The 72,089-nt window shown below is 44.9% G+C and overlaps 2 protein-coding genes across 5 annotated transcripts; both read right to left on the reverse strand.

The window, feature by feature from the left end:
- Positions 1-22,781: 22,781 nt before the first annotated feature.
- LOC123403471 (uncharacterized protein C23H3.12c) lies at positions 22,782-29,182 on the reverse strand. Its single transcript, XM_045097408.1, has 8 exons — positions 28,854-29,182; positions 27,875-27,939; positions 27,695-27,793; positions 27,176-27,223; positions 27,016-27,085; positions 26,271-26,342; positions 25,765-25,881; positions 22,782-23,348 (listed from the first exon to the last, which is right to left on the reverse strand). Exons 1-8 carry the CDS (start codon positions 29,070-29,072, stop codon positions 23,178-23,180), a joined length of 861 nt encoding a protein of 286 aa, XP_044953343.1. The 5' UTR covers positions 29,073-29,182; the 3' UTR covers positions 22,782-23,177.
- A 2,123-nt stretch (positions 29,183-31,305) lies between these two features.
- Positions 31,306-55,755, reverse strand: LOC123401596 (DNA-directed RNA polymerase V subunit 1). 4 transcript variants are annotated; one of them, XM_045095424.1, is made up of 20 exons: positions 53,231-53,458; positions 52,550-52,640; positions 51,694-51,820; positions 51,469-51,584; positions 51,320-51,376; positions 50,556-50,726; positions 49,598-49,756; positions 49,347-49,502; positions 46,633-48,363; positions 46,363-46,538; positions 46,186-46,261; positions 45,970-46,097; positions 44,910-45,067; positions 43,701-43,975; positions 42,666-42,839; positions 42,449-42,589; positions 33,211-34,285; positions 32,838-33,138; positions 32,612-32,720; positions 31,306-32,197 (listed from the first exon to the last, which is right to left on the reverse strand). In XM_045095424.1, the coding sequence occupies exons 2-20, from the start codon at positions 52,634-52,636 to the stop codon at positions 31,571-31,573; spliced, it is 5,844 nt and encodes a 1,947-aa protein (XP_044951359.1). In that variant the 5' UTR covers positions 52,637-52,640; positions 53,231-53,458; the 3' UTR covers positions 31,306-31,570. The 4 variants fall into 4 exon arrangements, with proteins under 4 accessions (XP_044951359.1, XP_044951358.1, XP_044951357.1 ...); XM_045095423.1 differs by lacking the exon at positions 53,231-53,458 and adding an exon at positions 55,648-55,755 and having other exon boundaries at positions 32,838-34,285; XM_045095422.1 differs by having other exon boundaries at positions 32,838-34,285; positions 53,231-53,457.
- Between the last annotated feature and the right edge of the window lie 16,334 nt (positions 55,756-72,089).

Below are 72,089 nucleotides of genomic sequence, written 5' to 3' on the forward strand. Positions count from 1 at the left end.
TTGGACCTAAAATCTCCTAAGATTTCTCCTCCATTCCATCCAAAAACTAAGCATACATCATAACAATGAATCTAGTACATCAAGCTCCTAACCCTAGAAGCAAGAACACCAACCAAGAGAGGAAGGAGAGGAGCTGTACCGGAACCCATAGCACCCAAAGGAGGAAGGAGGAGGGGGATCAATCCCTCCAACTGGAAAGGGAGGAGAAGCTCCGTGGAGGAAGATCAGATCTGGGGATTTCGGAATAGAGAGAGAGCTCCACAAAGAAGAAGCAAATGGGGTAGAGAAAACGGCCCCCTCCCTTTATATACCCCCTAGGTGACGGGCAGGGCAGTAGTACCGCTCGGGCCAGAGCGGTAGTACCGCTTGGCTGGCCCTTGCATCATGAGCTGTAGTACCGCTCCCCCTGAATAAATACAGAATCAAGCCAACCTAGCCCTAGTCAGCGGTAGTACCGTGTTGGTCATTGTGGTAGTACCGCTCGGGTCATAGCGGTAGTACCGCTACCGGGCGGTAGTACTGCTCCCCCTCGCGGTAGTACCGCTTCCTCTGAACTGTAGTACCGCTCCAGAAAACACATAGAGTTTCAGAACTTGCCAGAACAGCGCGAAATCATCATGGCCACCGACTAGTCAGTATGGGAGAAAAAATCACAAGCAAAATATACTGACTAGACATATTATAACCTTCCTTTATCGGGAGAGAAGGGGGGTGGTGGCCGGAACCACCTATGTTTGAGACAAAAGGTATGACACCGCGAAGAATTATCCTTGGGTTCATGACCAATGCTCATCTTTGAAGCACAAGTGCCATCAATAATGGCCGATGTGAAAGACTTGATCGATTTATCCATAATGGGGGGAGTTCATTGAGAGAACAATGCTCCCCCTATGTTCATGCCTACACCTAGAACGAGATATAATGCGGAATGAGGTGCAAAGTGCCCAGTTTCAATCCACATTACTTGAATCAATGATATTTAGCTCATGCCTTAACTCCTAGAACCTTGCTTCATCTAGGGGCTTAGTGAAAATATCTGCAAGTTGCTCTTCAGTGTTGATGAAGTGAACCTCAATATCAGCACGCTTGATATGCTGACGAATGAAGTGATGGCGAATATCAATGTGCTTGGTCTTGCTATGTTGTACCGGATTGAGGGAAATCTTGATAGCACTTTGATTGTCTTATAGAAGAGGCACTTTGTCACAAGTGACACCGTAATCCTTTAAAGTTTGCCTCATCCATAGCAATTGTGCACAGCAACTCGCAACTGCAACATACTCAGCTTCGGTGGAAGACAATAAGACACAGTTATGCTTCTTTGAAGACGAACTTACCAGTGAACGACCAAGAAATTGACATCCTCCAGAAGTTGACTTCCTCTCCACACAGTCTCCCGCCCAATCTAAGTCAGAATAGCCCACTAGGTTGAAGCTTGCTCCTCTGGATACCATAGGCCAAAGTTTGGGGTATGAGCCTGATACGTCTCCAACGTATCTATAATTTTTTATGGTTTCATGCTATTATCTTGTCAAACTTTGGATGTCTTGCATGCCTTTTATATATTTTTTGGGACTAACTTATTAACTCAGTGCCAAGTGCCAGTTCCTGTTTTTTCCATGTTTTTGACCCCTTTCAGAGGAGATTTTGAAACGGAGTCCAAACGGAATAAAATCCCCGAAAAGATTTTTTCCGTAACGGAAGAAGATCAGGAGACTTGAGAGTCAAGGCAGGGGGCCCAGGGGCCCCACAAGCCCCCACCCCGCAGCCAGGGGGAGGCCGTGGCCCTCAGGCTTGTGGGCCCCCTAGACCTCCTTTGCCCTAGGTTTTGCGCCTATATATCCCCAAAAAATTCCACAAAAAATCAGGAGATCTTCGAAAGTACTTTTCCGCCGCCGCAAGCTTTTGTCTCCGCAAGATCCCATCTGGGGCACATTCTGGTGCCCTGCCAGAGGGGGGATTCAGACACGGAGGGCTTCTTCATCAACACCATGACCTCTCTGATGATGCGTGAGTAGTTCACCATAGACCTACGGGTCCATAGCTAGTAACTAGATGGCTTCTTCTCTCTCTTGGATCTTCAATACAACGTTCTCCATGATCTTCATGGAGATCTATCCGATGTAATCTTCTTTTCCACTGTGTTTGTCGAGATCCGATGAATTGTGGATTTATGATCAGATTATCTATGAATCTGATTTGAGTTTCTTATGATCTCTCTTATGCATGATTTCATATCCTTGTAATTCTCTTCGAGTTGTGGGTTTTGTTTGGCCAACTAGATCTATGATTCTTGCAACGGGAGAAGTGCTTGGTTTTGGGTTCATACCGTGCGGTGACCTCAACCAGTGACAGAAGGGGTAGCGAGGCACGCATCGTGTTGTTGCCATCAAGGGTAAAAAGATGGGGTTTTCATCATTGGTTTGAGATTATCCCTCTACATCATGTCATCTTGCTTAAGGCATTACTCTGTTCGTCACGAACTCAATACACTAGATGCATGCTGGATAGCGGTCGATGTGTGGAATAATAGTAGTAGATGCAGAAAGTATGGGTCTACTTGTGTCGGGCGTGATGCATATATGTATGATCATTACCTTAGATATCGTCATGACTTTGCGCAGTTCTATCAATTGCTCGAAAGTAATTTGTTCACCCACCGTGATATTTGCTATTTTGAGAGAAGCCTCTAGTGAACACTATGGCCCCCGGGTCTACTCCACACCATACTTTCCGCCTTCAGATCTCACTTTGCAAACAATCTTGAAGGGATTGACAACCCCTTTGAAGTGTTGGGTGCAAGCTCGTTTGTGTTTGCGCAGGTACTCTGGACTTTACGAGACCCTCCTACTGGATCGATACCTTGGTTCTCAAACTGAGGGAAATACTTACTGCTCCTGTGCTGCATCACCCTTTCCTCTTCAAGGGAAAAACCGACGCAAACAAGAGAAGTAGCAATAAGAATTCCTGGTGTTGCCGGGGAAGGACTTTTGTTGCCGCAGCAGAAGAATTTCTAGTGCCGTTGTCGGGGAGGAAGATCAAGTCAAGAACTCATCCAAGTAAGTGTCGCAAACTCGTCTCTTGCATTTACTTTGTTTGCTAGTTGCCTCTCGTTTTCCTCTCCCCCACTTCACCAATTTGCCTTTTTTGTTTGCCTTTTTCATTCGCCTTTTCGTTCGCCTTTTTCTCGCTTGCTCTTTGTTCGCTTGTGTGCTTGCTTGCTTGCCGAAGTCACCATGAATGAAAACTCCAAACTTTGTGACTTCTCGAAGACTAATAATAATAATTTTATTAGTACTCCGATTGCTCCCACCACTAGTGCGGAGTCATACGAAATCAATGCCGCTTTGCTGAATCTTGCTATGAAAGAGCAATTCTCCGGCCTTCCTAGTGCAGATGCCACATCCCATCTCAATACCTTCATTGAGCTTTGCGATATGCAAAAGAAGAAAGATGTGGATAATGACGTGATTAAATTGAAGCTTTTTCCTTTCTCCTTGCGAAATCGCGCAAAAACTTGGTTTTCTTCTTTGCCCAAAAATAGTATCGATTCTTGGGATAAGTGCAAAGATGCTTATATATCCAAGTATTTTCCGCCGGCTAAGATCATCTCTCTCCGTAATGATATCATGAATTTCAAGCAACTTGACCATGAACATGTTGCACAATCTTGGGAGAGAATGAAATTAATGATTAGAAATTGTCCCGCTCATGGCTTGAGTCTTTGGATGATTATTCAAATCTTTTACGCTGGCTTGAATTTCGCTTCTAGAAATATCTTGGACTCCGCCTCAGGTGGAACGTTCATGGAAATCACGTTAGGGGAAGTTAAAAAGCTCCTAGACAACATCATGACGAATACTCTCAGTGGCACACTGAAAGGTCACCTACTAGTAAGAAGGTACATGCTATAGAAGAAATTAACTCGTTGAGTGCTAAGATGGACAAGTTAATGAATTTGGTTGCTAGTAGAAGTGCTCCTTTGGATCCTAATGATATTCCCTTGTCTTCTTTGATTGAGAGTAGCAACGCTAGCTTGGACGTTAATTTTGTTGGTAGGAATAACTTTGGCAACAACAATGCTTTTAGAGGAAACTATGTTCCTAGGCCTTTTCCTAGTAACTCCTCTAATAATTTTGGCAACTCCTACAACAATACTCATGGAAATTACAATAGATTACCCTCTGATCTAGAGAGTAATATCAAAGAGTTCATCAACTCTCAAAAGATTTTCAATGCGTCCATAGAGGAAAAGCTACTCAAAATTGACGATTTGGCTAAGAGCGTTAATAGAATGTCTAGTGTTGTTGATGCTTTGAAAGTTAGATGTGCTCCTCCCAAAATCAACATGGATGAAACTTTGAAAGCTATGCGTGTTTCCATGATTGAGAGCCAAGAAAGAACCGCCCAAATTCGTGCTAGACATGAATGGCTTAAAAAGGCGTGTTCTCGTGCTAAGAATCACGAAGATCTTAAAGTGCTTGGTGTGACTACCATTGAATCTTTGTTTTCTTGTGTCAAACCTAATGATTATGGGGCTGGATATGAATCCAATTTGGTTGAAAAGTTCCCCAATGATTCGGAGTCCATCTATCTTGATGCTAAAAGCATTGAAAGTGGAGTAGAAGATGTTAAAACTTTGGGTAGTAATGAAATTACTACCATGGATTTCAAGGAATTCAATTATGATAGTTTCTCCTTGATTGAATGCATTTATTTGATGCAATCCATGTTAAACTCTCCACACGCTTATAGCCAAAACAAGGACTTTACCGATCATATCGTCGAAGCTATGAAAAAATCTCTTGAAGAGAAGCTTTAATTGGAAGTCTCTATCCCTAGAAAGCTTCATGATGAGTGGGAGCCTACCATCAAAATAAAAATCAAAAACTATGAATGCAATGCTTTGTGTGATTTGGGTGCTACTGTTTCCGCGATTCCAAAGTCTTTATGTGATGTTCTGGGTTTTAATGAGATTGAAGAGTGTTCTCTTAATTTGCATCTTGCTGATTCTACTATCAAGAAACCCATGGGAAGGATCAATGATGTTCTTATTATTGCAAATAGGAACTATGTACCCGTGGATTTCATTGTGCTTGACATTGATTGCAACACTACATGCCCTTTTATTCTTGGTAGACCTTTCCTAAGGACTATCGGTGCTATCATCGATATGAAGGAAGGGAATATTAGATTTCAATTTCCTTTAAAGAAGGGCATGGAACACTTTTCTCAAAAGAAAATAAGATTGCCTTATGAATCCATGATGAGGGCCACTTATGGTTTGAGCACCAAAGACGACGATACGTGATTCTATCGCTTTTATGCCTAGCTAAGGGCGTTAAACAATAGCGCTTGTTGGGAGGCAACCCAATGAATTTATCTTTTTCTTTCTATTTTGTTGCGTCCACACCATCATAATTCTGTTGTGATTGTGTTTTTTGTGTTTCTTTTTGTCTTTGAGCCAAGCAAAACCTTTATGACTAGTCTTGGTAATGGTTGTTTGATCCTGCTGGAAAAAGACAGAAACTTTTCGCTCACGAGATGATTTTTAATTTTCATTCATAAAGAGCTTTTGAGTTGATTCTTTTTTATGCTGGTTGATATGCCTTTTGCCCACGCAGTCGTAATTTTTCAGATTTTTTGAGGTACCAGAAGTATACGAAGTATACAGATTGCTACAGACTGGTCTGTTTTTGACAGATTCTGTTTTTGTTGAGTTGGTTGCTTGTTTTGATGAAACTTTGGTTAGTATCGGGGGTTACTAGCCATGGAAAAGTGAGAATACAGTACCCAAAGAAGTGGTAGTTTGTTTTCTTGTGCTAATGTTATCATGAGTTTCTGTTTAAGTTTTGTGTTGTGAAGTTTTCAAGTTTTGGGTGATGTTCTCATGGACAAAGAGATAAGGAGTGGAAAGAGCTCAAGCTTGGGGATTCCCAAGGCATCCCAAGCCAAATTCAAGGACACCAAAAATCGTAAGCTTGGGGATGCCCCGGGAAGGCATCCCCTCTTTCGTCTTCAATCCATCGGTAACATTATTTGGAGCTATATTTTTATTCACCACATGATATGTGTTTTTCTTGGAGCGTCTTGTATCATAGGAGTCTTTTTTTGTGTCACAATCATCCTTGCTGCACACCTTTGTGAGAGAGAGAGACATGCACTCATCGTGATTTTGCTAGAATGCTCATAGTGCTTCACTTATATCTTTTGAGCTAGATACTTTTGCTCTATGTGCTTCACTTATATCTTTTAGAGCACGGCGGTGCGTGACTTGGTAGTTGGCTTATGCTATGAAAGTAGTCCCAAAGGTGATAGGTACCCAAAGAGGATGCAAAAACCTCCATCTTCATGTGCATTGAGTAGAAAGAGAAGTCTTGATTCCTCTCAATTAGTTTTGAGACGTGGATTTGGTAATATTAAGAGCTATGTTAGTAGGGTGTTGTGAATCTAGAAATACTTGTGTTGAAGTTAGTAATTCCCGTAGCATGCACGTATGGTGAACCGCTATGTTAGGAAGTCGGAACATAATTGATCTATTGATTGTCATCCTTTGTGTTGAGGTCGGGATCGCGCGATGGTTAAACACCTACCAACCCTTCGCCTAGGAGTATGCGTTTAGCACTTTGTTTCGATTACTAATAAAAACTTTCGCAACAAGTATGTGAGTTCTTCATGACTAATGTGAGTCCATGGTATAGATGCACTTTCACCTTCCACCATTGCTAGCCTCTCTAGTGCCGCGCAATTCTTGCCGGTACACAAACCCACCATATGCCTTCCTCAAAACAGCCACCATACCTACCTACCATGGCATTTTCATAGCCATTCCGAGATATATTGCCATGCAACTCCCACCGTTCTGTCTCATGACTTGTGCCGTCACTCTCATATTGCCATTGCATGATCGTAAGATAGCTAGCGAGATGTTTCAACGTCATACGCCAAGCTAGATCGTTGCACATCCCGGTACACTGCCGGAGGCATTTCGTTTAGAGTCATCATCGTTCCAAGCTTTGAGCTGTGAGTAAATAAAAGTGTGATGATCATCATTATTAGAGCATTGTTCCATGTGAGGAAATAAAAAAAGAGGCCAAAGAGCCCAACAATATTAAAAAAAGGATAAAAGGAGAAAAGAAAAAAAAGAGGCCTAAGAGCCCAAATGAAAAAAAAAGAGAAAAAGAGAGAAGGGACAATGCTACTATCTTTTTCCACACTTGTGCTTCATAATAGCACCATGTTCTTCATGATTGACAGCTTCTTGCTTTGTCACTACCATATGCTAGTGGGAATCTTCATTATATAACTTGTCTTGTATATTGCAATGATGGGCTTCCTCAAAATTGCCCTAGGTCTTCGTGAGCAAGCAAGTCGGATGCACACCCACTAGTTTTCCTTTTGAGCTTTCACATACTTATAGCTCTAGTGCATCTCTTGTATGGCAATCCATACTCATTCACATTGATATCTATTAATGGGCATCTCCATAGCCCTTTGATACGCCGAGTCAATGTGACCATCTCCTCCTTTTTGCCTCACAACCACCATCACACTCTATTCCACCTATAGTGTTATATCCATGGCTCATGCTCATGTATTGCGTGATAGTTATAAAAAGTTTGAGAAAGTAAGAGTGTGAAAACAATTACTTGGCCAATACCAGGGTTGTGCATGATTTACATTAGTTGTGTGAGGATGATGGAGCATAGCCAGACTATATGATTTTGTAGGGATAACTTTCCTTGGCCTTGTTATTTTGAAAGTTCATGATTACCTTGCTAGTTTGCTTGAAGTATTATTGTTTTCATGTCAATAGAAAACTATTGTTTTGAATCTTACGGATCTGAACATTCATGTCACGTGAAAGAAGTTGCAAAGGACAACTATGCTAGGTAGCATTCCACATCAAAAATTCATTCTTTATCACTTCCCTACTCGAGGACGAGCAGGAGTTAAGCTTGGGGATGCTTGATACGTCTCCAACGTATCTATAATTTTTGATGGTTTCATGCTATTATCTTGTCAAACTTTGGATGTTTTGCATGCCTTTTATATATTTTTTGGGACTGACTTATTAACTCAGTGCCAAGTGCCAGTTCCTGTTTTTTCCATGTTTTTTACCCCTTTCAGAGGACATTTTGAAACGGAGCCCAAACGGAAGAAAATCCCCGAAAAGATTTTTTCCGTAACGGAAGAAGATCAGGAGACTTGAGAGCCAAGGCAGAGGGGCCCCACGGGCCCCACAAGCCCCCACCCCACGACCAGGGGGAGGCCGCAGCCCTCAGGCTTGTGGGCCCCCTGGACCTCCTTTGCCCTAGGTTTTGTGCCTATATATCCCCAAAAAGTTCCACAAAAAATCAAGAGATCATCGAAAGTACTTTTCCGCCACCGCAAGCTTCTGTCTCCGCAAGATCCCATCTGGGGCATGTTCTGGTGCCCTGTCGGAGGGGGGATTCGGACACGGAGGGCTTCTTCATCAACACCATGTCCTCTTCGATGATGCGTGAGTAGTTCACCATAGACCTACGGGTCCATAGCTAGTAACTAGATGGCTTCTTCTCTCTCTTGGATCTTCAGATCTTCATGGAGATCTATCCGATGTAATCTTCTTTTGCGGTGTGTTTGTCGAGATCCGATGAATTGTGGATTTATTATCAGATTATTTATGAATCTTATTTGAGTTTCTTTTGATCTCTCTTATGCATGATTTCATATCCTTGTAATTCTCTTCGAGTTGTGGGTTTTGTTTGGCCAACTAGATCTATGATTCTTGCAATGGGAGAAGTGCTTGGTTTTGGGTTCATACCGTGCGGTGACCTCACCCAGTGACAGAAGGGGTGGCGAGGCACGCATCGTGTTGTTTCCATCAAGGGTAAAAAGATGGGGTTTTCATCATTGGTTTGAGATTATCCCTCTACATCATGTCATCTTGCTTAAGGCATTACTCTGTTCGTCATGAACTCAATACACTAGATGCATGTTGGATAACGGTCGATGTGTGGAGTAATAGTAGTAGATGCAGAAAGTATCGGTCTACTTGTGTCGGACGTGATGCCTATATGTATGATCATTGCCTTAGATATCGTCATGACTTTGCGCGGTTCTATCAATTGCTCGACAGTAATTTGTTAACCCACCGTGATATTTGCTATTTTGAGAGAAGCCTCTAGTGGACACTATGGCCCCCGGGTCTACTCCACACCATATTTTCAGCCTTACTCATTTTTACTTCATTGCACTTTCCGCCTTCAGATCTCACTTTGCAAACAATCTTGAAGGGATTGACAACCCCTTTGAAGCGTTGGGTGCAAGCTCGTTTGTGTTTGCGCCGGTACTCTGGACTTGACGAGACCCTCCTACTAGATTGATACCTTGGTTCTTAAACTGAGGGAAATACTTATTGCTCCTGTGCTGCATCACCCTTTCCTCTTCAAGGGAAAAAACCTACGCAAACAAGAGAAGTAGCAAGAAGAATTCCTGGAGTTATCGGGGAAGGACTTTTGTTGCCGTAGCAGAGCCAAATATCAAAAGATTCGTTTGACAGCCATAAAATGACTTTCCTTTGGTGCAGATTGAAACCGTGCACAAATCCCTACACTCAACATGATATCCGGTCTAGATGCACGAAGGTAAAGAAGGGATCCAATCATGGAGCGATATACCTTTTGATCCACTGCTTTACCATTGGGATCACTGTCAAGCTTGCATCTGGTTGGCATGGAAAACTTTACCGGCTTGACATCCTCTAGCTCGAACCTCTTGAGCATGTCTTGGGTGTACTTGGCTTGTTTGAGGAAGGTTCCTTCTAAACCTTGTTTAATCTCGAACCCGAGGGAGAACTTCAACTCACCCATATCATTGACATCTCAAATTTCTCGGTCATTAGTGCAGCAAATTCTTCATTGAAAGATTCGTTAGGGGAACCAAAAATAATATCATCAACATATAGTTGGCATACGAACAAATCCCCTTTGACCTTCTTGGTAAAAAGAGTGGGATCAATCTCCCCAATTTCAAACCCACGATCTTGTAATAACTCGGTAAGGTACTCATACCACACACGTGGGTCTTGCTTAAGGCCATAGAGTGCCTTATTAAGTTTATATACATGATTGGGGAGCTTGGGATGTTTGAATACGGGGGGTTGCTTGACATATACCAACTCATTTAGAGGACCATTAAGAAAAGCACTTTTCACATCCATTTGTTGTAATTTGAAATCATGATGAGATGCAAATGCAATGTAGCGACCCGACTCAAGACGAGTCAAGCCTCTGTGTTTCTGTGCCATCCCTGGATCAGTATGCTGGCACACACAGTACATCAATGTATATATCAAAGTGCAATCACATGTAAATAGCATAAAACTGATAGATACCTTAAATATCTCAGCGGAAGCGGTCAAGGGAGTGGAGTCCCAATAAACACCAACGGCAAGTTGAGTGTAGACCGTAACCCTGAATCGTACTCTTACTCGTCGAACAAAAAATATCTGCAACATAAGACGTTGCAGCCGTGTAGGTCAGCATATTGAATATGCCGGCAAGTCACATAAGAGAGGGGTAAAATGTCATCTATATTATATGCATATATGGCAGGTGGGGCTATAAGTTTTTAGCGTAAAGCAAGTTTTCTCCTACATCAAGGGGGGGCTAAAAGCAAAATGTTACTACAAAAGTTGGTTGTTAACGAGATGGTTCCGCCAACCAGTTCTCATACCCGAGTTGTCAATAATTACCCTCATCAAATATATTTAATGGTGTTGAGAAATCCAGATAACTTCAGTTCCTTTGGCTCAAGTTGTCCATGACCGTGGACACGGCTAATCGATTAGGTTTGAGTACTCTGCAGAGTTTTGCACACGTTCCCCACAAGATTTGATCGCCTCCGTGTATGTCCTCGCACTTCAGGGTGTTTGAAGACCGGATGATCAAAACATGGTCTTTCAACGGGTCCCTCTGAATCCCTGTCGGTGCCCATCCATTCCTACCGTTTGTCTACATCTGCTAGCACCGCCTGTCCAGAGTCGCCGTGTTGTCCAACCAAGCCAGAGCCCATAATGACTTGTGGCTGTGCAGGTAAGCCTTGGGTCTTGAAAATATCCGTCCGTCTCTTTGAGCCTGGGTGAAGCTTTCCGCAGGATGTCATGGCCTCTCCAGCATCCCGGGTCATCCACTGGGTTCTCCAGGGAGCCGATCAACCGTCCTTCACCCAGATTTGCATTGCGTCCGAGGTCTTGGAAATCTTGTCTTAACCGGTCTTGAATTATTTAATCAACCTTGCATCACTCGTGTTATGCACTCAACCGAAATCCCGTCTACTCAAGCATAGCAATATGAAATTTGTCGTCACGGGGCCAAGTATCGGGGTTGTTGGGTGTCCACCACATGATACTACAATATATACTAAAATTTCCAAGTACCTAAGCAGCATGCAATTGGGCATAGGATGTTAGAACTACGATGCATAAAACATAGGTGATAGTATGATCAAAGTGACTTGCCTGGTGATGTTGACGAAGAAGAATTTTCGTTCTCGGGAAATACGTGATAGAACTATTCGTCACTCTCCGATGAAATCTATATAATCAAACATAGTATTCACATAAGCACTCACACTAGCAATCATTCTAGCAATCAAAACAAAAGAGAGAGCGAATAGGAATCCGAAGGGAACTTCAAATAAGACTAGGGAGTCTTCTACTACGTCAAACACTAAATAGTTTTTGTCTAACAGAAAATAAAACACTAAAATAGGAAAAATAACATAAAACAAAATATAAAATAACTAAGATAACAGAAGTAAAATTTACAAAACAATATTTTTTATAAGTATTTTCAAAATAGGAAATCAAACTAGCAATGCAATCAATTCGCAAGTTAGTATAGAACTAGAATTGATTCCACGCAAACAAATAAGAATAAATAAAATAAAATTTTGTTGTTGTTGAAAAGTTACTGGTAAATATCAAAAAACAAAATATAACTTGTCACAATTACAAAAAAAAAATTAAGAACAATTAATACAAAAGAAATAGCAAGAAAACAAAAAAGGCTAAAACAGAATCTGTTTTGCTTAAAACCCTAAGTAAAAATATTTAAAAAAAGTGAAACTTAAACTACTTAAAGATATGATCAATAGTAAGCAGCAGCAAAAAGAATCAAATTAAAAGCTATTTTTAAACTCCCGGAATAAGCAAAACAAGCTTTAATTCAAATCTGATCTAACTCAATTTTTATAAATCCAAACATAGACAAATTATATATCTACAGAAACTAAATAAAATTTGTGATCCAACGCAAAACGAATCACCTAATTCGGAGTAACACACTAATAGATATGAATTTTCTAAGATTGCAATTTTCTGAAAAAACTGCAATACGGGATTTCGTGGATCTCACCGGAGTTAGTCGCCGGAGTTGGAGAAGACGGCGGGAAGGTTGCTCCGGTGGCCGGCTGAGGCGATGGAGGGGTCCAGGTGATGGAGGAGGGCTCGGGCGGAAGGTTGGTGGCGTCGGCGGGGCGTGGGGGCGACGGGAGGGAGCAGCAGGAGCTCCGGCGAGTTCCTGTTGGAGGCGAACTCCGGCGAGGTGGGGGCTGCGTTCCGACGAGGGGAGGGGCTGGGCTATGGGGAAAATTGGGAGAAGAGGTTGAGGGGAGTATTTATAGGGGCTCGGGGTGCTCGGAGAAGGAAGGAGCAAGGAGATCGGGAAGGTGGAGATTCCTCTCACCATGGCTATGGAAGTTTCCTGTGCACGTGAGGAAGGAGATAGAGGAAGAAGAAGATCCTGTTGGGCCAGTTTTTGGAAAGGTCTCAATGGGCCACCGTTTATTTCCATTTAAACACGATTTCTTTCCTTTTTCAAAACTAGGAAACTAAAACGATAAAAGGGAAATCAAATCAATTCGTAATATAGAGCTTCTATATACTAAAATTATCAGAAAAATAATCCACGGCAAAAATAAAAACTTCAAAAAAAATTATTTTCACAAAATTGCCTAAAAGATTTATTTTCTTTTGCAAATTTTGGGATGTTGCATCCATCAACGTCCGGTTCTTCTTCTCCACCACACCATTTTGTTGAGGGGTGTATGGTGCTGAATATTGATGCTTGATACCCTCATCACTAAGAAACTCATCCAAGGTGTAGTTCTTGAACTCGGTGTCGTTGTCACTTCTAATCATCCAAACCTTTGCTTCATGTTAACGTTGAGCTTCATTAGCAAAGTTGATGACGGTTTGTTGAGTCTCACTCTTCCTCTTGAAGAAATATATCCAAGTGTATCTTGAGTAATCATCAACAATCACCAAGCAGTACTTTCTGCCCCCAAGACTATCAAACGATGGAGGGCCAAAGAGATCCATATGAAGGAGCTCCAAAGGCCTCTTAGTGTAAATGAGAGTCGTTGGACGATGAGCAGTTTCGTGAATCTTCCCTTCAATACAGGCACTGCAAGCACGATCTCTGGAAAAACTCACATTCGTTAGTCCATGAACATGGTCCCCTTTGAGGAGACTTTGCAAAGATCTCATATTGACATGAGCTAGTCGACGATGCCAAAGCCAGCCCACATCAACTTTAGCCATTAGACAAGTCGTAGTCTTAGTGGGTCTCTGTGAAAAGTTCACCACATAGAGACCATTTTCGACATATCCAACATAGGCTACTTTAAGAGTCTTGCTCCACAAAAGGACCACGGTATCAAGATTAAAGAATGTGGCAAAGCCCATAATTGCAAGTTGACGAACATAAAGTAAATTGTAAGCAAGGGACTCAACAAGCATGACCTTCTCAATAGACAACTCTTGAGAGATGACCAACTTACCAAATCCCAATACCTTGGAAGTTGAAGCATCAGCAAATTGGACATGGGTGGGCATAGATGGGGAAGGATGCACGTTGATACGTCTCCAACGTATCTATAATTTTTCATGGTTTCATGCTATTATCTTGTCAAACTTTGGATGTTTTGCATGCCTTTTATATATTTTTTGGGACTAACTTATTAACTCAGTGCCAAATCCTGTTTTTCCATGTTTTTGACCCCTTTCAGAGGAGGATTTTGAACGGAGTCCAAACGGAATGAAACTGCCAAAAAGATTTTTTCCGAAACAGAAAAAGATCGGAGAGCCGGAGAATCAGGGCAGGAGGCCACCAGGGACCCCACAAGCCCACACGGCGCGGCCAGGGGGGGCGCGGCCACCAAGCTTGTGGGCTCCCTGAGGCCCCTTTACCCTAGGTTTTGCGCCTATATATCCCCAAAAATTCCATAAAAAATCAGGAGATCATCGAAAGTACTTTTCCGCCGCCGCAAGCTTCTGTCTCCGCAAGATCCCATATGGGGCATGTTCTGGTGCCCTGCCGGAGGGGGGATTCGGATACGGAGGGCTTCTTCATCAACACCATGACCTCTCTGATGATGCGTGAGTAGTTCACCATAGACCTACGGGTCCATAGCTAGTAACTAGATGGCTTCTTCTCTCTCTTGGATCTTCAATACAAAGTTCTCCATGATCTTCATGGAGATCTATCCGATGTAATCTTCTTTTGCGATGTGTTTGTCGAGATCCGATGAATTGTCTATTTATGATCAGATTATCTATGAATCTTATTTGAGTTTCTTCTGATCTCTCTTATGCATGATTTCATATCCTTGTAATTCTCTTCGAGTTGTGGGTTTTGTTTGGCCAACTAGATCTATGATTCTTGCAATGGGAGAAGTCCTTGGTTTTGGGTTCATACCGTGCGGTGACCTCACCCAGTGACAGAAGGGGTAGCGAGGCACGCATCGTGTTGTTGCCATCAAGGGTAAAAAGATGGGGTTTTCATCATTGGTTTGAGTTTATCCCTCTACATCATGTCATCTTGCTTAAGGCGTTACTTTGTTCGTCATGAACTCAATACACTAGATGCATGCTGGATAGCGGTCGATGTGTGGAGTAATAGTAGTAGATGCAGAAAGTATCGGTCTACTTGTCTCAGACGTGATGCCTATATGTATGATCATTGCCTTAGATATCGTCATGACTTTGCGCGATTCTATCAATTGCTCGACAGTAATTTGTTCACCCACCGTGATATTTGCTATTTTGAGAGAAGCATCTAGTGAACACTATGGCCCCCGGGTCTACTCCACACCATATTTTCAGCCTTACACTTTTTACTTCGTTGCACTTTTCGCCTTCAGATCTCACTTTGCAAACAATCTTGAAGGGATTGACAACCCCTTTAAAGCGTGGGGTGCAAGATCTTTTGTGTTTGCGCAGGTACTCTGGACTTGACGAGATTCTCCTACTGGATTGATACCTTGGTTCTCAAACTGAGGGAAATACTTATTGCTCCTGTGCTGCATCACCCTTTCCTCTTCAAGGGAAAAACCAACGCAAGCCCAGTCTCCGTCAACGTGTCAATTTCTGGCGTTGTTGTCTGTTGCCGTAGCACACGTCCACCACTAAGTCCTTGCTTCCGGTCATATGATTTGTTGCTCCACTATCGAGCAACCATGACACCCCACTGGAAGCAAACTCCTGCAATAGATCAAGGCTTGGTTTTAGGTACCCATTTTGGAATGGGTCCTTTGATGTTAGAAACAAGGGTCTTAGGAACCCAAATAGCCCATTCAATGGACTCATGGTAAGAACCAACAAATCTAGCATAAACATGCCCATCACCAGCACGACATAAAACATAAGATGGATTAAGTTTGCCGGCTGTGTTGGTAGGAATGGTTTTGCCCTTCTTGACGCTACCATCCTCCACCTTGTTCTTGTTCTCCTTCTGAGTCCCTTCGCCCTCTTTGACAAAGATGTCCATGAGGGTTGGAGATCGCTTGTTCATGTTCTTCCTTTTCCTTTTCGACTTGGATGTAAGTCCAAGTCCCTCCTTTCCTACAACTCCCTTTTGATTACTCAAAAGGTCGTTTAGGTTCTTCTCGCCTTGGATGCATGACACAAGGCCCTTCTCAAGTTGATCCTTCAACTTAGCATTTTCTCCACAAGATGTACATGCTCACAACAAGGGTTAGTTGCACAAGCATTATCAATTATAACAAAAGGAGAACAGGTAAAGATCTCCTTGGTAAGCTTTGCTTGGAGTTGATCATGAGACTCTTTCAGGGAGAAATGAGCACCTTTCAACACCTTGTGAGCCTTGTCAAGTGTATCAAACTCCTCCTTGAGTCTGTCATAGCCAACCCCAAGTGCAGCCTTTTCAGACTTAAGCGCACGTGTAAGGACAATAGCGTGATCTAGCTCCTTTTGTAATTTAGCACAATCATCGTTGCGTGACTCCTCAAGAGCCAAACGAAGACTGCGCTCTTTTTCTAGAGCAATAGATAATTCAGCAATCTCATCGGCATAGTCACGACTATGTCCTTGCAACTCGGAGATAGTCTCCTCATGAGACTCGATGAGGTCATTAGACTCACCCAGTTGTTCCAAAAGAGCAACAAAGTGCTTCTTGGATTCTCCTTTGATTTTACACAGAAATTTGTCAAAATCATGCTCATTAAGTTCCACAACATCACTATCATCAACACAATTTAACAATGAAGGAGCAGTAGTGATGGTGGTCTTAATGTTGGGTGTTACCTGATCGGTACCTTTGGCCATAAGGTACTTGGCGATGCGGTTGTCGTTGGGGGCGCCGAAGAGAGACACCTTGGGAGAGGGGTGGCAATGGCTACAGTAGCCGTTGCCACCATATCATCATCGTCATCATCATCAGAGGGGTACTCTTCAAGTGTCACCATACCCTTTGGATGGGGTTTCCTGAAAAAGTTGTTCTTGTTTGGGAAAGAGATAGCTTTTCCTTTGCGAATGAGCTTGCCCCCGTTGTGTTCCCTCTTCTCATAGGGACACTCTGCCACGAAGTGACTCACATTGCCGCAGTTATAGCATTTCCTCACACGATGCTTGGTCTTGAACCCACTTGAGTTGTTCTTGGACAAATTGGGCCTTGAGTTTCTTTTGTTGCCCCAGAATTGCCTTGACGCAAGAGCCATGTGCTCGTGATAAGCATACTTAGTGTCTTCAGGGCAGCCTTCCTCTTCTTCTTCTTCAGAAGCAGCCTTGGCATTTAAGGCAAGGTTGGGTGAAGCTGTCTTTGATCGAACGCGAGCAAGAGCATTATCAGCGGTTTTGTTCATGATAGACATTGCAATGAATTCATCCAACACCTCACTGGAGGACAAGGAGTGGAAATCTGGCCATTGGCGAATGACGGATGACATGGTTTTGTTGAATGGCATGATGGCCTTGAGAAACTTGCGCTTGATCCATGTGTCATCCACATCCTTGCTTCCATGATCCTTGAGGGCAACAGCAATAGCAGTCACCGTTTGATAGAGATCTCGAGGGTCCTCATCTTCCTTCATCACAAACTCATCAGCCCCATCAAGAACCACTTCATAGTTGGACCGTTGAATGCTTGAGCTTCCCTTGTACAGCACCATGATGTGCTCTCAACAGTCCTTAGCCTGAGTGAAGGGGCGCAAGTGAGGAAGATCTTTAGGAGGCATTGCGGACTGGAGAATGAATAATGCGGAGTGATTGTATTGATTGTCCGCTTCTTCTCTTGGAGTGAGGTTGCGTGGGTCATGCGGATAGTAGCCTTGCTCAATGATTCTCCATAAGTTTGTTGAGTTGTGATTCAAATGAGACTTAATGGAAAACACCCAGTTAGCAAAATACCCCTTAACAAGCTTAGGAGGAGGACCAACAGGATTGATACGCGGTGTAGGAACCGGTCCTCCATAGACCAGGGGAGGTGGAACTGAGGCAGAGGTTCTAGTGCCATTATTGTCGAGAGGGGAAGAAGGTCGCATACCTTTAGCCGCTTCCTTGGAGGAATTGGCCTCCGAATCCATGTTGGCGGGTTTAACCACCAACGCCGGTTCGGGAGAACTTTTAATCCCCTCAATTAACTCATTAAGCATGGTCTTGACTTCGTTCGTCAAGGATGTCCTGAGGTTGGCCATAGCCGCATTCAAGTCGTTCCTTGTGACCGTAGTCAAGGCCACGGCCTCGGGTGGTCCATGGACTCCCCCTTCATCGTCATCCATACTCTTCGGGTGGTGAAACCCTTAATAAAGAGACGTGGCTCTGATACCAATTGAAAGGATCGATATGGTTGATTAGAGGGGGGTGAATAGGCAACTACCAATTTTTAGCTTTTCTTCACAAGTTAGGGTTAGCAACACAAAGGTTCTCTAAAATAATAAGTAGGTGAGCAACCTATATGATGCTACCAACTATAATCTCTAAAGCAAGTAAGAAATAATCTACAACAATAACATACACAATATAAAGGTAAGAGATAACCACAAGTGGAAGCGATGAAGACGAGGATGTGTTACCGAAGTTCCTTCCCTTTGACAGGAAGTATGTCTCCATTGGAGCGGTGTGGAGGCACAATGCTCCCCAACAAGCCACTAGGGCCACCGTATTCTCCTCACGCCCTCACACAATGAAAGGTGTCGTGATTCCACTATAGGTGCCCTTGAAGGCAACGACCGAACCTTTATAAACAAGGTTGGGGCTATCTCCACACAAATCTTGGAGGCTCCCAACAAGACCACGGAGCTTCACCACAATGGAATGTGGCTCCGAGGTGACCTCAACCGTCTAGGGTGCTCAAACACCCCAGAGTAACAAGATCCGTAAGGGATTAGTGGGGGAATCAAATTTCTCTTGGTGGAAGTGTAGATCTTGGCCTTCTCAACCAGTTCCTAGGAAATCGACAAGTTTGATTGGCTAGGGGGAGAGATCGGGCACATATGAGCTTAGGGAGCAACAATGGAGTCTTGGAGGGTCAAAGGTAGGGTTCACGGAGTGGAAGAACCCTTTATATAGTGGGGGAACAAAATCAACCATTACCCCCACTTACTGCACGAGCACAGCAGTACTACCGCTAGGACTAGAGCGGTACTACCGCTTTACCCAAGGTAGTGCAAGAGCTACTACCGGGCCTACCACCGCTGAGAAAGTCTTCACAAAAAGTGTGACGTAGCACAACCGCTACGAGAGTGGTACTACAGTCTTGGAGCGGTACTACCGCTAGCCAGGGGGAGGTACTACCGCTTACTAGTGGTACTACCGCTCACCTCCAGCGGTACTACCGCTCACCTCTAGCGGTACTACCGCTAGAGCCTTTTTGCCAAGAGAGAGAGAAAGAACAAGGTGGGAGCTCCATAGCAGCAAGGAAAAAGAGGTGGAGATAAAATGTGTGCGTGAGAGTTTGATTCCACCCAAACCTTTCCAACACGGATCCCCTCTTAATAGTACGACGTTCCTATGACTCAAAACCACCAAAGAGAACCGTAGAAGCCACCGTGCTTCTAATCCACGGAGGGGTGCCGAAACGTCTTGTGTCTTTGTCATTTATTATCTGAAATGCTCAATGTACACGATTAGTCCCTTGAGGTACTGTCATCAATCACTAAAATCACTTAGGGATAAATATGCCTTAACACAATCGGTCATGGAGTGGGCCATAGTCAAAATGTGCTCCAATTGTCTCCCTGATAGAGTTGTTGAATGCACCATCAGCAGCCTCACTTGGCATTAAGTCCAAGCAATCTGAACGAGTCCAAGAACCCTTGTAGATAACTCTGTACTCTTTGCGAATCCACTCCAAATGCCTTAAATATGTCGCCTCGTCAGTGTCGCGTGTTTGATCAGTTTCAACTCGAACATTCCTTTGAGTATTCCACATGTCCACCCATATAATGTGGTGCTCCTCCCAATTGATGACATTCTTATTGTTTTGCCGATTCGTCCTACAAAGCATTAGAAGAATACATCAGTTCCATTTTCTCGTGTTAGACATTGACCAACAGGTGATACAAAAAACTCTCACTTACGTAGCACCACACTTGTCTCGACGTGATCCGGCAGGCTGCGTTATTGGACTCTGAACTGCTTTGAAACACGATGAGGAAGATGCCACTCGACCGCAAAAAAGCATATCATGGGGCACCGTACACGCCAAAGATGTTGGTCACGAAGGCACATATTGCTCAGAGGGAACTGTCTAAGTACCGTGTACGGCCTCCAGTTAACCTACATCACAACAAGTCACTCGCCCATGCACGACAAAAATTCAGAAAAGATGCCAAAGCATTTGGATAATTACATGTTCATAAGTGAGCATGTCAAGCTCGCTTATGTATGCCTTGTACCGCCCCATGGCAGCGATTCTCGACCATTGGACATTAGCCCGTGTGCGTGTGATAGTTAGGTACCGCTCATCATCCCCGTCAAAAGGATACTTCCAAGGTTCTTCCAGAAGAAGGGTGACGTTACGGCCTACAGGGATACGCTCCCACATCCAAACCTGTAGGGCCCAAACGAAACCACCAAGAGTGGACGTCGGCTTACTCCTCATACATGCTCCATCCAACTACAGATTTGCACACACGTTAAATGACCACATGCAAATACCTATTTAATATAATGAAAATGCATCATAGTAAGCAGTACCTAGCGGTACAAGAAGGCTAGTGCCGCCGACCCCCAACTCCACTTAACATCCCAGTCACAAAGAGGATCCAAGAACATCCACGAGGTTGTGTCCCCCGTGCCATCCGGAAACACCACTTGGGTCAAAATATTTCATAGGTAAGCCCTGGCATACCTCTCCACAACACCCGAACTAGCATCCTTTGGGCACCTGCGAAAATGTTTCTGTATCCACGAGAACAACACGCCGGATGGCCTAGGATCCTTCCTGGTTTCATGAGTCCACGGCTCGGGTTCAACACCAACCAATGTTGCAATCCATTGTCGCCACCCATCAGATCTCACCTTCCCCGTAAGAGCCCTGCCCTCGATCGGAAGCCTGGTGATCATAGCAATATCCTCCAAAGTTATAGTCATCTCACCAAGAGCAAGGTGAAAAGAGTGTGTCTCCGGCCTCCAACGATCCGTAAGGGCGATAAGGCCGTGGAGTTCAACCATGGTGGTGTGCCTTTAAAGTTGAGCACAAACTGAAGAAGATTCATTCTTCTAAAATAAGGCTCGTACCGACGGTCATATACGAGAGATTCATTCGGGTTGTGCCCCCTCAACCAAAGTAGTGGAGGAACCTAAACAAACAAACGCATAACTTGTCACAATATGAAAATCAACCAATATAGAAAGATATTCATCAAGGCCCGAATAATTACCTCTCCTCTTTCTACTAGCACCGCACGATTGTTCTGCTCGTAGAAATCATCAAGGCCCGATTTAATTCACAAGTACCAAATTAATAATATTTAGGACGAATACATAGCAAATATAACAATCAAGTAATATGCATTCGTCATCACACTTGCAACTATAGAAAATACACAAATTTACATCATATTTCGCAATGCACTCATCCTCGGCCAGCCCTCATCCTTACTACTAAATCATATGATACTAAACAACTAAATCATCACCAAATTTTGTTTTACTTGACAACCTAGGTTGCACCTAGTGCCAAAAAATACTCCAAAAATACAAAGTTATTGCAAAAAGTGATTGGGGGATTGAAGGAGCTTATCGACCTCTTCGATTTGCCCCAAAGATAAGCAAAAATGGTTGAGGGAAGAGGAAGATCGAAGGGGGGATCGGGAAGAGGAGAAAGGAGTTTCTCGTGCTGGTGGTGCTGGTGGCCTAGAAGGGGAAGGGAACTGGCTCGCGAGGAGGGTGGAACCTAAACAAATATCGGCCTAAGAAACGCCAACATCCTTGGCGTTTCAATTGTAAGCGGAAACGCGGTGTAGATCGGTGTTTCTTTGTTGACCAGCAACGCGAGGTAGATCGACGTTTCTTGGTTGACCAGCAACGCCGCGGGGTGTGGCGGTTCTAAAAGGGTCAGATCGTGAAATACTTTTCTGACGAGTTCATTTTATGCAATTCTTCATGTATTAAGGTCAGAACAGTGATTTTGTCCTCAGCTAGCTAGCTAGCCCCTTCGAATCGAATCGATTCAGCTAGCTAGGTAGCTGAGCCGTGGACGGGCACGGCCAACGGGCGCAGCGGCCGGGCGGACGGCCAGTGGGCGCAGCGACGGGTGCGCAGCCAGGGAGCCGGGGACGGACAGACGGGAGCAAGCCATGAAGGTTCTGATGGCAGTTAGATTCCCGCCAACGATCTTTCAAGTCGTCCTTGGGTTGCCTTCGAAATCTTTATTTTTACGGATTTGATGGGATGTTTTTAGTGCCCCTTAAATAATTTTACAGGTGACGGTCCGATACGAGGTCTCGATCTGACAACTTTTTCCGCGTGAAACCGTATTTTTACGGTTATTTTATAGTTTGAGACGTTATATAGGGTCTGCTAGATGCGCATGGCACACGCAGCGACTCTCACCAAATATAGGCGATCGACCTAGTCCACCACAATCTGCGCAACAAAGATCGCCGTAGACACTGGCTGGACTTGGTCCTATCTCGATCTGCTCCAATCCCAGCAGCTAACTGCAACCGCACTTAATCATCATAGTATATACGATGAGTCCGTCTCGAGGATTCATTTTTGCACAATAAACACATCACGTATCGACATCGTTTTCTAAACCTTTTTTTGGTAGTTTAGTTGGCAGCCGGCCTTCCCAACTAAAAATTCCCTCATATGTCATGGCAATCAATGGAAGATGTAGTCAGTAGAGTTGGATCAGTCAAAAGATAAGCAATAATGAGCTGGTCCTCAAAGTGAGAATCACCGCACACACACATCAGCATAAAGACCGGTTTCTGTTTGCTTGCTTTGCAGAGAAAAGATCATGGCAAGATTCAGATCCAATCAAATATAGATTCAGAATTTAAATGCATAGATAGAGGAAAAAAAAATGCAAAGGTCATGTTCAATCTCAGTACCAAGCTGTTGACTTGCAGGCAAACAGTCTCCTATCGCCGAGAGGTTGCTGAAATGGTAAACAAATGGCAGTTGCAAAAGGTCACCACCAACTCTATGTACACTCTGGGTACACAGCAACGGGGTCATCATATAGGTTCCTACGGTTTCAGAGGTCCTCTTCGTTTCTCAACTTTCTAAGCTAGCAACAGATTAATGCGGGCACCACATGATCGCCATGCCGGTTAAATGTTCATGCCCCGTGCAGAAAAAGATCCAGCCTGATCACCCTCCAGCAGTTATCATCCAGTAGAGTTGTTTTACCGTACACACATCGGTGGGCAAGGAATACCTAAGTTGCACGAGAAGCTGAGCTAGGCCACTCCAGATCTCTATACTTCAGGACATCGACCTTGTCCAAGTCGTACGCCTGGCATATCCTCGAGATGGTGTCGCAGTCCAGACCCTCATCCAAGCCTCTCCTCTCAAGGAACCCATCAAGCTTCTCTGATGGATGGAAAGTCTGTTGAATGAAATAACCACCGTAAGATAATTGACCATGCAGGAAATGAGACGGATGCTACAAGTCACTGAAACATAGTTTTAGTCGCACATGAGGCTACATGAATATGATAAAGAGGGGCGCAAGAGTAACCGTGCAAGCAACCATTACCCCACAACCCAATGAATCTTATTTGGACAAAACTGCTCTAGATGTAGTATATTACACAACACTGGTCATCTTATGATTGCAAAATGTGGAATTCTGAAGATTTGTCTACCCATTGATAGTGGGGGGCAGGCATATAATAGAGCGCTAAGTGACAACTCCAATCAGTGAAGAAAAACAATGAACTCTGTGGGGACTGGGGAGCAGTATCAGGGTTCATTGCAGTAATTGAAAGTGTCATTTTTGTATTTTAATTAAAAGTTATTACATCATGTGGAATAAAAAAGATTGTCATGCTTGATTGCCAGAGAAACTATACATTCGCAATGGAAGCTATGCCAAAACTGGGAACTACTCATGGCCAAGGTGCAATTATCCTCTTTTTCAGTATTGTGATTACCCATGTAAGATGAACAAACGGTTGCACCAATCACCTAATGCTGTGCACAATAACAATTTATTCCAGGTTCACTCAATGTTATCAGACTCACAGTGGGTAAGTTAATAGTACCCCCACTGTATCAAAATATAAGACGTTTTTTGACACTATGATGGGTGTCAAGAAATGTCTGTATTTTGATAGAGGGAGTATATCATATGTGTGATGACAGGTTCCATGCTTGATCATCAACAACTCAATTGTGTAGCCCTATACTATACTCCATCCGTTCCTAAATATAAGGCTTTCTAGAGATTCCAATGCGGACTGCATAAGGAGCAAAATGAGTGAATTTATACTCCAAAACACGTCTATATACACCCATATGTAGCCCATAGTGAAATCTCTAAAAAAGTCTTATATTTAGAAACGGAGGGAGTACATTTTACCATTCAGGAATCAGGACATGAGATGCATGGTACAAGTCACTGAAATATAATTGTAGTCACAAGTCAGGCTACATGGGCATGATCAGAAGGATGCAACCATGCATGCACAAGAGATGCCTCTGGGTACAGAGAGAAAAACGCGGACATGAGGGATAGAAGTCATCCAAATATAACAACCTCATCTAGATAAACTCGAGGCCGCAGAACGAACAAAGAGTAGACTGGAAAACAACCATTACCCCACAACCCAATGTCTTATTTGCACCTAACTGCTGGAGATATATTATACTCCCTCCGTTCCAAAATAAGTGTCATAGTTTTGAACTAAAACCAGGTCACTTATTTTAGAACGGAGGGAGTATTAAAGAAATGCACATACTAAACACAATAATCTTATGATGCTAAATATGGAACTCTAATTATTTGTCGGCCCATTCAAACAATATTCAGGGTTAATTGCGATAAAAATGAGAATGCCACTTTTAAAATTCAACACAAAACTGTTACATCACGTGCCAAAAGAAAAACATCGACATGCTGAATTGCTAGAAAACTATACATTCACTATGAAAGCTACGCCAAAACCGGGAACTACTTCAGGCGAAGGTGCAAATATCTTCTTTATCATTGTGTTGTGATTACCATGTCAGATGAACAAGTGATTGCACCAATCACTTAATCATTGTTGTATATAAATTCAGGCAGGCTAACTGTACACACCACCCATTAGGTATATAACAAGTCAACAACTATACGAACTACAGAAAGGTAATACTACAGTAACTGATTGTCTGATTGTGACGATTGCTCAAATATTGATTATTATACTGGGAAGTCTGGCATGCCAAAAAATACTCATCAGTTTTTTAATAAAATAGCTATCGGTGAAAGCTACAACATAAATTGGTCAATCAAAAGTGATGGTCATCCATGACTCTCTGTGCGCACATATGTTTGCTTGCAGGTATGCAAAGGCATACACCACACATGTCACACACTCAAGGTCAAACAAATCATGCCTAGTAAACAGAAGAACTCTATGCAAGTAGATAAATTGTTTTAGTTTAAATACTTCCACAAATCTCTTTTGCACAATTCCTAGGTGCATACATTTAGAAAGATAACTCAGTGAACATATTAGAGTATAACACATATCTAAATCAATTATGTGAAATTTACTCCAGGTTCTCTTAATATGGTCACAGTAGGAAAGTGATAAGAACCCAGTTAGCTAATAGTATGTCTCATCTGTAATGAGAGGCCCTGTGTTTAATCATCAATGATGGTAACCCTATACAATATACATGTTACTGCTCTAATTCAAACAACAAATAAGAGATGAACAACTGCCAGAGGCCCCCTAAAATGCCTTAGTCCAAAACCACCCCAAGGATATAAGCGTCTGAAGGTTTTACTCATTTTGAAGTTAAAGTCAACTTACCCAAGGAGCATACTGTGAGTCGCTATCCTTTCTTGTACGCGTTTCATTTTTCTTCTCGAGAAGGGTTTTCCCTTGACCTGAGTAGTCTGAAACTAGAAAGTGCAGCTTCTCGCTTCCCTGCATCAAAATAAATGTCAAAAACCTACATATTTTCATTCATGTATTTGACACGAATTTGTTATGTATGTCATAGTGTAATCTCTAGCTTCCTTGCTGGCACGAATTTGTTATGTATGTCATAGTGTAATCTCTAGCTTTCTACCAACAAAAGAAGACATGCAATGCAGTCACCCAGTAGCAACTGTGTCATACCAATAACTCCCTTGCTAACAAACTAGAGTTTAAAAAATGTATTTGACTTGCATGCCCTCTATAGCTTATATCCTCTGGGATTTTTGTGCACAAATTGTACCCTATAGACTACATACCAGTGCTGAGTTCTGAGAGTGTATATATTCACAAGTTGAAATACAAACAAACTGGAATATGTTTGACATGTTTTGCACCTGGAGAGCTCTCCAATGAGAATAAGCTCGAAACAGCGTCCAAAAAAATGGTATGTTTGGCAAAGGCAGTACCTGCAGATGAATAAAGAGCGTTCTGTTATGACTTGTGTAATAAAATACAACAATGCAGCATACAATCAGATCCTTTGATTAACCAGATGATGATAAAACCAGTAACCAGCGTAATTAAATACAATAACTACAACATAAATGATTAACTACTAAACCATTCACTGGATAGGAGGAACCATACATTCCACGACTTCATCTTTTATTAACTGAACGAACATTGTGAATATAAATCATACTTCCACAAACCTAAATCTGGTTCTCTGATCTTGACAATACACAAAATGACCTTATTATTTTCCTTCTGTTAATTTGAAGTACTAAGCCACAAAGTAGAGCGAGCACACAAGGAAGTTGCTTCAACTTCAAGATAGACCTCAACCAACTGACATGTGCGCAACCTAGAAGGCTAGAATGCAGCAAGAACAAATATTTAAATGATGTAACCATCACAAAGAAGATCTAATGCTATCTTTGATCAACTCTTAACGGCAGTATCAACAAGGGATATAAAATAACAATATCTTTGGAATATACTCCCTCCGCCCCATAATGTAAGATCTTTTTTGACACTAGTGTAGTGTCAAAAAGGTCTTGCGTTATGGGACAGAGGGAGTTTTTGAATAAATCCAAAAGGCACACTTTCATTGATTGTAGCTAACACTTGAATTCTTACCATGAAAACGCTCGTTACCGGTAACATGCAAATGCTGCCATAGAGGTACTTTTTGTGAATAGCTGCACCCCTAATACTCAAAAACCATGTAGAGACAAAGGTGTCAGGAAAGATCTAAATCGAACTAAACAATACACTTGTAAGGTCATAAAGCAATCACCTAACAGCAATGTGGCGCAGACGCCGGCGCACGAGACGAGGATTTATACTGCAGTTACAGATTATGATTTAGAATAAATATTTAGGGGGATAAGAGAAGGCATGTGATTTCAAAAATGCCAGGTAACTGCATGGCAGGGGAAAGACAAGTTTGTAAAATTTGTTGAAGCCAGATATATGCACAAAGTTCATCATACAGAACCCACCTAAATATACTAAAAATATATATGCGTATGTCTGTCTCCTGCTCATAGTTAACTAGTTGAGTAGTTCTATCATTGGCGGCAATGCATATTCCCTGCTAATGACATATTATTTATGTACCTCCAGTAATAACAGATACTATTTACATTCAGAATCACAAATATCACAAGATTTGCAATACAAGACCAACTCAGCAAGCACTAGCACCTTCCAACTATTTAAACACCACCAACCCAAAGGCAAAAAAAATACAATTCAACTGGCAAGCATACTTTATAACCATGAAGAACCAATAACGCAAGCTATCACCACTCACCTTGCCGGGTGGACGATTTCAAGCATGGAGACATCCTTGGTCAGTGACTTCAACAGAGTCTCTGATGGCCGCACACGCGAAAGCAGCTTTAACCCGAAGCTGCACCACAACAAAGCTCAGAGTCTGATCGATCTTGCCACGCGCTTCCACACAACACACGCCAAATCTTAAACGCTCGACCTGTGTATGCGTCTCTTTACTGATCCCTCCGGCGCGCTGCCGAAGCCGATCCACGCCCGGTTCATCTGCACACCCGAAAAACATATGCGAGTTACTCAATCAATAGTTGGTTCTCCCTAGCGAGTAACTTTTGCTCGGTTAAACATGTTACGGTGGCACATACTTTAGTGCAATGGATCTTACTATGGAGGAATACAGGTAGGGTGGAACCGGCATGGAAACAGACAGAGCTATGTGCTGTCTATGAGGACGGCATACATGCATAAGAAAAACAGAAATTTCCACATGTAAATCCAGATATTTCACTTCCATTTGTGTTTCAACCGGAAGTCCCATCCATTTCTGTCTTCATAATTTTCTTTTTTGCCTCCGAAAGACTCTGTTTCTGTACCATTTTCACCCCTAGACAAAATAAACCTCACGCGCTTGCTAATCCATTTCCCTGCTGAAGAAAGGGCCTGTGGAGGCCCCAAGTTTATCACATCTCACTTACAAGCATGAATAGACAGTAGAAAACTAGGAATTAATCTGTGGAGGATGGCATTTCTCAAAAAGGTGACAGTAGAAAACTACAAATCAATCTGTGGAAGATGGCATTTCACAACAAGGCTCAGTGTATGCAACAGATTCTGCCGTAGCAGGAGCAGGGAATGATTTCAGCTGAAACGTCGGTACGTATCAATGCATGTGAACTGAACATTGGAAAACGACATTCTACGAAGTAATAGAAGCGTGGATCCACTGTGAGATCCAGAATGGCTTAGCATCATGGGATCAACAAGAGCATCAGCCGGCTTTGCTGCGGGCCTGCGGCCACAACAAGTGAACCAAAAACATTGGACTGGAGCTGCAGGGATCATACGGTTCATTCACGCCCACCTAAGACCGTGTACCGCAGGCACAGACTAGGAGAAACGCATAGCGAAAGGATGAATGCGGCGGGCGGAGGAGGGGGGGAGAGGGGCATTCCGCCGAGCACCTTGTCTGCGACGAAGTCGGCCACGGCCTCGGCGTTCTCCGGCGCCGAGCGTCCTCCGGCGGATACCCCACGCCAGAGGTCCTTGAGGGTGGGCGGCGGCGGGAGGGCGCCGCTGCCCGCGGCGGAGGCGGAGGCGGAGGTGGCGGGGAGGGCGGGGCGCGGGCAGGCGAAGCACCAGGCGCGGCCTTTGATGGGGAAGACGACGACGCGGGCCTGCATGGCGGCGGCGAGGAGGCCGCCGGCGAGAGGCGAAGGGGAGGTGGCGGTTGATCGCGGCGGGGGAGGCGGCGGGCGGTGGGGGCGGCGAGGTGGTCCGGTGTGGAGCCTGTCGAGTGGGGTGTGAGGAGGCGAGACCGACTCTCTTGTCTAGGTGGCGTCCACGCGGCGCGGAGTCGGGCTTTCTCGGACGTCGGATCGGGATCGGGATCGGAGGGATGGACGAGATCATTACAAGTTCTTTCTTTTTTTTACAAGCGAGCCGAGTTTGTATGTGGCTGTAATAAGTCTCAAAAAATAAGCCTGAATGGAAAACGCAAAACTGAATTTGAATATTTTAAAATACTAGCAACTACTTCCCTCCGTTCTAAAATAACTGTCTCAACTTTATACTAGTGTTAGTACAAAATTGTACTAACACTTATTATGAAACGGAGGGCAGACCCACTAAGAACTCGGGGCTTCAAGTTTTGATCATAAGACACCTTACTGAGGGCCGCCTTTCTTTAAAAGAATAAAAGTTTGATAGTGACTCATACAACGGTGTTAAATAATTTCATTTGGTGTAACATCTTAAAATCGTACATATTTACACGATGAAACGGATACAAAGGTGAGTAGACCGGAAAGCGGATTACATTTGTATTGCATTTTTTGTTGAAAGCGTAAACAAACATCAAAACATGGGTAGCGTGATCCGGATGCCCTCCCGCATCACGCTATGCTTCTTGGCAATTTGTGCAGGAACATAACATGATTCCGGGTGTCCCTCCAAATAGCTTTACTACCTCAAAAACATAAGCCCATTGTCGTTATCACAGCATGGCACTACATGAAGAGATGCTACATCCACGAAAAGCTTACGGAAGAATTTTTACGGGATGGGGTGGATAGTTATGAAGAAAACCAGGGGGCGGACAAATTTCATCCGCATACATTGATTTGTATGATGGAATCCATAAGTCTACAATTATTGCAATACATACATACTTTTCATAGATTTTGTCTCTTAAACTGGATCATTCAGAACAGATGGAATTTTCAACCCCAGATACAATACAATACCCCCTTCATTCTTAAATAGATGGTGTATAAACTGAGTCAAAAATCAATGATTTCTAAGTTTGATCAAGCATATATACAAAAATATGAAGATAAACAACTATAAACCAATATCAACATATCCACTACCATAAATATTTTCGTAATGTGTTTATTCAATTTGTAGTTTTTGATAGTTTGTTCTATACATTTGATCAAACTTAGAAAATGGTTGACTTCTTTAACTGAACTATAGTCCATCTATTCAGGGAAGGTGGGAGTACAAGATGCACATTGGTTAACTCATTTCTCAGATAAAACGTTCTGTTGGCCCAAGTGTAACACAAATCTTACTTGCAACCATTAACAGACAATATTTCTCTGTTCTTCTTACTATGTATAGAAGTTTTTTCTTAAATCAATCTTCATAAAGCTTAACAAAGATTATTGATGAAAATATGAATATTCCAAAGATCATATCAATGTTATTAACAGACAATATTTCTCTGTTCTTCTTACTATGTATAGAAGTTTTTTTTAAAATCAATCTTCATAAAGCTTAACAAAGATTATTGATGAAAATATGAATATTCCAAAGATCATATCAATGTTATTAACAGACAATATTTCTCTGTTCTTTTTACTATGTATAGAAGTTTTGTCTTAAATCAATCTTCATAAAGCTTAACCAAGATTATTGATGAAAATATGAATATTCCAAAGATCATATCAATGTCATTAGATGCATCATGGAATTAGTTTTGCATACATTTTTAGTACTGTAGGTGTTGATATTTTTCAATATAGAGGTTAACTTAAAAAAAAATCTGTACTCCCTCCGTTCCAAAATAAATGCCCCAACTTTATACTTACTAAATTTGAAACATTTATTTTGAGACGGAGGAAGTATAAAAAAAAAGTTATACTAAACTCGAGACACTTCTTTTAAGACGGAAGGAGTACAAAGAAAGTGAAGGGAACATTTCCAAAGCCGATCACAATTGAACGAACAGCGATCTGTGGTATTTCTTTTTGCCTTTTAAACACGGTACATGGCAGTTTTCACCACCAAACATTGCAATTCTTAGAAAATTGCTATGGCAACTTTCATTTTGTGGTTGGAGCTCGCTAGGAAAATGCTCCCCAGATATTCCAAAAGAAACAGAGGAAGTAAACAGCCACACCACGCCAACCAGAAACCAAGGAGATGTTGAAACTAGCGGCGATAACCATAGGCAGCACATGGGGCGACATACCTCCCAGATGTTACATGGTTCATCCGGAAGAGCGCATCGCACACGACAGGGAAATGCAGCCCATCAGGTCTAACAACGGCTACTGCCACCACCCCTCTACATCAAGTCTGTCAGGGCAAGCAGAAAGGTTTTTCAGCACGGGACGCTACGACCATGTATGTACAACCAGTTCAGTTCAGTTCAGTTCCACACCCTAAGCAACCACTAGACCCACTTGTCGTCGGCGCCTCCCGCCCCCCACTCATCATCGGCACCTCCCGCCCCCCACTTGTCATCGGCGCCTCCTGCCTCTGGCGCTGAACCTGGCGTCTCAGCCTCCTGCTGGGGCAGTGGAGGAGGAGGAGGCAGAGGCAGATCATCTTCTGGTGTTCCATCCCCACGCTGGGTCAGTGGAGGGGGAGGAGGCAGAGGCAGATCATCTTCTGGTGTTCCATCCCCACGCTGGGTCAGTGGAGGGGGAGGGGGAGGAGGCAGAGGCAGATCATCTTCTGGAGTCGCACCCGGAGAAGCTGGAGTCCCCTCCTGCTGGGTGATTGCTGAAGGAGGTGGGGTTCCTGGCGGCGGGCCTGGCAGAGCGGCTTCCAAGCGCTCGCCCGGAGTCGGCTGAGACGCCCCGGCTTCAGTGGGTGGTGCCGCACCTCCATCGACCACTGGTGGTCGATCGCGGTTGCGCTTCTTGAAGTGCATCTCGCAGATGAGCTCGGCGTGCTCCTCGTGGTTCTTCCTCACGTAGTTGTCCATGCACTTGATGTAGGAGAAGTCTGTTTGGGTCCCATCTGATGACACCACGTAGAAGCATCGGCTGTCCTGGAAAATGTGGTGCTTGTTCACCTGCGAAATCAAACGAGGCCGTTAAGATCTTGCATATTTTATTATGACACGTCAGACAATAACACATTCCATCTCATGGTTGAGCTGCCAGAACGGGAACAGTAGCTAAGGACAACTCTTGGCTGCTTACTGTCGAAATACGAAGGAATTGTTCATCCAACAACTGCAGAAACCCATGGCTCAATGCTAGCTATTGAGAAGGGCTATCTATCAGCGAGTGGTGCTAGAAATAGACTGTCAGGTAGTAGTTAATTTGTGGCAAGCAGGCAAGTGGAGTCAGCAGGTGGCCAAGTTTTTAGAGAGATGGAGCAGCTCATCTCAACAGCTCAGGGAGTTATCGTCTTCAGAATAAAGCTAAAGGCGTTTAACTAAAAAAAGACAATAGAAGGCAAAAGGTAGCACAATAATCCATACCATTATATGATCAATTTCACCAGACACCTTCTTTTCCTTTTCAGGGTGGTGCTCCAGAACTTTTTCTATGATAAACTTTTCGTCCTCCAGGGGAAGCCTTATGCCATCACTGCAACATTTATGATAATGGTAAAAATAAATATATTTAAGATGGTATAAACATAATAACCGTCTTGCATACCATGAAGCACACAAAGCAAACAAAGTGAACTGTGAGATAATTTACCTTGATTCACGGAAGATCTTTCTGACCGTTGTTACAATGGGTTCAATTTCTTGTAGAACCTTTTTCGCCTCAGCTGGCAGTTCATACCGTGGTCTTGGTGGCCTCTCAACAGGAGGTCTCATTGGGGGCCTGCCTGGATTGTCTCTTTGGTCCCTCCGGTTTTCTTTGGCCTCCCATCCATCTGATTTCCAGCCTTTGTTGTTGCCAGAAGCATTGGTCTTCCATTTATCAGTACTCGACTCATTGGCTTGAGCAGAACCCCAGCCATCCCAAGAATCTGGCTGCTTTGCATCTGAATTATCTGGTCCCTGGGAAACTGGAGGAGCAGAACCCCAGCCATCCCAAGAATCTGGCTGCTTTGCATCTGAATTATCGGGTCCCTGGGAAACTGGAGCAGCACCCCACGCATTATCTGATGGTGAAGCAGAAACATTACCCCAGGACTCCTGCTGTGCAGTAGAAGTCTGAGCCTTTGCTGCCACACTCCCCCAGGAATCATTCCCTGCGTCCATAGGCTCTGCGATAGAAGCTTTAGCTGCCACACTTCCCCAGGAATCATCCTTTGTGTCCATAGGCTCTGCAGTAGAAGTTTTAGCTGCCACACTTCCCCAGGAATCATTATTTGCATCCATATGCTCTGCAGTAGAAGTTTGAGCTTTCGCTGCCACACTCCCCCAGGAATCATTATTTGCATCCATATGCTTTGCGGTGGAAGGTTGAGCCACAGCTGCCACACTTCCCCATGGATCATCCTGTGCGTCAACATTCTGGGTTGGCACATGACCCCATTGGTCTTGCTGCATATTGTTATCCTTCACTTTCATTTTGTCCCAGCTAGCACCACCTCCATCAGTATCCCTTTTACCACTCTGATCAGCCCAAGTATCGACTTCAGCTGGTCCTTCAGATACAATATTTCTGTCATTTGCGTTTCCAGTGCCCCAGCCTGCCCAGTCTGATGAATTATTCTCCACTGTTGGGGGTGCATTCCAACATGACTTGTCTTGCTCTGCTGGTTTTGCAGCTGCATTACTCCAGCCTCCTTCCGTATCCTTTTTAGCACCCTGGTCAGCCCAAGTATCGGGTTCGGCTGGTTCTACGGATACAGTCTTTTTGTCATTGCCCCAGCCTGCCCAATCAGTGGAATCATTCTCCACTGCTGGGCCTCCTCCCCAGTTACCAGAATCATTCCCAGCATTTGCATTCGCCGTTGTGCCATTTTCCCATGAGCTGCCATTTTCAGTAGTTTGCTCTTCAGGATTATCTTCAAAAGTGGGCATACCATGGGTCCCATCCAATTCCGGTGATAAGCAAAAATCATCCATCGCGTTGTCTTCAACAAGGTAGTCCACATCGTCCAAGAATGTGTAAGCAGCCTTTTCTTGGTCGGTCCTCACCAAGGCCAGGAAATCATACAGGCCATCACCATACTCCTTGTTGCTTTTCAGCTGTAATGATCAAATCAATTATTTATATACTAAAAGCACAATACGGGTAAAAAATAGAGAAACAGACTAGAAATTCACACAAAAAAAGTGTAACATCCATCCATTGGTCTGGTGGACCATCTATTTATTAGTACTACTACATCACAACCGCACCTAAACAGATCAACATAATAATACCTAAACAGATCGCATCCATTAGATCTTCATAATCTGTCTTCTTTATATTATTATAGAACAATAGAAAATGAACAGGCAAGATTTGAAAAGCTCCAATCCAATCCAAAATATCCATCTTGACAAAGACAAGGAATGGCTCCGCTCCGCTCCTGCTCCGCCCCCGCCCCCCGCGCCTAGCCTAGCCTAACCTCACCGCCCACCGCCACCGCTCCGCCCTGCTCCTCCCTCTCAGGGCCCGGGTGATGGCCGCGCTCCTCGGGCGAGCGCGTCTCCTACGGGGAACACTGGAGCAGCTCGGAGGGAGAGTCCTCGTCGAGATCGTACAGCGACGTCGCGCGCTCGCTCCCCACAGGACTGCCGGCCACCGCCGCCCCCAGGCGCGTCGCCGCAGCCCCCGGACGCGCCGCGCCCGCTCCCCGTCCCGCGGTGCAGGACCGCCTCGGCCCCCGCTCGGAGGTGCGCCGCGCGACGAGTGGGCCGGTGCTCGACGCGGACGGGTTTCAGCAGCCCCGTCGCAGGCACCCCCACCGCCGCCCGCGCCGTGACGCTCCGTCCTGCCCGGCATCCCCGCAGCTCCGCCCCAGTCCGTCCCCGGAGGAGGTCGCCGGCCTCTGTTTCCAGGCACCACGTGCGCGACTGCCCCAATGACGTCCGGTGCCGCCGCTGCCTCGGCTCCGGCCACGCCTCGCGCGCCTGTGGCGGCCGTCGCGCCGCCGACGCGGCTCGGCAGCCCGCGCGCACGGACGCCGCGCAGCACCGCGCCAAGGACGCGGCGTGGTCGCCAGGATTCCACCCGCCGTGCAGCCACGCGCCGCTCCCCCGGCGTCGGCTCTCCTCCAGGCTCCACCCGCCCCGTCGGCCGCTGATAGCCCCGCGCGTGTTATCATGGCGCAGACGACGGAGATGGACGATGCGGAGCTCGTCCTTGCCCGCGCCATGGTGGCCACCATCACGGGCAACCGGCCGCGTGTTTCTCCCGCCGAGGTGGCCGAGCTGCTCCTGAGCTCGCTGGACCTCGCCGAGGGCGACTTCACCGTGCACGCGCACCACCCAGAAGACTTTCTCATCATCTTCTCCTCCGTGGCCACCATGCGCCGGCTCAATGGAGAGCACCTCCTCTGCTCGCCGCGCTTTGCCCTCTCCCTGCGGCCTTGGTGCAAGCTGGCGCATGCCACCGCAGATGATCTCGGGTATCGCGTCGAGCTGGAGCTCCGCGGAATCCCTGCTCATGCGTGGCATCTCTCCGTGGCTGAACATGTGCTGGGATCGAGCTGCTGGATCGAACGGTTGCACCCCCGCACGCAGTCGCGAGACGATCTCGCCATCTTCCGTCTGTCCGGCCGCACCCACGACCCCGCAGGCATCCGGCGCGCCGTGGTGCTGGCCATCGTCGAGCAGCTCCCGGCCCGCGTGCCCTCGGAAGTCCCGGCCGTCAGAACCCTGTCCTACCCCGTCTCCATCGAGCTTACCAGGGCGGAGCGCATCAGGGCAGCGTCGGTTGATCTTCAGGCAACCGGAGGGCCGGCAGGTGACGATGCAGGCGAGGGCAGCAGGCGCGGCCAGGGCAATGGTCAAGGCCCGGCCCCAGGCCACGCGCGCCGTCGCGGCCGCAAGCGAAGACGTGCCAACGAGGCCCCGGCCGGCCGTGCAGACGGTACGGCCATGGCGGCCTCCTGGCCTGATGTGGCGGCGCCGCAAAGTGGCCCCCGTCCAGCCAGACTGGGCATGCTGGCCTGGCCCAGGCAGCAGGGACCCAGCAGGGACCCACGTACCGCCATCACCACGTCAACAAAGCAGAGGGAGACCGCGTCACCGGCCTGCAAAAGGGAGGTTCGTCGGGGCCCGCGCGCACCTACCTGCGCAGCCCTCGGACTGCGGCAGATCGGGCCCATCTTCGACGACAGCCGGCATGCAACTTGTGGCTGGAAACGCCCCAATCCTCCCTGCCGTTTCAAATCCCCGCGCCCCCACCACGACCAGCGCCATCCCGCCCGAGACAGCGCGTGCCCTCGCACCGAAGGCTGATTCGCTCGGGGCCACCACGGCTTCGGCCGAGATCACGTTCGCCAGCCTTCTGCCGAATCCCCAGCCAGACCTGCAAAACGCGCCGGTCTCGCCTGCTGCCCGGTCGGGCCAAAGCGGCACAATACTCCCCGCGGCGCGGGCCCCGCCTGACGTCTCGGATCAGACGCCGCGGGCCAGCGCGTCGCCACGCGCGGGAACACCCTCAACGCAGTCACCGCCGGACAGCGCGGGCTTCGACCCGTCATGCGCGGGAATCCTGGCCATCACCGCCGTTCCGCCAGATTTGGCTCCTGGCCCCCGCCCACATGCCAGCCCACAGGGACGTCCACTGCTGTTCAGAACTCCCCTGGGCCAGCCTCTGCTGGGCAGCTACCCTCGGCCCACCCCTGCAGCGTCTGGCGAAGCCCCAGGCCGGCATGACCCAGCACCGATTACCATCCTGCAACGGCCCGCTCGTCCAGTTCGTGATGGTCCTGCTGTCGTGCCGCGCGCTTCCGCGCCGTGCCGGTTCGCCTCTCCTCCGATCACCTTGCGACAACCTCGCAGCCGGCCAGCACCGGATCCCCCCTCTTGGACGCTGGGGCAATTTCTATCTGCAGCCACGAAGCAGCTCGATGCAGCTCTGCCATCACCAGGAAAGCGCCAGCGACCACCCCTGAACTTCAGCCCACGGCGAGGGCGGTCGGCTTCTGCTCACACAGCGGCGGCAACGCCGCCAAGGGCCGAGAGGCGCGCCCAAGTGCAGATCCTCCGCACCCTCGGCATCGTCGGCATCAACCAGCCCATCTCCGCTGCGGCGATGAAAGCCTACGACGATCTATTTGCCATGCCACTAAAGATGTCGGTACTGCAGGCTATCGCGGCCCTCGTCGACAGAGAGATTCCGGCATGCCTGACGGCTGCTCGCAGCGATGCTGCCGCCTGCGCGAGTTAGCGGCGCCGCTCGTCACACGTCGAATCCTTGTTCATGGATCACGGCCTGCAGATTGTAGTTTGGAATGTTAGAGGCCTCAACTCACGCGCTAGGCGTAGTGCGATTCATTCGCTTCTCTGTACCACCCGCGCATCCATTGTATGCCTGCAAGAAACTAAGATGGCTTTGATCTCGTCCTCTGTTGTGCTGGAAACGTTGGGGTCTGAGTTTGATGGGTCAACCTACCTCCCGGCCGATGGCACGCGTGGCGGCATTCTCCTGGCTTGGAAGACCAGGGCTGCCACACTCTCTGACCTCCAGTTCACGCAGCACGCGGTGACTGCGAAGGTGCGCGCGCCCAATGGTAACCCCTGGTGGCTTACCACGGTCTACGGGCCGCAAAGCGACCAGGACAAACTACTATTCCTCCAAGAGCTGCGCGACATTCGCGATACCAACCCCGGTCCATGGATGCTGTGTGGGGACTTCAACTTGATATGTCATGCCTCGGACAGAAGTTCGGGCAACGTGAACCACCGCATGATGGGCAGATTTCGCCGAGTCATCAACGACCTTGCCCTCAAGGAGGTTTACCTCAATGGGCGTCGCTTCACGTGGTTCAACGAGCAGTCCCCTCCCACGCTCGTGCGCCTCGACCGGGTGCTTTGCACCGCAGACTGGGAGGACAGCCATGGCGAGTGCCACCTCCGCTGCCTGGCATCCGTTGTCTCCGACCAATGCCCTTTGCTTTTGGACTGATCGCCCATGCCATCAGCCCGAAAACGCTTCCACTTCGAGGAGTTTTGGATGCGTCTCGACGACTTCCACGACACGGTAGCCGCGGCCTGGGGATCGGTGTCTGACCCAGACCCCTTCAGACGGCTGGTCCGGCGCATGCAGGCCACGGGTCGCGCCCTCACGAGCTGGAGCGCCAAGTCCACGGGCAACATCAGGGACAAGCTCGCCATCTCCCGCGAGTTCATCCTGCGCTTCGACCAAGCCATGGAGACCCGCACGCTATCCCCCCGGAGGACTGGCTGCGCAAGCAGACCAAGCTTTCCTACTTGGGCTTGGCCTCGCTTGAGCGCACGATTGCCCGACAGCGTGCTCGCATCTCCTCCCTCTCGGACGGCGACGCGAACACGAGCTTCTTCCACAGGCAATGCACATATCGTCGTCAGAAGAACAGTGTACAGCCTGCTCATTGATGGGCAGATGATCAGCGAGCACGACGAGATGGCCCAGGCGGCCTTCGCTCACTTTGATGGGCTGCTCGGCACAGCGGCCGACCGCACCCACACGCTAGACTTCGAGCACCTCATTCAGCCAGTAGACCTCTCTGCCCTAGAGGTGCCGTTCAGCCCCGATGAGATCTGGGAGGCTGTGAGGCGCATGCCGGCGCACAAGGCACCAGGGCCGGACGGCTTCACCGCGGAGTTTTTGCGAGCGTGCTGGAGCACCATTAAGCAGGACGTGTTTGAGGCCTTTGAGCAGCTCTATGCGCTGAGGGGGCGTGGATTCCACAAGCTTAACCAAGCTATGCTCACCTTGCTGCCAAAGCGCGCCGATGCTCACAAGCTTGGTGACTACCGGCCGATCTGCCTGATACATATTGTAGCCAAGCTCTTTGCGAAGGTCCTCTCCTTGCGCTTGGCACCGATGCTCGACGGCCTGGTGAGCCGCTATCAGAACGCTTTCATTGCCGGACGTACCCTCCACGACAACTTTATCCTAGTCCGGCAATCCCTCAAGCTCCTGCACCAACTAGGCGAGCCAAGGATCATGCTCAAGCTCGACCTAACCCGGGCCTTCGACTCCATATCATGGCCCTTCCTCTTCGAGGCCTTGCGCCAATATGGCTTCGGAGCGAGGTTCCGGGAGTGGTTGGCCATCCTCCTCTCCTCGGCCAGCACCCGCGTCTTGCTCAATGGCGTGCCGGGACCCCCGATCTGGCATCGCCGCGGGCTCAGACAGGGTGACTTGACATCCCCGCAGCTCTTTGTCCTGGCCGTCGACATGCTCAGCCGCCTCATGCAACGGGCGCTCCAGACCGGCATTCTCCGGAGATTGCACCCCCGACGCAACATCCCGGCTATCTCACTTTACGCCGATGATGTGATGCTGTTCTGCCATGCCTCGACCGACGAGGTCCTCGCCGTGAAGGGCATCCTAGGGGTTTTTGGCTCCGCCTCCGGCCTGCACGTGAACTACGGCAAGAGCTCCGCCACTGCGCTTCATGGAGATGAGTCGACCGCCGAATCATTAGCGATTCTTGGCTGCCACACGGCGGCTCTGCCCATCACGTACCTGGGTATCCCCCTCTCCACGCGCCGCCCCTCTGCGGCTCAGATGCAACCTCTAGTTGACAAGGTGGCCGGTCGCCTCCCTTCGTGGAAGGCATGGCTCATGAACAAGGCCGGGCGGCTGGCGCTCGTCAAGTCCGTGCTTAGCGCCATCCCCATCCACCAAATGCTGGCCCTAGCGCCCCCGAAGAAAACCCTGAAGCAGCTTGAGAAGATTCAGCGCGGGTTCTTATGGGCAGGACGCGAGGCCGCCCACGATGGGCACTGTCACGTGAACTGGCGCCGGGTATGCCGACCGCTTGAGTACGGCGGCCTGGGAGTCCGCGACCTTGAGCGCACAGGGCTCGCCCTTAGGCTCCACTGGCTATGGCTCTCGCGGACGGACTCTAGCCGCGCATGGCATGATTTGGGCCTGCAGTTCACCCCCGAGGAGCACGGCCTCTTCTATGCCTCCACCTCCATGCAGATTGGAGACGGTTCGACGGCGCTTTTCTGGGAGGACCGATGGCTCCTCGGCCTCTCCATCCGCGAGCACGCGCCCTCGCTGTACTCTTGCATTCCCAAGCATCGCAGAAAGTCCCGGACGGTGGCCCAAGGCATCGCCGGCAACGCTTGGGCGAGAGACATTCACGGCACTCTTGGCCTTCAGGAGATTGGGCAGTATCTCCAGATTTGGCAGATGGTGTCCAGCATCACCCTTTCCTCAGAGCCGGACACGCTCTCCTAGAAATGGACAGCCAGCGGCAGCTACTCAGCCAGTTCCTGCTATCTAGCCACCTTTCACGGGTCCATCACTTGCCGGTCCTGGAAGCTGATCTGGAAGGGCTGGGCCCCTGCGAAGGTCAAGTTCTTCCACTGGCTCGCTAATCAGGACCGCTGCTGGACTGCCGAGCGCCTTGCTCGCCATGGCCTAACACATCACCCTCGGTGCCTGCTCGGCGACCAAGAACCGGAAACGATACAGCATCTGCTGCTCTCTTGCCCATTCGCGAAGCAGACTTGGCACGGGACCATGTCTTGGCTGCGACTCCCGGCACCGGTGCCCGACCAGGACGCCACGCTTCAGGACTGGTGGATGCGCGCTCGCGACGCCACACCTCACCCGCTCCGCAAAGCGCTGGCCTCGACTGCGCTTCTCGTGCCTTGGATGATCTGGAAACATAGGAACGCGTGTGTATTTGATCATGTAGCACCATCGCTAGTTGAGCTCGCTGATGCGATCAAGGACGAGTCCAGGAATTGGGCGAAGGCAGGGGCCAAAGGGCTTAGGGTCACCCTGCCACCCACCTGGGACGTGCATTGATCCGGCTGTAACACCTCTGTACTAGCCTCTTAGGAGGTTATTCCTCTCTCTTTTCAATACAATGAAACGCAAAGTCTTTTGCGTTTTCTCGAAAAAAAGATTTGAAAAGCAAAGAATGGCTGAGATTTAAAGAAATCTTGGAATCTATATGCTGGAAGGTTTGACACAAGTTCAAAGTTGTGGCAGGATTGCAATAAGAAAGATCCTCAAGAACTATCCGTTTAGCCCACGGCTACAAACTTACAACTAAATCAGTACATAGATAAAACTATGTGCTGCAAAATATTTGGAGAAGAGAATATTTGCAAATTAAAATATTGGTTTAGCATGTTTTACATTAGAAGTGTAGGTACACAAACATTCAGGATGACATAGCCCATCGCCATGGACATGATCATGCCATGGGTATAGAGGCGATCATGCCTGAGTACTCGGCAAGGCCATGGCATGATCACGCCATGGGGATAGAGGCGACCATGCCCGCGTACTTGGCAAGGTCTCTAGCATGCATCAGCGGCCCATCAATCAGTGAAGAATGTTGCCATCAGCAAAAAGGTCTCTCAGGACATCAGTATGCATTGACCATGAGTCAGATAAGAGAAGAATACATACACACAAGGACTCGGCAACGCAACAAAGGCTTACTGCAGAATTAGTGATGTAGCATATGTGTTTATTTATTTGCTTTCTTAGAAAATAGAAGAATTGTACTGCTTTCAGCCTTTGCCTCATAGTCATAGATGAGCACAACCCAACCTTATTGAAAATAGTGTTTGTTAATCAAAGCACCTACTGACATGCATGTCACAAAAGAGAAAACAAAGCATTGGCTAGCCTATCGCATGCTCTACAATTATTTGCACTCCGACCTCACAGCGCCAGATATAATAATCCAAACATTTGCATTGATTGCCTTCTTTTTTCTCAGAGTGGTCAACTTTGGGCGTTGAGTATCAGGGATGCATGTAATGGCTCTTAGTTAACCTTTTGTAGTTTTGTTAACATACACCAATAATTACATTGTTTCAGATGGAAAAACAGCAAGTCAATTAATAGGAGTAAGATGAGCATTCAAACGAGCATATGGAGATATGCCATTGCAGTCAACGAAAAACGCAGGTAAAATAGGACAAGTGACAAATGCACGGGTCACCTCTGCAGAGACTTTGTGGAATTTTAAAATATTGCAAATATGTAGTCAGCCTAACCGCGCAAATGCTCGGGTCACCCCGCAAGTTAAAACATAAAAGTGTAATTTCACATGGTTAGATCATAAAGTGGAACAGCTTTATAGCAACATTCAAATTATTATATTTGTAGTAATACAAAAAATAGTTTGATTGGCCCTACCATCTGAAGACCTTTTACCCCCACTAAATATAGACTCAAGCTCCATTACTGATATGAATAGTAAGCTCCGGCGGGTTGAAAAACCAGCTTACCTGATTTTCATTCCAAAGAATCTGAAAAGATGACCCAGTACCAAGTGCTGCATGCTTGCCCCATGAACATGATGAGACCACAGAGCCCAATGAATCAGAATGGCATTTCTCGGCAGCCTTCTCGAAGCATTTCATAGGGGTCTACAAAAGAAGATCAGGAAATCAGCATAGTGTATGCGGTGTTAAAACAAATCAGGAGATCTCAAAATGAACTTACAAGCAAGGTTGCCTCTGTAAAAGGTACTTGAACTTTTAATGAACGGAAGGTCGCCTTGTAACCACCATTGTGGAACCCATTCAAGTTCCCAGTGCATGTCATGCTGTTTGCCACAAGAACCAAATGGTCCTTCAGAATTCCTTTAGCAACCGTCTTCATAGTTTTCGAAAGGCGCTGCACAAAAGATCAAGCAAGAAAAATATCTAATGAAACAGGACATAAATAAAAAGAAAGCTTCACAACAAGCGCGGCACAAATCAACAACCACAAAACAGTTGTACCAGAATCGCTTTTTATAATAAGTGCTACAACACACAGGATGAAAGGTAAATCGCTAGGCAGCAATACATTAAATGAGTGATAAAATTTACGATGTCTGTATCAAAACTGAACCCAAAAAACAGAACCAAACCGTCCAACTAGTATGGCTTTGGTTTATGGTATGCATGAAAATCGAAAACCATAGTTTGGTATAAATATAAAAAATTCTAACCAATTGTCGAAGTCCTCTTACAGCCAAATTCTCTGACCCTTGGAATCTGCGCCTGGCCACAGGATAGTCAAGCTCGACAGGCAGAGCCACTCACGTCGCCTAGCCACCCACCAAAACACCACAGCGGAGCTCTCTACCTCACCTTCATCTCTCTTCCACTCCCCTCCCTCCCTCCCTCTCTCTTAACTCTGCCATTATATGTTTCGTAAAAGTTTGCCTCATTTTTTAATTTACATCAACTTTGATTAGTTTGGTATTTACCAAAACCAAACCTTGCTTTGATTTATTACTATGTTTACCAAAGCTTCAGTACAATATTTACAGGAAAACCATATTTAACAAAACAAATAACCTTAGCTAGTACCGGTACAGTCAAACTTGTGTTAGGGAAGAAAAACTATTTTGCAAAGATCATCCTAAGTTTTGGGGGGGGGGGGGGGGGGGGGGGTAAGACTCCTACCAAGAATTTGAAACCTTTGTCACTTCAGTTTTCACAAAAGAAAAAAAAAACTCGAACTTTTGCAAATAAATGCAACGCTAACCTGAACAACTTGATCAAAGGAGCATGATATGCCAAGAAGTTCTCGCACTTGCTGAATACCATAAGGTATTGACCTTTGTGTGTCAATGAGGTTCATGACTGGTATACATGCATCCATCGCTATTCTCCATGCATCACCGTTCTGCATAGCTTCCTTTTTCTCAACAATAATTTCTACTGCTGGCTCACCCTTTGATATCTTCTTTGTATGTTTAACCCAAGACGTTGCATCAGACCCAACCCACGTAATTTTAGCCTCTTGAACTCGAGGATCACCTGCACAGCAAATGGGGAAAAAACTTGAGTGGAGAATCCTTCGCACACTTAAGAGAAGAAGCTGGTAGAACACCACCTAAATTTTAATTAGAAAATCTTCAATGTTGCCTTAGAGAAAAAGGTAGTTCAGTATATATACATTAATTTCTTACGCATAACATTCCACCAAAAATCAGTGGACCCAAAAATGAAATGGAACAGCAAATTGCCACATGACACATGCTATTATTTTGTAGGCCCAGACAGCAATCATCCGTTTAGATGTCAACTAGTTGCCAACATTAATTTCTTACGCATAACATTCCACCAAAAAATCAGTGGACCCAAAAATGAAATGGAACAGCAAATCGCCACATGACACAGGCTATTATTTTGTAGGATCAGACAGCAATCATCCGTTTACATGTCAACTAGTTGCCAAATTTGTTGTATTGTTGCACTGACAAATTTGCAGTTTTTTTTCAAGGAAAAAATCCATTATAAACTCTCAGCTGAACGGCATGCCTCTATTGCATAAAAGGATACGTATTCATCATCAAAGTATGTAGGTATAAATAGGGCATGGGAGGATACCCAAAAGGAGTAGACACTAGAAAACAAAAGTCACAAATTTACTGTTTTGGTTCTTTAGTGTGTTCAGAGTTCAGTACCTGGCCCTAAGCATCTTAAACACAGGAACTCAGAATGCCCTACCACCAGTCCACTAAAAACAATAGCCTCATCCAAGGACACGGTAATAGGCAACTACCGACTATACACATGAAATTCTCTAATATATAAACGACCGGTGTTGACAAATCAAAGAAGTGCAGTACATCAGATCTTTCATCCAGTAAGATAGGAGAAACCAATTTATTTTTAACAAAAGACTGTAATTTAAAAAAATGCAGTGAATGAAATGTTCATGGACACTAGTTTCTGCAGCTTACAGTACCTTTTATGATTATCTCCAGAAGCACACTACAGAGAGAGTCGGCTAACACATTCACTGCTTTCTCAACGGAATCAGATAACATAGGGATGTCCTCAGAAAAAGAGAACTGCAAACATGGAACCTTCTCATCACCCGGCTTCTGCGTAAATGAACAATCACTGCCAAGATTAAGAAGGAAAAGAATATCCATCAGATTAACCTTAATAAATATCAGTAATCAGAGATTATGTCAGGTAAAACATACAAAAGTGTGGCAACACTGAATAGTACATAACAAAGAGGTGGTTCCCGATTAATAATGTACTGAAACATCATGTGTCGAGACAAATACCCATTATGACATTAATGGATTAAGCTCCAGTCACATGGGTGGAGGATGCCAGTTCGAACCAAGAAAATAAATAATGGATAGTGCAACCAAGAAAATACCTAAAAAACAAAAATTATACTCTGACTTATATGAGTCGGCTAGAAACTCAAGGCCTGGCCTTTTGTTCCAGCCAGTTCGAACCAAGAAAATAAAGAATGCATATTGCAACCAAGAAAATACAAAATTTCCACCATAACTTAAGAATGTTCTACGATCATTGCTATAGAGCAGCAGATAACCTCATGCTAAACTAAGAACATGCAGAAAATACAGAGTTAACGCTCAGATCGCAAGTCCATGCAGCCATTTAGACAATATATAAAGTCATTCTATGACTGGCAATGGTTACTCCTTTAATGTACCCTTGGTGTCATGTTTAAGGGTTGCAATTAACATTTAAACAGCAAGAGTGAATTGATTATGTAAGAGAAAGGGCTAGCGTGTGTAGGAATCACTGAAGGGCAGTGAAGTAATTTCGTATGAATGGAAGTCATTTTTCACGTTGAGATATTAGGTATTGCCTATCTTGATCAAGAACCACAAGTGTACAATACCCTGAAGCAAAATTAGCATGTCACCAGCATTCAGTAACTACCCGCTAAAATGAGGCCTACCTCAGTCCTGAGCAATAACCACGGTATCTAAGATGTAACAGAAAACCTAATGCAGAGTAGAGAATAAGAAGTTTACCAAGTAGAGAAAGTAATCTTTTTAAACAGGTGACCAAGAGTTCCTTTCTTATTCGCATGTTTCCCAGAAACTTCTTGGCATTTATGAAGAATCTCATCAATGCTAACGTTTATCTTCTCTAAATATGCCTGCAAGAAATGCATACATGTCCATATGTATCATATATAATTATAAAAACACAGCCTGTATGTGAAAAGCTAAAAAACATCACAATACCTTTTCAAGATGAATATGGCCAACAAATGCTGGGATGGCTTCTGAAGTTGCAGCTAAACTAACTTGTTTATGATACCTGAAAATGCAAATGTCATATTCATGCTATTCGGCGCAAATGACGAGAAACACTAACAAGAATGTAGAAGTAAATAGAATTGATGGCATGAATGTACATACTCGATGCAGATATCAGTGGCACAATCCTCTAGTGTGACTCTCTTTAGGCAACCCTGCACTGCAATAGCAGCCTTCTCTTTGCAAAATTTCTTGGGGCAAGAGCAGTCATTCAGGAACAGGATAACTTTTCGATCCTTCGCATCATTTTTATAGCTAACTTTTGTTTTAAGTATTTCCTGTTGGGTTAAGAACATGTTAAACAGTAGGTACAACATAGCTTGAGATACCGATGCGTATGATAGTAACTACAGTAGTTTAGAACACAGTTACCTTCATCAACTCCCATGAAGTATTATTACTCTGAGAAGCATCCAAGACAGCCTTATAAGCGGGGTTGGAGATAGCAGTGGCAGCTAAGACACCCACCGGTTCTCCAGGAGCTATAGCACTTGGAAAATCTGTGTCATCTTCTTCTTTGTATTTCAGCTGCATGATTGAATTGCTGCAGATGTTTCTCACGGTTCCATCATAGCATATAACTACATCTCGCAAGATGGCCATTAGACTCTTGAACAGAGTTCCTGGTTCTGTCAACCCTCTTGAGGAGCGGACAATAGTTTCTCTTGTACATATCGAATGTACTAGCTCCTCATAAGGATTGAGACCATGGAAATATGCACTTTGCACAAGACCATACGCCTCTGGTGGGTGTTGAACTCCATCTTCAATCGGTGGGTGTCTATTGACAAAACTTGAGAAGCAATCGTCCACCAGACGCCTTGAGTAGAACTTCCCCTCGCGGTAGAGCTGCGGACCAACAAAAGCAAGCTGTTGAACAACTTTTGACACTGAGGGGTCACTCTTTGGGTCAATGAGAAGACCAAGACGAGAGGATTTCACGACAAAATCTGCAATTTGTTGTTTGACGTCCTTCAGATTGTTGTCAACTCTTACTTCCACAGACTGGCTATTTGAGCACCTTGACTGCTCCAGTACAAGAGACTGCTTTTTGATACACTCCTGTGCTTCTTCCAACAGAGGCTTGGGTACACTAAAATCTTGCAGGCTTACACTAAAGCCATCCAGAAGCAAGAATTCCATCAGAAAGGGTTGCAGCGCATTTAAAAACTTGAGCGCGTCTCCTGGTCCCTTAACAGCAAGAATGGAGGACACCAACTCTGAAAACGAGGCCTGAATGGATTCTTTGTCAAGATCCAGTTTTATGACAGTGCTGTCCCTAACTAGGAATCTATCCCCTTCACAAGTCAATTCTGCTGGCAACGCACTTTGCATTATTTGTGTGATTGTCCAGCATGGCTTAGACTTGACCACCGCAGGAGCAGGAAGAGAAAGCGACAGGAGCATTGCCAACTGGTTTGCTGATTCTTTGCTTAACATGGTTCTCGAAGACATGTGTTTCAGAGCAAGCAAGCTGTCATTCGCTAGCTGGAGATTTACTTTTCCGTTGTGTGAATTAGTCAGCTGCTTCTCCACGCTGAAAAGCTCCAATGCTTCAGCTTTAGCAGCAAGTGACTGAGGATAATAAATATGCACACAATCACCATCAAAATCTGCTGCAAGAGGAGAGCATATAAGGGGGTTGATTTTGACTGTATGATCATCGTGGATGTATACAGTAAATGCCTGGAGAGAATGCTTGTGAGTACTAGGTGGCCTGTTAAGGAAAACAACATCACCATCAACGATTCTTCTACTGATCGTTTGACCCACTTTAAGAGTGGTATATCCTTTTGATCCTACAGTGATTGCATATGTTGTTTGACCATCTCTATAAGTCAAACACAATCCCTTGTCAACAACCTCTTGCAATCTGTTTAGATTGGTATCCGTAACCTGTTCTTCAAAAGTAATTCTTTTTGCCACTTCAGAAGGCAGTCCAACAACATCTGCTCCAATATACGGGTCTCCAGTAAGTACACTGCGTGATGAAAATCCTGACCCTTTGCTGATGAACAATGTCCTCATCTTTTCAAGCCATTGTTTTGTTGACAAATGAGATGAATCAGTGCTAACTGAAAATCTCTTTGCGTCTTGAGGACCCTTCAAAACAAAAGAGTTGATCAGAAAATAAATGCAAATGGCTCTAATGAACAATCGCTAGCAGATGGTTCTTTCATCAGCACACCAAGAACACTGCAAAAGTCTAATGCTGATGCTTAAAAAATATGTCGTCAAGCGCCCAGAAAGCTCTTCCGTATGATTCTATGAAAAGTCCAAATTTGTTAACACTCAGAAGAGGACAGGCACAATCATATTGTGAACATTCCTAACTTTTTGTCAAATGCACAAAAGCATCAAGCTGTTCAATAGAACTGATTGCTATCCTATAATTTTTAACTGGGTGATGATTTAGAAGCAAACTTGAACAGTCTGATTCAAATTTTGTTCATTTGAGCTAGAGTTTGCTTGCGACTATTTTAATTCACGCACCATGAATATATGAACAATTAGGTAATTTGCTTCAAAATCATGACACATAATTTGCTTCATCAAAATTATAACACTCTGAAGAGGATAGACACAATCATATGTGAACATTCCTAACCTTTTTGTCAAATAGACACAAGCATCACGCTGTTCAATAGAACCAATTTTAATGCTATAAATTTCAACTAGGTGATAATTTAGAAGCAAACTTGAACAGTCTGATTCAAAATTGGTTCATTTGAGCTAGGGTTTCCTTGCAACTATTTTAATTCATGCACCATCTAAAAATGAATAATTAGGTAATTTGCTTCAAAATCATGACACATAATTTGCTTCAAAATTATAATACTCAGAAGAGGATAGACACAATCATATTGTGAATATTTCTAACTTTTTGTCAAATGCACACAAGCATCACGCTGTTTAATACAGCAGATTGTAATTCTACAATTTTTAACTAGGTGATAATTTAGAAGCAACCTTGAACAGTCTTGACTCAAAATTGGCTCATTTGAGCTAGAGTCTGCTTGCAATTAATTCATGCACCATCTAAATATGAATAATTAGGCAATTTGCTTCAAAATCATGACACATACCTTTGTAGTACCCCTGAGCTGTATATATTGGCCGATAGAAAGTTGCAGATCGGTTGATTCGGAATCATTTGATTCAAAGTTTGGGGAACCAGATCTTGATTTTTTTATCTGCTCTATCTTTTGAAGTATCTTTTTCAACAAAGATATAGAAATATCCTGAAACAAGAAGCAAAACAATATGGGATATTATAGATATATAAACCAGTCAGTAAAATTACAAAGATCCAGGAAATGCACAGAAGAAAACTCACATAGGACATGATGCTCTGCCCATCTGTGAATTCTGGGATATAGAGGCAGTTAGGCGGTACTGGAAGATATTTCATCACATATCCAGGCTGAGCAATGTATCCTCGTGCAGCTAGCTTTTTTTTCGTGTCATCTGGAATCTTCTTTAATATATTAAGAGCCTGGCAAATAATGCAGTAATGAGATAGTAGGTTGCTGGATACAAAAAAAAAATTGTTAACTCCGTAAGAAATAATCAAGGGGCAAGTAACTGTTAGCCCTTGGGCCTCAGGCTTTAGAAATTACCGTGTTTTAGGGGGTAAAGAATGGGAGTCAATCATGACATTAACATTTCAGGACATACCACCCCCTACAGATTGCAATTGTATATAAATGCATTCCAGAATATACCACCCAACGTATCATTCAAAGGTAATTGACCTTATCAAGGGATGAAAGACCTTCACACGTGGAAAGCCAGGGAGAAAAATGCAGTTCATCTGGAGAAGATGTAAACAGAAAAACAGACCATCTATCTGGGCACGTGCACCAGCTAGTCTCATCCGGCGACGCTTCTCACCCGTCCGGTCTGGTACAGTCCGCAGCCCCCATCAAGTGATATGTGTTCTTACATCAAAAGGTACTGGGAAACTCCTGCGGGTACATGATACCCTCAAAATGCGATGGTCGTACCTCCAAACAACATGTTCATATAGGGTACTCCACCAGAAAAACAAAAAAACAAAGGTACCAGCAAATATATATTTCACATGTCGATCTCCTGCACACACATCACCTATTCATGTGCGACTGTACCAGGATATACTGCATCATAATTTTCTTGGGATTTTTTGGCGTTCCAAACAGCATAAAGTTCTGCCCAAACTTAAAGGCTGTACACTAACGCACGCTTATCTGGGTCTTTACTGTCCAAAGAAGCTACAATAACATCTTGAAAACAGAACAAGATGAAATTATTACCTCTTCTGGAAGCAATGTCCTAGAGTGGGAGGCTCCACCATAGCGAAACCCATACTTGCCAAGGAAGTCCCAGGAGCGTTCTGTCATGTGTTTCTTTGGGGGTGCTCTCAACTCTAAACGAAATGCACCATCTGCTGTCTTGATTTCCTTCAAATATAGTGCCGGGAGACCCTAAAAGAAATAAAGATGAGAAAAATCAGTTGACACTCATCCAGATCGCACTTGTCACAGTGACATGCTGTAAAATAGGAAGCCGTTCACTGGTGATAGTCTCTGATGCCATGTTGTTGGCTATATCTTCCAAGTTTCAGTAGCATCCTCAATAGGTAGCATTAGTGGAATTATGCGTACAGTAAGTTCTGGTGACAATATGTCACATACCAAAATAAAACTGAATCACATAAACTATTATGGTATTCCATTTCTCTAGAGAAAAGAACTTCCCAATCAATTAGCACCTATGTGCATAACTTCAATTTAAAAATGAAAAAAGAACAAGAAGAACCTGCAATCATACTTGAGGTTACCAAGCCAACACTATAAAACAAGTGGGGTGGGATATGCTCTCTCCTACCAGACTTTTGGTTAAGTTGAAGACCAGTGACCTATATAACTTGAACTAAATACGACTAGGGTCAAATTCAAAACACTGACAGCAATGGCTTCTGCTTGATTATATACTCCGCATTGCTACAGCCCAACAGTGAAGTATTGCATCTAGCAAATTCAAGGCATAAGAAGAATATATTAAGGTTGACAAGTACCCGACAGTAGTGACAAGCCGTTACTGAAAAATTTTCCTTTCCGTTGGTCTGTTTGACCTGAGACATGAATGACTAGATTTAGATTGAAACAGAAAAATCGGTACAGAAGACTAACATGGTAAGATTAAGCTGTTTTGACCTATACATACCTTTCCTTTCTTGATACGAAGGCACTGCAGACATACCATGCTCAGTAGTTGCCTAAGTTCACTGACATGACACGGATGATATACAGGTACAGGCAGCTCAATGAACCCAAAATGGCCTAAAAGGTCGTATTGACTCTATTAGTAACAAGAGAAAAGGAGATCCAGGACTGCTAAAAGACAATGTTTGGGGCATGACGAAAAATTAATGAGAAGTTGTTTGAGAACCTTCGCATTTGCCGTTTTCTGTGGCACCACATGACTCGCATTTGCCTGTTTCCAGTGGTAAGCCAAGGAAAGGATTCCCAAGCTGACTAGGATGAGTAACAGGACAGTCATTTATAGAATAGGTACACTGCAGAACACATAAATTCGCATATTAGTAAGGTTAAAAAATATCAAATACTCCTCGCAATAATATAACAAATACTCCTCGCAATAATATACTCCCTCCGTTCCTAAATATAAGTCTTTTAAGAGATTTCGCTAAGAGTCTACATACGGAATAAAATGAATGAATCTACAATCTAAAGTATGTCTATATACATTCGCATTTAGTCTACTAATGGAATCTCTAGAAAGACTTATATTTAGGAACGGAGGGAGTAACAAATATGGTGTGAAAAATCAAAATCTGTGCAGAATATACCCGTTAAATGATGACATGAAAAAAAAAAAATCCATGGATGGAGGAGCATGCAACATTAAGTAATTCAGTCCATGAAATGCACATTCATAGCCAAGCAAATAGGGCAAGTGACAATCTCCCTGTATCAGTCATACCCAAAGGGAAAGGGAAATGTCAGAACTCGGTATTATCTACAACACATAGGCCCGCAGAGTGTTCTCATGGCATGTATCTTGCAAGCTCAAAGTGCTTATTGAAACTGTCCAAAGTAACCTCGCAGACTGATCATGATTACTGATTTCAATCAAATATCAATGAAACAGAGTCGGTTCTCTCAAGTGTGTTTTCCTTATTAGAAGTATATTTGAGAGCTAATCAGAACACATTGACAATGCTTTTGGTCCAGCATGCATCTGTAGAAATCTGATAGTGAAATCATCAAGAAGAAGAGCGTACTATCTCATTCTCGGTGGACAGGCTAAGCTTTATGCTCTTGATGGCGCCTTCAGCAACCAGCACTGACGATTGGTCCTCCTCCTCCATGGCTCTGCAACCCAAGGGACAAACTAGTCACATAATATACAATTATTAAAAGGATAAATAAATGGATGAGCGATAAGCAACAATCCCAGGCGTAGGCGCAGTGACGCCCCCGAAAAAACCCAAAACAAAAAAACACAGAAACCAAAGCCCTCCCATAAGATCCAAAACCGATTGAATCAAAGACTAATTTCGTCAGAGATCAAACCAAAGGCACCCAAAACCAAATGACTAATCGATCCTCCCGGGAACATCCCTGCACTGCCCATGAAAAGAAAGGGGCATTCACCCCCTTTTTTTTGCCTGCCAAGAAAGCAAGAACCATTTCTACGCGAAAAGACCCGACCTTTTCCCTGCCAAAATCTCCAAAAACAATCCTCCCAAGACTCACCGGAAAAACCACACTCCATACAGACGCGGAGACGCGAACCACATGAACAGGGAAGAGACCAAACCCGCCCCGAAAACAAGAACCCCCATTCCGGGGGACCCGCCGGCCCGCCCCCGGATCGCCGTAATCCGGCCCGCATTGCGGCGACGGGACGGGATCGAATCCCCGGTCCCGGATTAATAACAACAAAAACTCGCCGCGCTTACCAGATGGCCCGCCGTCGTCGGCGCCGGGGCGCCCGCCGTCCCCTAACCGGCGCCCTAGAACCCTAGCAGCGGCGGAGCGGCCGGAGGGAGAGGAATGGAAGGGGAGGGTTTAGCCGGCCAGTGCGCCTCGGAGACGCCGAGGACGCTCGCTTTTACTGTGGGGGGGAGCGGGGAGTGGAGGTGGAGGTGTCGTTCGGCGTGTCTGTGGGGACTGCTGGGCCGTCGCCCTTCCGCCACAGATGGGAGAGAAGAGGACGGCAGAGCAGGTGGCCGGTGAGGTGAGGTTACCGGCCGCGCCGTGGTGTGCCCGCCCCCAACCCTCCTCCCTGGGCGGTGGGGCAGGGGATAAAGGACCCCACCTGTCGGTGGGGTGGCGGGTAGGCTCGTCAGTGCGGTTCGACTCGGTCGCGACGTTGGGGGGCGGGGCTGCCTTGACCGGTGGCATTGATTCAATTCTAGCGGTATACCAAAAACATTTACACACACCCAAATATTGGCAAATACAGTATTCATGGCAATTATGGACTAGTATTATCATCAAGGCGTTTCTAAATACTCCCTCCATCACGGCCGTGTACCAATACTAATTTTTTTAAGTGCCGTATCATCGGCATTTTGTTGATGTGGCATATTAGTCAATGGAGAAAAAGATTAGAGTTGTATCTTAGTTAACATACAATCCTTACACGTGATCATAGGTAAAGAATGGTTCTAACCCAATCATATGCATACGTTACCTCAAATTATTAAATGCAGAAAGAACTCATAAGAAACAATGCATTGGCATGGTTTTATCTTAAATTATTAATGCTTTTATGATAACACGATAAGAGACGATGCATTGCCACACGCCTCACAAGGCATGCTTGAAAATTCCGTTGGGTCTAGATGGTTATTGATTGGCTGTAAGATGGACTGAAAAATAGCATTCACAATATGCATGCATGTAGATGTAGTACAACGGAGTATAAATTAGCTGTTAGAAGTAAATGCAATGCGACTTAAACCTTGTCTATTGTGAAAATGCAAGTAAATTTAATCGTGCCTTCTAAACTATGACGGAGGGAGTAGCTAAACCATGCAGCTCGTTGACATGCAATGGAGAAATTGTACTACTCCCTCCGTCACGGTTTAGAATGTGTGCTTGAAAATTCTCTCGAACCTAGATGGTTATTGATTGACAGTGAGATGAGCTGGAAAATAGCATTCACACTACGCATGCGTATAGAAGTATTACAACTCAATACTAATTAGTTGCTATGTGTAAATGCAATGCACCTTAAACCTTGTCTATTATGGAAATACACGTAAATTTAATCATGTCTTCTAAACTGTGACGGAGGGAGTAGTACTACTTGTTTCGACCAAGGAGGTAAAAAAGTATCGATCGCGTAATTTTATGGGGGGGAGCACCGAGATGTGTTGTCGAATCATCGGGGCCTCATGGCGGAACTGAAGACGTAGTGAGGACCAAACTATGGAGGGAAGCTTCCCCCGTAACCAGAAGAGTCATGGATCAAATTGTCGGATCTTAATTATTCCTCCAAGCCTCACGATGAGACGGGAGCACGTATCAAGGACCAAACTACAGATGGAAGTCGCCGTTGACGCAACGGAAAGAGACACGGATCTAATTACCATATCTAAATTATTCCTCCAATCCTCATGACGAAAACGAAGGATGTAACAAGGACCAAGCTACAGAGGGAAGTCATCGCTGCCGCAAGCGGAAGAATCACAGATCTAATTGTCATATATTAATTATGCCTACATGCCTCACGGCAGAACCGCGGGGTGTAGCGAGGACCAAACTACGGAGGGAAGTCGCCCCCGTAACCACAAGAGTCACAGATCTAATTGTCAGATCTTAATTATTCCTCCAGACCTCACGATGAAACTCGAGGATGTAGCGAGGACCAAACTACGGGGGGGGGGGGGGGGGGGGGAAGCCAACCCCGTAACCACAAGAGTCATAGATCTAATTGCTAGATCTTAAGTATTCCTCCCGGCCTCACGACGGCGAAGAAGAACATAGCAAGGACCAAATTACGTAGTGAAGCAGACTCTGCAATCAGAAGAATCATGGGTCTAATTGTCATATCTTAATTATTCCTTGAGGCATCACGACGAAACCGAAGGATATAGCAAGGACCAAACTATAGAGGGAAGCCCCTCTGCCGCCACAACCGAAAGTAATGGATCTAATTGTCAGATCTTAATTATTCCTCTTAGCCTCACGGCGGCATCGAAGGATGTAGCAAGGACAAACTACAGAGGGAAGAAGTCCTCGCCACCGCACCAACATACCTTGCAAACCCTAGCATCACCATCCACAAAGGACGATGGGTATCTGAGCCTAGGAGAAATCGAGGGCGTCGTAAACAACACCGTCAAGATGGGAAAGGTCGAAAACTTACTCGTTAGGTCTATGTCGCCGCCATGAAACCCTAACCCTAACCTATCGACGGGTCAGTGTCGAGGCATCGGGGTTTCCATCCCTCACACCACCGAAGAGGCATGAGGAGGAGAAGGACCTACGGCCTCAACGTTCGCGATGGTGGTGGCAACTAATGAAGACTCGCCCTAATCACCCCTCATGCGATGTGAAAGGGGGTGATAAAGACTTGCCTTTTCCACACGTCAAAATGATGCATAAATAAATGACACTATGTGTGCTCCACGGCTGGTCTCTCCGCGTGACAGCCTCTTGTGTCTAATTCATAAATGGTAGTCGTCTCATCTAATATTGATTCCTTCGAAGCCTACGGTAGTCTTAGCATGGAGGCATTGACCTGCCCATGGCGTTGACTTGGGCGTAAAACGATGCAAAATTTGATAAAATAGATCAAAAAGTACTCGCAATTAGGTTGCTAACAAGAGATGAGGTGCCAAAGAAAAAGGTGAGTTTGACCCAAAAAGAGAAATAATTGCAGTGAAAGTATACCATCGGAGGTGGGAGAGGGTATGGCAGCCTGGAGGAAGAGGGAATGGAATTGAATGAAGATCATCCAAGCTTTTATGCCTTGGCTTCAATACTAGGAGCCTAGTTTTCTTCGTCGGTAAATACAAATGAGCTTGTTGTATGTGGAGGAAGAGGACGAACAGAAGGTCCTCGTGGTGCCTCATCACCGGTCACGTCGACTTTCTTTGTTCAATGATGTTTTGCTTACCCTCCCATGTTGTCGATCTCACTCCATAAAGCATGCATGTACCGACACAACTTTTGTTGGGTGCGAGAGGGGAAAGTATGGAACATAAGTGTCTTGCGTGGAAAGATTGAAACACACAAGAATATGATGGGGGTCATTTCAATGATAGTATTGATTTATGCCAGATTGCGTGTATAAGCATTTAGTTTTATTCTTAAATTGGCAAACGGAACCACCAATGATTTTCTCGCATATGCGGTAGCCATTGATTACTTGTCATATTGGTTCCACCTTGCATATGTATGGCTGGAACCACCGGTCTCAACACAAGAATGGTAAGTTTTTTGGGGGTACTTTTTGTGGTATTCCAAATGATGGTTTGGGTGGATATGCAGTCTTTGTTGTTGGGAAACATAGTAGAAAACAAAAAAACCGTCTTACGGTCGAACCAGGAACACTATGAAGATGCATAAGAGGTTAAGATCGGATCGTTACCAACTACGAGTTGTGGCAAAAGAAGAGTTGGCGTAGATCGTCAATGAAGTCCCTCGAACCATTCACGAACAATCCCTCAAACTGAAGACCGAAATCATGACCTTTCTACAGATTGCATGCGTACGGGCTTCACAATCCAGCAGTGTTTCGCCATCTAGAGCTAATTGTCACGTGAAAAATGGAGGGAGAAGAAGAGAACCGCAAAGTACTTCTCTATTTTGAGGATTAGAGAGAACTATGTCTAGCTCTAATTAGGTCAATTAGAACTAGATCTAGACAATTAAAGGAGGCACCCCAAAACTTGTGTTCAATTGTGGCCAAAACCTCCAGTATATATAGGTTGGAGGGAGGGGAGGAGGCATCACAAGGGGGGACGAGGAGTCATCCCCTAGTGCCAGCCCTAGGGGGCAGGAGGAGTCATCCCCCAATCCAATCTGGCCTCCCCTAGGCCTCCAAAGAGGGTAAGTGGGTGCCATACATGTTACTGGGCCCTAGGGCCCAATAATTCCCTATTTTCCTTGGCCCGTTGATGTTAAATAAATTGTAGAAGCCTCCTATTAAGTATTAGAGCCTTTTATTATCAATTTAACATCTATGAAAATATTTTTCACCTATGTATCAATTCCCGGTGTTACCTCATAAACCATGAAACTCTTTTGGTGACTCGGAAACTCTTCCGATGACTCGAAAACACTTCTGATTTCTCTCAAAACTATTTCCAACATCAATGAAAATATTTAATAAATATTCTCTCACAACTACTCCAATAACACTCAATATATAGTGACTTCATTAAGCACGTGACCGTGTAAGTTTGATGAAACATAGACATGAACACAACCCCTACATCTATATTGACCCCTATGAATACATGAATGTCATTTGAGTGAACCTTTGGTTATCATGTGTTATTCCCTTTGCTTCATGATACTTTACAAAACTCGAGGTGAGATATATTAGTATCCTCTTAAGTCATTCTCATGCTCACTAACTGTGTCTTGGACTAGGGGGTACTATCCTAGTCGGTCCATGCTCCTCAGATTGGATCGATGGCCCCTCATTCTTCTCAAGATGGACTCCAGAAGTTGTACGAAGTGGCGTTATCAAGACTACATTTGTCAAAGGCTTGACATATACTCCAAGACTTCTCCTATCGCTTCTACATCAACATACCGACCTTGTAACTCTATATGGCTTATATATAAGCCATAGGGGTTAACCCGTAGAAGGGACACCAACACAATATCATTCACTTAGCCCTAGAGTTCGAACACATCTCACGATCTCAATGTATATAAACTCTCCACTTGATACTTCATCATCAATATAAACTGCAGCGTGACGTGGGGTTTTACCTCTATCAAGAGGGCCTGAACCTGGGTAAACATCACTCCCTTATTCCTGTTACCATACGTCCGAGATCCGCAGCTCGGGACCCCCCGACTCCGATGTCTGTCGGTTTTCATACCGATACTGGTGCTTTCACTCAGAGTTCCGTTGTGAGATCGACACAAGGATCAATGTCTCATTTGCAGTTAAACGATGACAACGACATTGGGAACGTTTGCGTTCCCGACCAACTTTTCGTGTTCGGTGACTCCTGGTTGATTGTATTGGTTTCCCTCCAAGCTTAATGGGTGATGTAGCACAGCGATGACAAGTATTTTCCTCAGTTATGAAACCAAGGTATCAATCCAATAGGAAGATCCACAAGACTATGTAAGCGGTACCTGCACACAAATTACAAATCCTCGTAACCCAACGCATGTAGGGGTTGTCAATCCTTCATGAGTAAAATAAAACGGTAAAAGGATAGATTGATATATGCAAATAAAGTGATGGTAAATAAATGCATCAAGGTATTTTGGGTTTTTGTTAATATAGACCTGAAAATAGAAGTGCAGATAAAATGGAAACGCGAATAGCAAAATAGATCTTTCAAATAGATGATGTAAACTAGTCCGAGGGGCCGTAGGTTTCACTAGTGGCTTCTCTCGAGAAAATAGCAAATGGTGGGTAGACAAATTACTGTCGGCCAACCGATAGAAGGGCGAATAATTATGATGATATCCAAGACAGTGATCATGTATATAGGCATCACGTCCAATACAAAAGACTGATTCCTGCTTGCATCTACTTCTATTACTCCACACATCGACCGCTATCCAGCATGCATCTAGTGTATTAAGTTCATGGAGAAACAGAGTAATTCTTTAAGAACGGTGACATGATGTAGACAAGATCTATTCATGTAGGAATAGACCCCATTGTTTTATCCTCAATAGCAATGATACATGCGTGTCATGTCTCTTTCTGTCACTCAGATTGAGCACCGCAAGATCGGACCCATCACAAAGTACCTCTTCCCATTGCAAGATAAAAAGATCAAGTTGACCAAAGAAAACCCAAACATCGAAGAAGAAACAAGAGGCTATAATAATCAAGAATGGATACAATTTCATAGATCTCATCATAAACCCACAGTTCATCAGATCCCAACAAACGCACCACAAAAGAATGAGTTACATCAAATAGATCTGCAAGAGACCATTGTATTGAGAAGCAAAACGAGAGAGAAATCCATCCAGCTACTGCCTACGGACCTGTAGGTCTGATATGAACTACTCATGCATCACTGGAGGAGCACATGATGAACCCCTCCGTGAACGTGTTCCCTTACGGAATGGGCTCTAGATTGGATCTCGTGGCTTCTGGAACTTGTGACGGCTGAAACGATTTTTCGTCCTCCCCTCTAGGGTTTCTGGAATATTGGGGTATTTATAGAACTCAAAGGCAGTGGAGGTGGTGCCCGAGGCCCCCATTACCCACCAGGGTGCCCCCTAGTGCCTAGTGGGCCGCCTCGGCCTCCCCTGTTGAGCATCCTTGGTCCTCAAGTTTCCTTCTTGTCGAAAAAATCTCCAAAAAGGCTTGTGGCATTTGGACTTCATTTCATATTGATTTTCTGCGAAGGAAAAAACAAGCAAAAAAACAACACCTGGCACTTGGCACTATGTCAATGGGTTAGTCCCAAAAATGATATAAAGTTGCTATAAAATGATTATAAAACATCCAAGAATGATAATATAACAACATGGAACAATAAAAAATTATAGATACATTGGAGACGTATCAACATCCCCAAGCTTAATTCCTATTTGTCCTCGAGTAGGTAAATGATAAAAATAGATTTTTTGATGTGGAATGCTGCCTAACATGTTCATCATATTCTTTTCTTTATAGCATGGACATATGGACTTGTAGATGATTCAAAGCACTAGTACATAATTTGACATGAAAACTTCAATACTCAAGCATATCAACAAGCAATCAAGTCTTTCGAAATATCAATGTTAAAGAACGCTATCCCTAGCCTATCATGCTGCATCATTGATCCATTCATGCAACACACCCAAATATTAGCTACATCCAATGCTCCAGTATGATAACAGTGTTCCTCAGTTGGTGATTTATAAGAGAAGATGGAGACTCAAATTCAATTTTTTTTTTTGCATAAAGTAAATAGATAGGCCATTCGCAAGGGGAAGCAAATATTTGTAGCGGTGCGAGAGCTCAAAGCGAAAAATCTAGAGATATTTTTTTTGGGTGGTATGCTTTTCCTGTCAACGAAAACTACTAAGAGTTCCCAATATCTTCCATGCTAAACAAATCATAAGCATTTCCCAAACTGAAAATAAAGTTTATTCCTTTTTCCACCATTCTTTCACACTCCACGGCTAGCCGCATGTGTTGGGAACGTAGTAATTTTGAAATGTTCATACGCCATACCAAGGATCTATCTAGGAGAAATCAGCAACGAGCAAAGGGGTAGAGCATCTTCATACCTTTGAAGATCGCTAAGCGGAAGCGTTGCTAGAATGCGGTTGATGGAGTCATACTCGCAGCGATTCAGATCGCGGTGGATTTCGATCTATGCATCGAACAACGGTGCCTCCGCGTTCAACACACGTGCAGCCCGGTGACGTGTCCAACACCTTGATCCAGCAAGGAAGGAGGATAGGTTGAGGGAGAGCTCCGGCAGCACGACGCGCGTGGTGACGGTGGAGTTGCGTGGTATTCCGACAGAGCTTGCCAAGCACTACGGAGGATGAGGAGGAGGAGTAGGGTTGCGCCGAGAGATAGAGAGAAATAGTGTCTCAAAACAGCCCAAACCCTCCACTATATATAGGAGGAGAGGGAGGAGGGTGCCCACCCTTAGGGTTTCCACCCTAAGGGGTGCGGCAGCCCTGGATGGGCAAGGGGTGACAACCAAGGGTGGAGGAGGCGCCCTAGGGTGGGCCTTGAGGCCCAAGGCAGCCCCTCCATGCCTAGGGTTTTGCCCCTCTCCACCCCTTGTGCTGCTTGGGCTGAGATGGGAGGCGCACCAGCCCATCTAGGGGCTGGTTCCCTTCCACTCTTGGCCCATGTAGCACTTTTGGGGCTGGTGGCCCTTCCCGGTGGACCCCCCGGAACCCTTCCGGTGGTCCCGGTACATTACCGGTGACGCCCAAAACACGTCCGTTGATCAAATCCTCACTTCCTACATATGAATCTTTACCTCTGAATCATTCCGGAACTCCTCGTGACGTCCGGGATCTCATCCGAGACTCCGAACAACCTTTGTTAATCACATACACTATTCCCATATAACCCTAGCGTCATCAAACCTTAAGTGTGTAGACCCTACGGGTTTGGGAACCTTGCAGACATGACTGAGACACCTCTCCGGCCAATAACCAACAGTGGGGTCTGGATATCCATGTTGGCTCCCACATGTTCCATGATGATCTCGCCCGATGAACCACGATGTCGGGGATTCGATCAACCTCGTATGAAATTCCCTTTGTCTACCGGTATGATACTTGCCCGAGATACGATCGTCGATATCCCTATACCTTGTTCAATCTCGTTACCGACAAGTCTCTTTACTCGTTTCGTAACACATCATCCCGTGGCTAACTCCTTAGTCACATTGAGCTCATTATGATGATGGATTACCGGGTGGGCCCAGAGATACCTCTTCATCACACGGAGTGACAAATCCCAGTCTCGATTCGTACAACCCAACAGATACTTTCGGAGATACCTATAGTGCACCTTTATAATCACCTAGTTACGTTGTGACGCTTGATACACCCAAAGCACTCATAGGTATCCGTGAGTTGCATGATCTCATGGTCTAAGGAAATGATACTTGACTTTAGAAAAGCTTAGGAGACGAACAATACGATCTAGTGTTATGCTTAGGATTGGGTCTTGTCCATCACATCATTCCCCAATGATGTGATCCCGTTATCAATGACATCTAATGTCCATGATCAGGAAACCATGATCATCTATTGATCAACGAGCTAGCCAACTAGAGGCTCACTAGGGACACATTGTGATCTATATATTCACACATGTATTATGGTTTCCGGTTAATATAATTATAGCATGAATAATAGACAATTATCATGAACGAGGAAATATAATAATAAACAGTTTATTATTGCCTCTAGGGCATATTTCGGACATCATCCACATGCACCCTCCATATCAACACTTTCCAAGTAATTTATTATTTCACGATGTAAAATAATTTTTCTTTGCATTTCGGGACTAGGCATCCCTATTTCCGCCATACTCTTGTGCAATGACAAGTGAATAAACACTCATCTTGAGAATAACCTATTTAACATGGAAGATACCGACCACCCCTCGCCGCTTCATGAGCGATACGGGCACAGAAAACATAAATTTATTTTGAACATTAGAGTTGGCACTTGCAAATTTACTTTGAACGACATTGAAATGCCGCATATAGGTAGGTATGATAGACTCATTTGGCACAACTTTGGGTTTAGGACTTGGATGCACAAGCAGTATTACCGTTTAGTACAAGTGAAGGCTAGCAAATAGATTGAGAAGCGCCCAACCAAGGAATGAAAACCATCATAAGTGAACATTAAACATAACTAACACTGAATAATACAACACAAGTAGGATGTAATTTCATAGCATAATTATTGACTTCATGTGCATGCGTAGGGAATAAAAAACCTTAACTCTCATGATAGTTCCTTTCAAAATGGCATGCTTGTTGAATCCCTTGGCTACAATCTTCTTTTCGTATCTAGACTAGCACACTTTGGTTTCAATGTGATATTTATGAAATTTGACTTCCAAGTGTTTCATAGTGACAATCATAACATGGTCTTTACTGGTTTTCGTAGAGGTGATTTACATTGTCGATTTCACTAAAAGATCCAAACGCCGTACATGTCTTATTGCAAAATCGTCTAAATGTTGATTATGGCATAGAAGTCTAGGACATGTTGGTATGTGTAATCTTGACATGCTTATCAAAGGTGATCATATTCTTGGTGTTAAAGATGTTATCTATGACAAAGATAGACTATGTAGTGCTTGTCAAGCACGAAAACAAGTCGGTGGAAGTCATCTTATAAAGAACATCATGACTACTAGAAGGCTACTCGAGCTACTTCACATGGATCTCTTTGGTCCCAATTCTTACAAGAGCCTCGGTGGAAATTCTTTTGGTCTGGCTATTGTTGATGATTTTCCCAGATTTACATGGGTATTCTTTCTTGATGACAAGTCGTGGGTACAAAAGATCTTCAACAACTTCGATCGGAAAGCTCAAAATCAGTTTGAAGTGAAGATCAAGAAAGTTTGAAGCGACAGCGAATCAGAGTTCAAGAACACAAATGTGGATACTTTTCTTGACGAAGAAGGTATCTCACATGAGTTCTCGGCAACATACACACCTCAACAAAATGGAGTTGTTGAGAGGAAGAACTGGACTCTCATAGAGATGGCTAGAACGATGCTTGACAAGTACAAGACGCCAAGACACTTTTGGGCTGAAGCCGTGGAAACAACTTGTCATGCCACAAACCAACCCTACTTACACAAGCTTCTCGGTAAAACGGCATACGAGCTACTCACCGGTAACAAACCCCAAGTTGGGTACTTTCGAGTATTTGGCTCTAAGTGCTACATTCTTGATAAGCATCGTCGTTCTAAATTTGCTCCTAAATCTCATGAAGGTTTCCTACTTTGTTACGGATCAAACTCTCAAACTTACCGTGTCTACAACAACTTCACTCGAAAAATGGAAGAGATGGTAGATGTGAAGTTTGATGAATCTAATGGTTCGCAAGTCGAACAATTTTCAAATGATGTAGGAGATAAGGAACCTTCAAAAGCCATCCAATACTTGTCCATGAGTAAAATTAGTCCCATGGAGGTGAAGGAGAGCACTTCATCAACACAAGTGGAAGCTCCTACTTCACGTCAAGGTGAAACACAAAACAACATGGAGGTACCCGCAAGCGGTACACGACATGATGAGGAGGAGGAAGAAGTACATCATGATGATCCACCTCAACCTTCCTCACAACCACCTCAAGGAAATGACACCTTCAACGACAACGAAGAAGACGATGACGAGGAAGCTACACCATCCAACAAGAAAAAGTTGTCATGAGTTCGAGCACACGTGGACAAGAACCATCCACTGGATCAAATCTTCGGTGATATACAAACCGAGAGAATCACTCGCTCGAAAACTTTTTTCGCTAACTTTTGTGAGCATTACTCATTTATCTCTAGCATTGAGCCTATGAAGGTAGAAGAAGCACTTCAAGACCCGGATTGGGTGAATGCCATGCACGAAGAGCTACACAACTTCGAGAGGAATGAAGTTTGGACACTCGTGGAAAAGTCCAAGGACGAGCACAACATCATTGGTACAAAATGGGTGTTTCAAAACAAGCAAGATGAAGATGATCAAGTCATATACAACAAGGCATGTCTCGTAGCTCAAGGTTCCACGCAAGTAGAAGGTATGGACTTGGTGAGACCTATGCCCCCATTACTAGACTTGAAGCCATTCAAAATCTTCTCACTTGTGTCAATGACCATGATATTACTCTTTACCAAATGGATATCAAAAGTGCTTTTCTAAACAATGAAATTAAGGAGGAAGTTTATGTCAAACAACCTCTCGGATTTGTGAATCCTAAGAAACTTAATCATGTTTATAAACTTCGTAAACCTTTATATGATCTTAAACAAGCCCCTAGAGCTTGGTACAAATGCCTAATGAAGTTTCTCATTGAAAAGGGTTTTGAGATAGGAAAAATTGACGCAACCTTATTCAGTACAAGAGTTAATGGAGAACTATTTGTGTGCCAAATATATGTGGATGATATCATATTTGGATCTACTAACCCACATTTCAGTGAGAAGTTCGGAAGGTTGATGTCAGAGAAGTATGAGATGTCTATGATGTATGAGCTGAAATTCTTTCGTGGTTTGCAAATCAAACAAATGAGAGAAGTCACATTTACCTCTCAAACCAAGTACACCAAGGACTTAATAAATAAGTTCAACATGCAAGAGTGAAAAGGTATTAAAATTCCCATGCTTACTAGTGGACATGTTGATCTCACCAAGGAGGACAAACCGGTTGATCAAAAGGTTTATCAATCAATGATCGATTCATTGCTATATCTATGTGCCTCCCGTCCCGATGTCATGTTGAGTGGATTGGTCCCAACTCAAGATGATCTTCATCAACATTGAGCATCCATGACAAGTTCACCGACATGCCACGTCATCAACATCATTCAAAGGTATGTACTCATATCCTTGATATAGATTTACACCAAGTCATGTGGTAAAGCAACCCAAGAGATATGAAGACGTTAAAATACTTAATCGAAAAATGGTAACCCCATTTTGTGCTTAACGAGGAGTATGACGTATGATCAAGCATTCTTGCTTGATTCCTCAAGTCAACATACTCTACTATATGTGACCTAGTCACCACCCAACATCTCGATGAAGATTCTTGCATGGTTCATATTTTTGTTGCACGCTTTCTTGGAACCATTCAATTCCTATCTATCGGTGCTCTCGAGATGCTCTTGCAATAGACGCTCTCGAGATGCTCTCGCAAGAGATGCTCTCAACTTTTCCCACAAGAGATGCTCTCGAGACACCATGTTCTGGTCAATTGGTGCTCTCCTCGCATGTTCCAGCTTAGTTTTGTTTTTGTTATTTTCTCTATATCCCCTAACAATTTAGTGTCCCAATTTTTTAGATCTCACGCGATTCTTCTTAATTTCTGAGATAATTCATGTTTGTCTCGAATAGACGCCTCCGACCATGCATTCCTAACTATTTCTTCACATCCCTCCTCCTGCAGCCACTTTGCTTCAAATCTGAAGCCATCATTCCTCCTTTGAGGTCTCATTTGTTCTATTAGTGCCTTACATATATATAGTCATTGGTCAATGGTCTGAGTGCCTAGGGTCTCCTGTTATCACTTTGTATGATGGAAATCTTGTGCACCAACTCCCATACCCTACAACTCTATCAAGTCTTTCCTTGACATATCTTCTCGCCTCATGACTCTAGTTTCTCCACATATACTTGTCTCCTAGATAACCCAGATCTCATAAACCACAATCTAAGAGTGCCATTCTAAAATTCTCGATCTGTCGAGGGGCCCGAGTTGGCCCACCCATATTTTCATGACTATACAAGACCTCATTGAAATCACCAGCACAAAGCCATGGGAGTGTGAGTTGCTGATTAAGTATTCTCAAGAGCTTCCATGTTTTTTTATTTTATTTGTCGTTGGCTCGCCATATATGACTGTAAATCTCCATCTAAAACCATCTTACTCCACCATGACCACATTAATGTGATATCTTGAGTAGTTGTGCAACTCAACTTTTACATGATTCTTTCATAGGAGAGCAAGCCCCCACTTTTTCCTTCACAACCCCTCACCACCATGCTTGTCATCCCTAGTAAGTACTTAAACCAAGTCATCCTTTTCCTCATCCATCTTTGTTTCAGATAAGAAGAGGATGTCGGGGTCCTCACACTTCTCGAGGTCCAAAAGCCCCCAAACTATCGGGCCATTCCCCAAACCCTAGCAGTTCCAAACCGTAATTTTCATTTTGATTCATCGGGATGTCCTTGCAGCCCAGCATTCACAATATCAGAATTATTGTTTTCTACCTTTTGACCTTCTATGTTGACCTCACCATCAATCTCCATGCTGGCTCTCTTTAGAGGCTCGCTGATGAGGACATCAACACCACTGTTACACCCACAGCCCCAACTGCTATACATACTGGACTAGTTACTAGAGCTCGTGCACGCCAATTGAATTACCAGGTACTTCCATTTCTTGGGAATACTTCTAATGTTCATGAACATATGATGTTGCCTAAGTTAGATACTTTTGTTGTGCTCTTGAATGAAGGACCTAGCATGGACAAGAAGGATATCCGTTGGAGCGGGATCAAGCATGGAGAAGAAGGTGCACACGCGGGAGAGAACAATGGAGCTTCCACTAGTGATTTTGCGCTCTAAAGCCACCATAAGGAGAGCATGGAGGCTTTGGACAAAATATTCAAGACGCCACTTTATAAATTTTGTCCATAGGCTATTATAGGTGTTGCGCCACCTTATTTTTGGGTCAGGCCCATGTAATTTCGAAATACCATAATATAGGCTATTTTTAGAGTCCGTATGTGTGGGGAAACCTAGTTTAGGGCAATTTTCGGACCCCTCCTCCAAGGGTCACGAAATTGCCTCTCTATTCCCTCATATATACAGCCCTTAGGGCACCGTTTAGACTGGGTTTTTTGTTTAGATTACAAGTTTGCCATAGCTGCAACTTTGCGGTCTTCGTTTGTGTTCTACGACTAGACAAAGGCGTCACATAACCCCACCTTCATCAATAAAGCTTTCCTTTTATTTTCACAATATCTTGATCGCATCTTAGTTTCCTGCTTGTTCTTTGTTTGCATGCAGGAAACAGACCTTCGTGGTCAGGTTGATCGTGCTCCGGCGTGGTCAATAACCTCTCGAAGTTGGTTTAGCGATTGCTAAGGCGCGACATCCTCACATGTTCGTAGTCGGATCTTCAAACTCTACTCCACCAAAACGATGCCCACGATCTCATCGAAAGACAAGGACAACTTCGCCTCTATCACTTGCCTTTTGTGTATGCCTCCATGAACAAAGCCTTCCTTTTCTTTGGTTTAGATTCAAATATTTGTTCTTGTTTCTGATTGTTTTTTGCTCCCACCGTTTGTTTGAAGGTTCCTTTTTTTGCAATCCTTCCCTTCTTCAAGCCTTCATCTTCCTTTTGTTGGCTCCCCTTATCTTCATGTACACTGTGCACTATCACAGATTTATTGTTATTTTTCTCTTTAGTTTGTAGCATTTGAACCTTTTCGGAGACAGTTGTATTTTTAGATTCAATGCTAGCTTCCCCTATTTACACTTTGTCCCAGGTACAAGAGTTTCATCCTCAAACGACATCTTCCTTACTTCAGGAGACCAAGTTTTGTTTTCTTGGTTTGTTTTCAAGGGACATGCTATTTCATTCTCCTCACCTTTTCTTGGTCTATCCTCATCTTTGTCAAATGATGCATTTTCCTCCAAGATGGGCCATCACTTCCTGTCGTGGTTTTTTCACGGCAGATGTCCTCGTGGAAGGACTTAGTACTGGAGCCATCGCACCTTGGTGGCGACTCAAAGGGGTTAAGCGGGAGAGACACGGCGATTTACCCAGGTTCGGCCCCTCGAGAGGAGGTAATAGCCTACGTCCTGCTTTGTGTGTATTGATATGGATTCGATTACAAGGAAGGCGTAACTCGCCTAAACCTAGCACTCGATGATTTCTAACCCGTCCTCTGTCCCCCGGGACTTCGCCTTTATATATAGGTCGATTCCCTAGGGTTTACAAGGATTCCTTCCTTCCCACAACTCGTGACCATTGTGATCTCTAAATCGCCATCTTCCAAAGCTGGGAGACTCGCCGAGAGCCATACTCGTCGTACAACCTTGATTTGGCCAAAACGAGGCCCAACTAAACATTTGGATGAATCGCCTAATGGATAACCCGGCCCAACTAGGGCGGGTCATCCACAGGTTACATCCCCAACATTAGGCCCCAAAATGACTTGAACCTTTCTTCTTCACGCCAATACCTCTGCTCCATTGAAGGCGATTCATTCCTTATCTTTCTTTATCTGTCAAAAGATTGCACACCCGCCATCACCTTTGGGCACTGACAATTCCTTAAGTCGCCAGATCATTACTAACTGGCCTTTTCTTACTCCTCTTTTTTCAGGAAGATCGCCACAACTCCAACGGATCTTTAGCGCATTGTTATCCCGAAATTTTCGGCGCACATTTATAGCGAATCTTTTATCCCCCGGCGGTTCCCGCTCATGGTGCCTCGATTCCAGCACCTGCCTTGATAAATAGGCCCCGGGGGGGGGGGGGGGAGGGACAGAACTGACGCTTCCCACCTACCAGTCCTGTCACCTTCCTCCCCACCGGCGCAGCGAGAAAACCGCATCCCCTCGAGGAATCCGTCGCCGACCGTGCTTTCAACCTTCACGTGAGGAGCTTCAGTGCCGCCTGTGGGCTTTCGCCGTCGTCCATTCTCGCGCCGGAACCAACACATCCGCCATCGTTATCATCGACTGCATCGCCGTCGGTCACCTCGCCATTCATCACGAACTTCGCCGCCGCCGGAAACCTCTTCGCTCGATGGGACGCCCGTGCTTCTCCAGCAATCCCCATCACCATCGGCTCTTCTCACCCGACAACATCAGGTTAGGCTTCCATCTATCTTTAAGAGTAGATTTACTCTCCGCTTGAACTTCCGCCATTGCCGTATTCTTGAAGCTCCTTGCACACAGACGCTATCTGCCCTGAATCGATTAGCACGAGTGTTGGTAGGATAGCTAATGTTCCGAATACTTTTACTTATCCGCTATACTCGTGAATCTTTGAAAATAGTGTTTTCACCAAGCGAAGGGCATTATCTGATAATAAACTGTCGCGCCCAGCCATTTTCCCTAGGTTTTCGCGTCTGTCTGGTAGATCCACTCCTTATTTACTGTTTGCAAAAAGTTGTTTATAGTCTTCATCTCCTGGTACTTTAAGTGAAACGCCTTTACCATCTTCAGAACATAGTCCCTGGGAATAGCCACACTTCCATAAGTCGCCATAGTGACCCAACTCGGCCCTTTGATCTGGCGAGTCAAAAAACCCTTCCTTAATCAAAGTACTCGGCGGGTTTAAACGAACTGATTTCATCCCATACAGTAGGTGTCCAAGGCTTGTAATATCATGCTTTACTTATTTGTAGCATGGGTGCCGTCTTCAAGAGTGACTGGCTTCCTACCAAGGTTGATGACTCCGTATTAGCCAATTATGTGAAAACGGGCAGTTTGGATCCTCAGGATGTTATTAGCTGGCGCACCGGGTTAGGAGAAGATCTCCCTAACCCCAAAGAAGGGGAAATAATCGTTTTTGTTGAACACCTGGAGCGAGGTTTTAAGCCGCCTGGATCAAAGTTTCTTAGGGACGCCTTGACTTTCATGAACGTCCGTCTCCAGGATCTGGGACCCAATTCCATAAGTAATTTGTGCCAATTCCAGGTTCTCTGTGAGGCTTATCTGCGGATCGAGCCTTCTGTCCCCTTATTCTGGCATTTTTTCCATCTGAATCGCCAAACGGAATTCCATAACGGCCCCAGCTTGGGACTTGGTGGCGTCAATGTCCAGCGCCGCAGAGATAGCCCATTCCCCTCACTCATCATGCCTAGCCATCCCAAAGGCTGGGGCGAGTCTTGGTTTTACTGTCAAGAGACGTCTCCTGCTGGCGAGAACAAGCTTCTGGGTTACAGGCCAACTCGCCTTCCGACCAACTTCAAGCTGCCAGAAAAGCTTACCGAGGAGGAGGAATCGGAATTCATCCCAATACTATCTGAATTAAGATCTCTGACGAACAACGGCCTTACCGGGGTCGACCTAATCCGCTGCTGGGTTGAATGGCGTATCCTCCCTGTGAGCCGCCGGGATGGTCTGATGTGTGAATTTGATGGCACCCTGGATCATCCTCAATGCTATTTTCGCACAACTTTAACGGAAAAGGATATTGTTACCATTATCAAAAAGCTGACTGGCGAGCCTGCGGCCAAATGCGGCCAAATCGGCCTTAAGCCTTTCTGCAAAATTAAGCCGACGCCCAAGGTAAACAAACCTAACCCGCCTTTGGTCTTTATTATTTATGCTTCATTTGTATTGTGGTTTCGTAATATACGCCATTTCAGAAAGGCGATAAGTTCTGGTCCAGGAGGCCCAAAAAGCAAGCCATGAAAAATGTCAAGCCGCCCTCAAAGAAAACCAAGGGTAAAGGCAAATCTGCTGCAGCTGAACCATCCGAAGTTGACGAATCTCAAGTCGACGATGCACCTTCAGAGGTAAAAATTCGTCCTCTTTTCACTCGCCACTTATTACTGTTAACCTTTGTGTTTATATCTCTCCGTTTCCTTGAAATAGAATGAAGATAACGAAAGCCAGGACGACTCTGTTGAGGTAATTTCTGTTTCCTCCGATTCATCTCCTTCTCCACCTAAGCCGGCCAGGCGAATTTGTGGGAAAGTTCCCTTGTCACATCCAAATGCTTATATGGACCCAAATTTCCTACTGAAGAAAGCACAACATGTCTCAAACCGGAAAACACGAAGTCACTCCGACGACCTGGTATCTGGCTTACCAGCAATGAATAAAAGAAAACCAAGCGAGGTACTCTTATGAGTAGCCATTCTTCATGTCTCTTTGGATCACGCTCGTAACCCGCCTGTATTATTGACGTATCATTCTTTTGCAGAACTCTCCTCCCACTTCCGGCGACTCAGTGATGTTGACACTTCAACCAATGATTCGAGTTCCGGGGTAAGTCTTTTGATAACCTTGCCTTGACTTTTGAGAATAACGAGCCTTTCAATTCCTTAACGTGCTTATTCCCTCTCTTTTTTTAGGGCGCAAGCCAAGAAGAGGAAAACCAGTGGATCAACTCCTGACGCGACTTCAGAACCCACGAAAGAATCAACTCTGACTCAAGACAATCCGGATCAGACTGAGCCTGCGACTCAAGTGGATCTTCCTGAGTCGCCAAAGGAAACAATGGATGCCCCTAAGCCGCCGAGCCCATTGACAACAACAGAAGACCCAGATGCTGTGGTTATTACTGGTTCTGGCTTTTCTAAGCCGTCGGCGACAGTTTTATCCAAACATGTAGCATCCTCCTCTCAAGCCATTCCCGAGTCTGGGCTCTCCAAGGCGAAACTTTCCGAATATGCAAATTTGGAGTTTAAGGAACTC

This window comes from Hordeum vulgare, chromosome 6H, assembly GCF_904849725.1.
Source record: "Hordeum vulgare subsp. vulgare chromosome 6H, MorexV3_pseudomolecules_assembly, whole genome shotgun sequence".
Taxonomy (NCBI): domain Eukaryota; kingdom Viridiplantae; phylum Streptophyta; class Magnoliopsida; order Poales; family Poaceae; genus Hordeum; species Hordeum vulgare.

Excerpts from the sequence above, each read along its gene's own strand:
- LOC123403471 (XM_045097408.1), bottom strand. The coding sequence starts at position 29,072 with ATGCAGGCCCGCGTCGTCGTCTTCCCCATCAAAGGCCGCGCCTGGTGC. Across the intron at positions 26,343-27,015 it reads CGGTAACGAGCGTTTTCATG|GTACTGCCTTTGCCAAACAT; the intron begins GTAAGAATTCAA and ends ATTCATCTGCAG. Across the intron at positions 25,882-26,270 it reads CTCATTGGAGAGCTCTCCAG|GGAAGCGAGAAGCTGCACTT; the intron begins GTGCAAAACATG and ends ATTTTGATGCAG.
- LOC123401596 (XM_045095423.1), bottom strand. The coding sequence starts at position 52,636 with ATGGAGGAGGAGGACCAATCGTCAGTGCTGGTTGCTGAAGGCGCCATC. Across the intron at positions 42,840-43,700 it reads CCTTTGATCAAGTTGTTCAG|CGCCTTTCGAAAACTATGAA; the intron begins GTTAGCGTTGCA and ends TCTTTTGTGCAG. Across the intron at positions 42,590-42,665 it reads TTACAGAGGCAACCTTGCTT|ACCCCTATGAAATGCTTCGA; the intron begins GTAAGTTCATTT and ends CTTCTTTTGTAG.